We start from the raw sequence: 71,673 nt of genomic DNA, 5'->3' as shown, positions 1-71,673 counted from the left end.
ATCACCATGTTGCACACCTTAAACTAATATGATATTATAAATCAACTATACTTCAGTAAAAAAAAATTTTTTTAAAGAAATAGTATGTAAGTTCTTTGGATACTAGAGACTCATAGAAGTTTATCAGTGAAATAGGGTCCTCATCCTCCTTAGAATGGAATGATGAGTGGTGACTTTCATTGCCAGTATTTCTCGTTATTGGCAAATTGTATGTCTTTTTTGACTTGGAGATTTCCTTTAAAAAATTAAAACATAAAAATATTTTGAGGAGGGACTTCCCTGGTGGTGCAGTGGTTGAGAGTCTGCCTGCCGATGCAGGGGACGCGGGTTCGTGCCCCGGTCTGGGAGGATCCCACATGCCGCGGAGCGGCTGGGCCTGTGAGCCATGGCCGCTGAGCCTGTGCGTCTGGAGCCCGTGCTCCGCAACGGGAGAGGCCACAGCAGTGAGAGGCCCGCGTACCGCAAAAAAAAAAAAAAAAAAAAAAAAAATTTTGAGGGAAACTTGGTATGTATCCCGAGTAGCCAACTAAATCAAGTCTGAGCCCAGCTAACTTAAAGTTCTATCTTGTGAGTCTAAGTATCTCTGTAAATGATAATCTGTTAAAATAATCATCTACTTCGAAATCTATAAATTACAAGTCATAACGAAGGCAGTGATCCATGAGACTCTCCCCGGGATATTTTCGCACACAAGCCTCAGATTGATTCACGGCTCTGGATTTTAGGAAAGTAAGTCAGGCGATTCCAAAGAGACGTATCAACCCTCATCAGTTTTCAGTATCTTCTGAAAGATGCTTTGATCTAATTTATGAAAAGAAGTGCTGCCGGTTTGAGGAATGAAAACAGACAAACACCCAGGCAACAGAGTGCCAGTAAATTACCGGGAGATTCTGAGCATCTCCAGAAGCCTGCGTCAGACTCTGGATGAAGGCTGTTAATCCTGGCCACGCGGTCCCTCACGCTCGAGAACGCGCACACAAACCTGGCGGGTCCCGAAACCTATAGCCATGGCTGTTCTGTCAGAAACCTTCCTGAACTGATTTCTGTAGAAAGATTGGCATTGTAGTTTACAGATGAGCCAAGGAGTGTTGATTGCCCAAGAAGAACCTGCTACTTTTCTTATAAAAAGTATGACATCGGTATAAGAACGCAGCATTTGAGGTATATTGGAAGAGAATGCAACATGTAAATTTATTCGGAAATTGATGCAACGTGTAAAAGGATTTTTTAGATGTCTTTTTCAATGTAAATGTCAGAAATTGAGAATGTTATAAAATACAACTTAGTTTGTGTCAGAGAAAATTCTGAAACTGTTTCCTTGTCTGAGAATGAATCCAGGGCTTGCTAACATGTCTGATACATGGGCAGTGCTGCTTCAGGGCTTGCTAATACGTCTGATACATTGGCAATGCTGCTTTAAAGCTAGTTTTATGATTTCTGGATTGGAGTTGGGTAGCCGTCCTGCCGCCATGCTGTGCAAAGCCTGACCTTCCTGGCATCTGGCCATGCCCTGGAAGCCAGCCTGAGGTTAGAGCCTCCTTCTCTGACCTGGGGATTCCAGTCCTGGTTCTGTCACTTGAGACAAATCCCTATGTCATGCAGGGATGTCAGGAGTAGGGGTGGAGGCACAAAGTTTGGGTATGACAAAGGCTGGATGCCAGGTCCAACCTCTCCAGGGAGCATCTCCATGACGTGGGCTCCACAGACACTTAGGCCGCCTCTCGGGAGATGGAGAGAGAGGCATGGGAGGTGCCGAGCACGCGTCCCCACGTGGCGGGCACATCCTTGGGCTTGCTGCTGTCCGCTGAAGGGGCAGCCTCTCCAGCTGGCGTGAGAAACGGCGGCCCTGTGTCTTCTGCCCCTTCTCACGTCGGCTGTGGCCCGAGCCCTCACACTGTGACCATGCCCAAGGGCAGGCGGTGTGGACATTTACACATACACACTTGCTGAAGGCTTCCTCCCTCTGGAGCAGGTGTGCCCTGTTCACTGAGGCTTCTGTGGAGGATGAAGGGCAGGAGGGGGCCGGACCTCAGTTCAGACACCACGTGCAAAGTCTCCTCTTCCTACAGCTCAGTTTAACGTCATCTGGAAACCAACTCTGGACCTGATGGTGTCTCCGCTATAGAACTTCTACTGATCTACGTTAGAGGCAATTCAGTGAGGACCTGTATATTTCTCACCGCTCACTGGCGGGCAGCTGCAATTGTTCTACTTTATTTGCAAGGACAGGACTGAGAAATTAACACGTCCTGAGCTACAACTCTTACTAGAGAGCAAATGTTGCTCATTAAAGACAAGACATGAGGGACCAGACATAATCACCCAGCTGTGGAGAAGTTCCCAATGACACAACCAAGGAATTCCTTGCTGGCGTCTTGGAGACTCGGGGCCGCCAAGGACCAGCCGTCTCTCGGGAGCCTGAGGTCTCTCGGGAGGTTCATGTTGGCCACTGCGGTGATAACACTTCCTTCATGTTAAATTAAGTTGTCTTTATTGCCAGTAACTTCCAAACATTCCTGGATTACACAGGGTAAATGTACTCACTGATTCAGGGCAAGAGGGCCACCATCTAGAAGAAAATAGTTGTGTCTAAGAGTTCAAAGCATTTTTTAAAACTCCAGACTATGACAAAGCCCCGAAAACAAGCACTTTTGATTTTTTTCATTAATAAACGTTATATTTTTTAAAGCAGCTGTAGGTTCACAGCAAAGTTGAGTGGAAGGTGGAGAGTCCCCTGTCCCACACAAGCACAGACACCCCGGTGAGCATCACCCCCAATGTAACAGTATGTTCGTTTCAATCAAGAAACCTACACCAACAGACACGTCATCATCACCCAAGGTCTGTAGTTTACATCAGGGTTCCCTCTTGGGGTCGTGCATTCTATGGGTTTGGACAAATGAATGAAGGCATAGATCCACCATCACTTTTGGTTTTCAGAAGCCAAGCTTTTTTGGGAGAAAAAGTTTTCTAGGAATTCCTGGGGCTCAGTCACCCAGAACTAAGCTGGCCTGATACGTAAGGGATCAGGCATGAAAAAGTGCACCCTGGAGATTTTTACAGGGAATCCTGGAGTGGGAAGGACACCAGTATAAGGGGACCTCTCCTGGGGGCCAGGAACCTTCCTAGATCCGAGGGTCAGGGGAGGAAGACGGTGGTGCAGCAGGCAGAATAACGGCTCCCCCAAAATGTCTGTGTCCTAATCCCCTAACCTGCGACTGTTACCACATATGCCAACCAGGACTTGGCAAATGGGACTTAAGATTAAGAATCTTCAAAAGGGGAGATTATCCCGGATTATCCAGGTGAGCCCAGTAATCACAAGGGTCCTCACAATCAAAGAAGCTTCCCACCTTCCGCAAGTTAAGTGGTCGCCGCCTGACCACCAGGAGGCCTCCCCGCCCTCCTGACGAGCCAGGCTGGAGCTGCACCTACAGTCTGGTCTCACTCGGGGCCACCTTCTCTTTCTTACCCTATATCTAACCTGTTGGTGCTTCCTCAGAGACAGCGTTGTTGAAGAAATTAGAGCAAGACGCAGCCCAGGGGATTCTAAAGAAGAGGGCAGGTGCGGGGAGAAGGCAGCAAGCCCTGCAGTCCCAGGGAGGTGCGTGCAAAGGCCCTGGGGTAGGGACATCCGGGGAGTGTTCAAGAGTGGTCTTTGATACACAGTTACAACCCTGGAGCCTTGAACAGTGCCTGACACATCGCAGGTGATGATAAACACTTGTTGAAGGAATACACAAAGTCTTAGACACTCGGGAAAATCTGTTGAATGAAAGGGGTGTGCACTGCCTTCTAGACATGGGTATAGTTTAAGGAATGGCCAGTCCACACCAGTCATACTGGATTAGGGCCACCCTCATGACTTCATTTTACCTTAATCCCCTCAGGGAAGGGAAAAGGAAGGGAAGCATTTTATAAACTTATATTAAATTTAATCCCTTACTGGGCCTGTGACCCTGGACTTGATTTTCACAAGTGTTGGAGGGTTTGGGGGGTCATTTTTTGGTTTTTTATTTATTTATTTATCTATTTATTTTTGCTTCCCTCCGCCCAGGTGAGACAGGAAGGAAGATGGGGCTGAGACAGGCCAGTCACCCTCCCCCGACACGGAGTAAGACTTTGGTGAACTCGTTTCTCTTTTCTCAGGGACAGCACTCTGGGCCTATTTCTGAACGGTTACTTTCCCCTCTCCCCTGCCAGAGCCATGAGGGTTCTTTTTCCTTGGCCCTTCGCTGTGAGAACTTGGTAGGGGCCCTGGAGATGCCCCCCCTCCCAAAGCTCTAGCCCCAGGGGGTTCTCACTTTCACACTAAAGCACGCTCAGCCTCCAGAAATTCATCAAAATGACCATTAAATCCTCCTGCAGTCACGGCCCCGCGCTTTCTGCTCCAGCACGTTGAGCTTTCTGACTTTCCCCGACCCTCTGGATTCACCCCTCTCCCCAGTTTTGGGGGGTGGAAGTTTGCCTGCAGCCTCAGTTCTCCGGCAGGTCCAAGAACAGTCATCAGCGTTCCCTTTGCTCATTTTCGTCTTTAGGGCAGAACGAGGACTTCCACGGCTTAACGAGCCCAAGCTTAAACGGAAGTGCCGTCAGCTGCTTTGACTCACCCCCGTGGAACAGCCCCGTTGCTGGGCCCAGTGCGGGCCTCAGCTCCCTGCCGCCACCGGGCCAGGCTCCTGCCTGCTTGGAGTCGCTTTGAGACGTGTCCATCAGATCCAGCATTTGCACAGGAGTGACTAGGTTGGTGACTCATTTCTGCGGGGCGACAGCAGATCAGAATCAAGTGTTGACAGTACCTTCAGGAGGTACTTCAGAAAATTCTGTTTGATAAACTAAGTGTTCTTTAGCGCCTGGAAGGTAATTAGGAAGCAATTACTGAAACAGAAAGAAACCCTGAGTACAGAGTAACAATTAAAATGCAGTCCAAATTTATGGTCACACCCAAAGGCTCTGTTAATAACCTGTGCGGCGGGAGCATGTTTTAAACCCGAATTAATGCCTAAGTTGCACAACTGAACTACTTATCATAGCAATAGGACTGGATCTCTCATTGCCTTATGGAATCCAAGAAGGCTCAAGACCCCTTTGTCTTCAATGCACCAGGATGGTACAAAAGAAGTTTGTGTTTTCCCCAGAGCTGTGCCTCTTACGTAGGACTGGGTTGCTTTTCAGCAGATCTAGCTCATGCAAAAGTAGCGTTTGATCATCTGGGACCAGGTCTGAGAATTGAGGCCCATCGGGGCGTTTCCATCAGGGGAGCTGTACTGTACACCCTTTGGGAATTTTCTGATGCAGCCTTGGAGGGAGGGGGAGGCAGGAAGCAGGGTGAATAAATCAGGAAGTAGAGGGACTTCCCTGGCAGACCAGTGGTTAAGACTTCGCCTTCCAACACGGGGGCTGCAGGTTCGATCCCTGGTCGGAGAGATAAGATCCCACATGCTTCATGCAAGTGAGCAAGTGCAGGTGTGTGGGGAAGGAGTGAGAGTGTGCGTGCAGGGCTGTGGTTGTGTGTGCTTGTGCAAAGTGTGCCTGTGAGGGCAGGGAGGGGAAGAGCCAGGGAAGATGGACTCCCCTCTGGAAGTAACAGGAGCCTGTGGGCCCAAACGAACACGAGCAGCCCACTGAGAGGAGGTGGGTGACAGGCCAGGGTTTGTGGGGAAGAGGGTGGGGCTGGGAGGGCGGAGCGGGTGGAATGCCACCCACACGGGGGGTGGGGTGGGTCAGGGACGCAGCCTGGGCCCCAGGAAGTTCTTGAGCAGCAGTGACAGGGTCGTTGGGCTGTTCTAGAGGTCACTGTTGCTGCAGGCGGGGACTCGGGGCTGGGGGTGGAGGCCCCTGAGCAGTGGGCCCCATGTCACAAGGGCCCACGGGCCCACGCTATGGGCAGAGAAAGCAGACATCCCGCTGTGAACAGCACCCAGAGGGGTCACCACCGCCACCCCGGCTTCAGAATCCAGCTCTGCTCCCTCCAGCCACGCTGGGAGACCCTTCGCCTTTGGTGGGGCTGCATCTGTGGACCAGGGCGAATTCTCATTAAGGGAAATAGGCCACATCACCGAACTCCAGCTTTACACATATGGCTTAAGTTCCAAGTTAACAGGGGGTTTTAATTTTTTTTTTACTTTTACATTTCTGTATTCAAAAATCATGTGAAATTACAAAATATGAAAATAGGTTAAAAGGTTATCCTGTCATCTTGCTGCAGTCACTATCTCTTTTGTCTTTTTCCCTGGGTGAGCACCACACAGTTGCCATCATTCTGAACATGTCACCGTGAGCCCCACTCGTGCATTTGACATGATTTTGTATGCATTTTTCATATTGCTACTTCCTCACAAATTATGGCAAAGAGAATATACACATGTATAAACATGTGTTCACTATAAAAACATCGACAATACAAAAATGCATAACCCTCCCCAAGACTCTCGACTCACCTTCTGGAATAGGGCCGTTCACTGTTCTGCACATAAATTTTCACACATATTTACAAAGTGGATTATGTTGATTATGCTACTGTGAAGTCAGCTACGTGTATGTACACACACACACACACACACACACACACACGATTAATACTACACTCTAGGTATGTAATGAATGTTCCATAATGTATCTAATGAACCCATTCTTAGGGGCTTTTTAACCTTTTCGATTCCCTCTCTCCCCTCTCTCTCCTTCCTTCCTACTTTCTTTTTTTCTTGTATTTGTCTGCTGTAATGCATTATGATGAGTGATCTTGCAGCCTCGATTTCCTGCAATCACCCCATTATTCTTAGGAGAGATCAGCAGAGTTGGAATTTCTAGGTTAAAGGCTATGTACGTTTAAATATTCAATACCAATTTGTCAAATATTCACAAGACACTTGCAACAGTTTACATCCCAGCTAGCAAGGTGTAAGAATTTCCCCATAAACCTTCCAAATATAGACAACATCATGTTCACAATTATTGCCAATTCGATAAGAAAGAAAAATATGTCCTCTTCGTTTGAATTTAAATTTCTTTGATTTCTGGTGAGTTTGAGACTTGATGATGTGCATTTTCCATTTTATTAGATATTTTTTGATTGCTTATTTAATGGCTCAGAGCGCTCATTTTTAAAAACAATACAAGTCATGCTTAAGAGCCAGGGAATGGGATCAACGGCACTGGTCAGGATCCCAATGGCACTAAGAGCTGGGAAAGCTTGGGCAAGACACGTCTTCTGTCTGCAGTCAAGGTCTCTGACAGAATCACGGTAAGATTAAATGGGGTAACACAGAGTACCACCAGCACAGGGTCTAGTGCACACCAAACACTAAATAAATGGCATTGGTTATTGATGGGATATTTATGAAAGTATAACATGGATACAGAAGAATGCATAAAGCAAACAGCATGAAGACTTTTCAAAAGTAGGTTATACCTGTAGGATCCAGATCACAAAACCAAATATTGCCCATACCCAGAAGCCCCACCCATACCCATTCCCATCACTATAGCGCCCCCCCCCCAGGGTAACTACTGTCCAGGCCATCGTAATGAATTTTGCACGCTGTCAGGCTTTGTATAAATGGGATCACAGGTCATACCCAGTCTCTACTGCTGCCTGTAAGAAGGCTGACCACCTGAGGTAGCCATGCTGGCTGGTTGCACACAGGTACCCTGATGACGGCCCCCGCTGAGCCCAGCTCCCCGGCATCTCGGTCCAGGCACGTGGACAAAGAAGCTGTGTTGTAACTGGCTCCCCAGCCCCCGCTGCTCCGGCCTTGGCCATTTGACTCACAGCAGCCTTTGATACCTTCCCAGGGGAAGACAAGCCATCTTCACTCTGCTTGTCCCAAATCCTGACCCTCTGATCCGTGAGCACGTATGATGGCTGCTGTTTTCCCCACGAAGTTTGGCGGGTTTTGTTACTCGGCAGCAGGTAACTGAGTTGCAGGGCTCCTGTGAACAAGGCGGGAGCTGCATGTCCTCTTGTGGACTGGCCCCGGAAGTCACAGGTGTTGATCTTGCTGTGCAGTTTTGGTGAACGCAGTCAGTAGCCCGTGGAGACTCAAAGGGATGGGCGTCGACTCCCACCTACTGATGGACGAGTGTCAGGGAGCGTGTGGCCACCAAGCACAGTCTGTCCACTTTGCAGCTGGCTTCCTTCACTGGACGCTACGTGTGTGGGGTCCGTCCAAGTGGAGGTGGGCGGTTGTAACGTTCTTCCCTCGATGCCGGGTCTCCCGTTGCCTGTGTGTGGCACAGCTTACCCAGCCCTTCTGCTGCCAGTGGGCGTTCGGGCTGTTTCCAGTTTGGGGGTGTGCTGGAGAGAGCTGCTGTGACTGTGCATGTCTCCGGCAAACACGTGCACACATTTCTGTCCACTGAATAACTGAGAATCACAGGATGTCACTTCCATAGACAAACCAGACTCCTCTGCAAAGCCATGACACCAATTCACTCTCCATCCAGGATTGCCAAGACCCCAGAGCCTCAGATATTCCCTGACCTTTGCTATTTCTGACTTTACACAGCCTTCCTCGCGGGGGTGTTTGCTGTCCCACCGTGGTTCTAATTTGCATCTCCTGATGAGTATTAGCATTGAACACTTTTTCATGCTCAATGTCAATTTTTTTTAATATAATATTCTTTTTTTTCTTTAAACCCCACATTTGTGTATTTATTTATTTTTGGCTGTGTTGGGTCTTCGTTTCTGTGCGAGGGCTTTCTCTAGTTGTGGCAAGCAGGGGCCACTCTTCATCGCGATGCGCGGGCCTCTCACTATCGCGGCCTCTCTTGTTGCGGAGCACAGGCTCCAGACGCGCAGGCTCAGTAGTTGTGGCTCACGGGCCCAGTTGCTCCGCGGCACGTGGGATCTTCCCAGACCAGGGCTCGAACCTGTGTCCCCTGCACTAGCAGGCAGATTCTCAATCACTGCGCCACCAGGGAAGCCCTCAATTTTTTTTTAATTGAAATACATTCTTTTTTTTTTTTTGATGTGGACCATTTAAAAAATCTTTATTGAATTTGTTACAATATTGCTTCTGTTTTGTGTTTTGGTTTTTGGCCACAAGGCATGTGGGATCTTAGCTCCCCGACCAGGGATCAAACCTGCACCCCCTGCACAGGAAGGCGAAGTCCCAACCACTGGACCGCCAGGGAAGTCCCATCAATGTCAACTTGGATAATCATTTTTGTAAAGTACCTGGTCCATTTTTTAAATTGGTCTATCTATATTTTTCTTATTGACTTGTAGGAGTCGTCTAACCAGGAGACATTCTTCATATTATATGTGGTGTGAATCTCTTCCCTTACACTACAGCCTGACTCTCCACTTTCTTAGTGGAGTCTTTTGACAATGGAAAGTTTTTATTTCAATGTAGTCTAATTGATCAAGTTTCTCCTTTATGGGAAATGATTATTGTTTCATTTTAAGAAATCTTTGCCTACTCCATAGTCTTGAAGATTTTTCCAATGTTATCTTCTGAACGCTTTATTGTCTTATCTTTCACAGTTAAATTTCAGATCTATTCGGGGCTTATTATTGGTTTTTTGTGGATAGTATGACGTATAGATCAAGATTAATTTTTCCTCTTGGAGATATCAGTGGACCCATCGTTACTTTCGAAAATGACCAGCCTTTCTTTGGTCTTTGTTGCAATTTCATCTTTGTTATAAATTAGGTGACTAGGTAAGTTGAGGTCTGCGTCTGGGTTCTATCAGCATTTCTATCTCTGCGTCTACACTGCATTGTCTTCATAACTCTTGCTTGGTAATGTGTCTTAATATTCAGTAATGTAAATACCTCAGATTTAAAAAAATTCTTTATTTTCCTCATCGCCCATCCTTAACTCTCTGCACTTCCACGTCAACTTTAGAATCAAATAGTTAATTCACACAGAAAATCCCGATGGTGTTTCCAACGAGTTGCATTTTGTAGTTTTGATTTTGCCATATTTGTCCAGTTATGTGAAGTCTGGGGGCTGGGAATGGCAGACAGGCAACCTGCTGGGTTATTAGAGAGAGCGGCCACTCCTGTTGTGAGCCCTCTCCTTAAATCCGCTGCTAGCTTAGAGCATTTTTTAATATGGCTTTTTTAAAAAAGAGATCTCATTGGTACATTTGTACATGAATGCAACACCACGTCTGTGGTTTATGAGAGTGTGTGAGTGTGTGTGTGAGTGTGTGTGTGAGTGTGTGTGACTGTGTGTGTGTGAGTGAGTGTGTGTGTGACTGTGAGTGTGTGTGTGTATGTGAGTGTGTGTGTGAGTGTGAGTGTGTGTGAGTGTGTGTGTGACTGTGTGTGTGAGACTGTGTGTGTGACTGTGTGAGTGTGTGTGTGTGTGTGAGTGTGTGTGACTGTGTGTGTGAGTGTGTGTGTATGTGTGAGTGTGTGTGTATGTGAGTGTGTGTGTGTGTGAGTGTGTGTGACTGTGTGTGTGTGACTGTGTGTGACTGTGTGTGTGACTGTGAGTGTGTGTGTATGTGAGTGTGTGTGTGAGTGTGTGTGACTGTGAGTGTGTGTGACTGTGTGAGTGTGTGTGTGACTGTGTGAGTGTGTGTGTGTGTGTGTGTGTGTGTCTCCTCCTGTCTGGGGAAGTGGGTAATTTTCCATCCAAACAAAGAAGATTACGTTGCGCCATTAGCTGTTATTGATGATTTTCAAAAAGTAGTTTCCTTAGCAACCAACAATTTTCTTGTTTTCTAAACATAAATCTGGGCATTACGAAAGTAATGTAGACTCCTTCTGCAGAAGGCATTATATTTTAAATAATGAACGCCTACCGAACGCCTTCCATCCGCAGTCGTGCTGAGAGACACTGGCGACGTCCTATTGCCCTCGGCTCCTACAGTTTTGCTTCTGGTGGGGAGACACACACACACAACTCACATACAAATACACAGGCACACAGTGTGCTCTCGTGTTTACATACACATACGCTCAGGCACATAGAGCTCTAGTGTAAGAAGAGACTGCGGGGTGTGGGAGTGGCCGTGGAGCGCCTCCTGAGAGCGGCCGAACTGCAAGCTGGCCAGCCTCGGTGCCGGGAGCCTACTGGGGAGGACGTTTTGAGGTGTATTTGCCAAGAGAGGTGTCGATGCTTAGGGCCGGTCCCACCGCAGGATCTGAAGAGCCTCATCTTCCACCTGCTGTGGGCAGGAGGCCAGAGCTTGGGACCCCACGCCACAGGCACGAGCTCCCACCCTGCTGACTCCTCGGTGGCAGCCAGGAGTGTGCAGACCCCTCTGGCCCCAGCTTTCCCACCCGCGTGAGGGAGAATTCCCGGAGGCCACGTAGAGCCAAACTCTGCTCTCACCAGCACTTGCTCATCTGGGAAGCAGGCTGGGTGCCCATAAACAGCACCTGGATTATGAACATAATGGGGGTTTTAAACAAAACCATATAATTTCGCCACGAGGTGAAACTTCTGCAGCCCCGCTGGCCCCCAGGCATCCTCTGCCCCATCCCTCATCTCCTGCTCAGCCAGCGTGGGGCTCTGGCCCGCGTGGTCCTGCCAGCGAGGCCCCTGCGTGAACAGACGTGTGTTATCTTGGATGCAACCGACACAAAGGGAGTCTCTGCATTTTCTAGAGCAGTGCTGACACCCCCACCACGTTTGGCAGGAACACAACCCGGAATCCTGCTCTCTCCTTGGCGGTGGCTCTCAGGGCGGCCAGCTCTGTCCCAGAGCCCCCGTCGCACCCTCCCATCCCTGCTGCCGTGTGAGCAGCGCGTGTCTGATCTGTGGAGACGGGTTTCCGTGTTTGGGTGCTCGCTGCCAGCACACTCTAAATTAAGCCCATCTGTCTTTTCCACTCCCGTACGGGAACTCACATGTTCTTTGTTCTGAAATGTTGATGCCTGACTTGGTGCAGGCTAGTGGCAAAGTGAATGTTAGGTTCTACTGTCATCATGTCGCTTTTCATAAAAAAACAACTATCTCAATTAAGAAGGAGGCTCCTGTCACCAAGGTAACCTACAGGGAAACGATCAGTTCAGTGACACACCTTGTGAAAGATGCATTGTGTTTCGGGGGCTGTAGAGGTGCCCTGGGGGTGATCCAGGCTGGGCAGTGTGGCCAGTGAAGCCTTGTCAGGCCTGGCCTAGCAGGCGGAGGGCGCTGCTTCCCGCGCCTCCCGGGAGATCGCCCTACCGGCTCCCAGCACTGGGTCTCAGAGCGCGGCCGTGAGAAGTGCCCGGGGTGGGTGGTGTCTGGATCCGGTTGAGTATGATTCGAACACGAGGGTTGTTTCAGTAACCGGGTGTCCCCGTGCCTGGGTGGGGGCCTGGCTCACAGCGGTGACTCCATGTGGGCTCGGGACAGGGAGAGGCAGGGTCTTCAAAACAGGACAGTCAGGGGTCAGCCATGGGGGTTACAGGCTCTACGGTGGAAAGTCCCAACAACTGACGACAGCCGATTTCCATCCCGCTGCTTGTATGAGCCTCACCCACAAGAATGTAGGGCCACGCCCTCTCCCCACCTGAGCCTCAGAGCCCCTGGCGGTCCCCACCTCAGCATCTCACCTGCCAAGCAGACTTTGGTTTACGAGGCTGCTTCTGGAAATGGCAGGCTTGGGCCAAGGCTCGCTTCGAGGCATGTGGGCCCTGTGTTCTCACACCTCGCATCTTTCCCAGGAGGGGATCATATCCCCCTCCCCCAGCTACTCTGCGGGTACGGGATGATGGCTAGATGCTGAGCAATGAGGTGGAGTGCGCACTCAGTAAACCCAGCCATCGCTACCGGGACGGCGATGATGCTGTGACACGTGTGTGATCTCAGACCTGAGCATGTTTGAGCGGGGAGGGCAGACTTGGGCTGGGCTCCTGGGCCCTCCGTCCAGGGGCCGCCAGTTCCATGGGCTCCAACATGAACTTCCTGGGCTCCAGGATGGAGTTCGTGGGCCCAGAGGTCACACACAGCTACGATATTCCAACTGCCTCTGTGAGCACAAAACCCCGCAAGTGACCGAGGATCCATAGTCCCCAGAGCCGAGGACAAAGGTGGTCCAGGTGCAAGAAAAGGTCGGGCAGGACTGGCCACAGAAGGCAAACCCGCAAAGACTAGACGCGCCTATCAAGCTTCAGCGAGGAATAAACAGTATTTTTGAACATAAATGATAAAAGATTTTAGAGGAGTAGCTTAGCTGCAGCTGGCTTTGATTTAAATTTCCCTTGGCTTTTATAAGATTCCCTTTCCCTAAACAACAAGCAGTAAACTGACAGTATCATTTACTTGCAAATTAATATGAAAAACAATATCTATGACTTTTCATTTTTGCTCTCTAAAGTTTCTTAAAGTAAATTGACACTGATGACTCAGTTCATTTCATTTCTTGGAAAATAGAGGCTTAGAAAGAAAAATAAAGGGAAGTTATTTTCTACCTAGTAGCAATTTAGATGAGACATTTTAAATTTAAAGATAAATATTAAAATATAACTAATTACCCTTTATAAGAAGTAATTAAAACAAAAGGAGTTATGGAAGACTTAAACATTGAAACAGAGGTTATGCAAAAGTTGGGCAACATGGAATAATATTGCATATTTCATCAGAGCCCAGTTGAATGAAATTGATTAAATATGCCCTCGAAATTAACTATCGATCATCTTTAATGTGTTGCATGTAACCCAATTTATTTCCCTAAGGACTTGGACTAAATGTCATAACTTAAGCAATTTCTAAAAACCCCTTATTTATTTTTTTTACTGGTAATGCAGGGTACTGATGTCAGCATAAAACTATGTAGCATGGAAAACATTTACAGAAGCATGTAAGTGAAAGCTTACATGCATAGCTTTTATGCATCAGTCAGAGTATTTGTGGTCCAAGGAAGTGCTGAAGAAGGAAAGCATGATTCTATACTTTTACTTGATCTGTAGATCGGCTAAGTTACCGTGTAAGTGTTTCCCGTGTTTCAGTTTTGGAAGGGATCATGTATTACCATAATGTGGAACTCAATCTCTAGAAGTTGAATTATTGCGTATTCCCACCCATTTTCATTTAATGTGTAAGTTTCTCCGCACGTTCTAGTTTGTCTTCATGGTCAGCTTTTCTTTTCAGGAACCTACTTTCCTTTGACAAGTTGCACGTGAGTCCCAGGACCCTCCCTTTAGGCATCTAGCAGGCAGAACTCAGATACGGGCTCATCTTAGCTGCCAACACTGTGATGAGGGTCTGGGTCGTGGGGTCTGAAAGGGACCACACAGTGGCTTTTCCCTGGTCTCCAAAGAAAGAACGGCTGAGGGACTTTGGTTCGGGGACCATGGGAAGGCATCCGAGAATAAAGTTGCAGGTGTTGTCAGGTCCTGTCTCAGATGAAGGTTATTGCTCCATTTGGAGACCCCTTTCTCAGCATTCCTGAAGCACAGAGGGGATTCCTAAGGGCTCACCAATCAAAAGCTTATGTCCACACAGCGTTTTCCTACATACACAGTAGTGAACCTCCCCAGTTCCTGAAGGTACAGCCCTGCTGCTGGTCGGTGTCTCCTTTAAAGGAACATTGACACAGGTCAGTCTTAGCCAGGCGCTCTTAGAGTGAAGCACGTTAGTTCAAATTAGCTGAGCAAGGGCTGCTGTGGATACGCAGCCACGGCCACCTCTGAACACTGCTTTACCCTTGTGCTTGGACAGTTTCCACGAGGCAAGGTGAGGTGAGTCCCGTGATGCTGGACGGGAGCACCTGGCTATGTGAGAGCCTGGCCTCAGGTTCCCAGGGGTGTGCACACCTGTCAGTGGTCACAAGGAAGAGCCACGTGACATGGAGAAAGGGCGTGGGATTTTGGCCAGGACTCCACGCTCTGAATTATACTGTCCCGTTGAAGTTTTCACACTATGGTGAGTCTTTTTTCCCATTGGGAATACAAAGGGCTTAACCATGAAATGTGGGCAACGAGGTTAGTGGTTTTCAAAACTGGACATAGAAGAAACGCTTACACCTAAAACCTCTCAAGGACCCTAGCAGAAGAGAGGAGTGGAGGTGGGACACTGCCCCACGGCAGTCAGGGTCGGTGCCAGGGTTGGGGGAGAGGGTCGCTGATGCATCTCTGGTGGACTTGGGGGCCCACAAGACCCAACTGGACAACCTGGATGACCTCTGATGGTTTCTCAGCTCCAAGAGTGATGGTCCTGACAGGCAGCGTCTTGTATCCTTTATTATATCGTTATTTCCCTCTAAGGAACCAAACGTCTGTCTCTGCAGTGTTCCTTTCTGAAACAGTTATTACTGAGAATGTGAACAATATTGCCCCGGATAAACGGATAAGGCAGCGGAAATGCTAAGAATCATTTTCAAACTTCAAACATCTGTGGCTATCGTGAGTATATGTATTTTAATTATTTATGGTTGCATGAGAAGCCGTCTTAAAATAGGGATCTAAAACAACACTTGCATTTTTTTTTTTTTTTTTTTTTTTTTTTTCTTTACGCGGGCCTCTCACTGTTGTGGCCTCTCCCGTTGCAGAGCACAGGCTCTGGACGCGCAGGCTCAGCGGCCATGGCTCACGGGCCCAGCCGCTCCGCGGCATGTGGGATCTTCCCGGACCGGGGAACGAACCCGTGTCCCCTGCATCGGCAGGCGGACTCTCAACCACTGCGCCACCAGGGAAGCCCAACACTTGCATTTTTGAACAGTTTTGTGAGTCAAGAATACGGGGTGGGCTTGGCTGGGTGTGTTTTCTCTGCTTCAAGGGGTGTCAGCTGGGGCCTGAGTGGTGCCCCTTGATGTGTGTGTGCCTGTCTCTGTCCCTCTCTGTCTCTCTCTCTGGCTCTGTCTCTCTCCACGTGGAGTCTCATCGTTAGAGCAGAACCTCTCACGTGGCTTGCACTTTTCACAGCCTGGTTGCCTGAGATGCCGTATTTCTTACGTGGTAACCGATGCCCTGCTCTATTGGTGCAAAGCAAGTGGGTAAACCCACCCAGATTCCAGGGGAGACTCGGGGGCACCAGACGCCGCTCCTAGTCGGGGGCCTGGCAAAGCCACAGAACAGAAGAGCAAATGTGATGGGAGACATTGCTGCAACCAAATTTCAAAAATAAAATCTGACACATGAGGGATTCTACAAGCAAACCCTCCTGGGAGAGGCACAAACAGAACGCTCAGGTGACCCAAAGGCAGCGGCGGAGCCCACAGAGGAGCATCTGCTCGGGGTCCAGAGAGCCCTCCTCCCGGGAGGAGCCCAGCCTCCCGCCATGGGACCATCGCAGAGCGCGAGGGGCAACGGCACCTCCCGAACCAAACCCCACCTTGTAGAGAGGACGTCCCCCACGCCGAGGGAGACACCCTGAGGGCCACGGAGCCACACCTGCTCCTGAGCTGCAGGGACAGTGGGTCAGTGACTGGCGATGGGCGCCAAGGACCCGGTGGAGCGGTGAGGATGCTGGGAGCTCGTGCCAGAGCCGTGACCCCGCACGTGCAGGCTCTCGGTGCTTGCTCAGGTGGGAGCTTCTGCCTGCCATCCTCTGAGTCTGAAAGCAAGCCCCTGGTTAAGAGAAGGACCGAGAAGATGGGCAACAGGACGAGTTTAGGAGCAAAACATGGAAGGGAACGTAAAGGAATAATGCATAGGATTCACGCTAAGAGAGTCCGCTCTACGGACTGTGACGGGACGTGGCCAAGCAGGCAGACGAGCACAGTGCTCCCCCCTGAGATGCGTGCTCATCACAAAGGAGGAGGACACCAGAGGAACCGGGATCTTTTTCTCCAAGTGGAAACTCAAGGGGTTGTACTTAGTTTGGACAAGGACTGGGAAAGGATGTCACTCAGCTGACCTGCACTGGACAGGGCTGAAGGTCCCCTTCGAAGGGCATTTTCATCACGTGGGCCCTGAGCTTGGGGTCTGACTTCCCTCGGCCAGAAGCAGCCGGGGTTGTCTCTGATGGCTTCCTCTTCCCCTGCTGGCGAGGGAGGGAGGGATTGCTGGCCCGGGGTTATGGGGACAGCTGAAAGCGTGACACCTGAGGAGATGGACAGCCCTTAATTCATTTATTTGTCACGAGCCCAGGGAGGAGGAACCACCTGTCAGAGCAGGGATGCTTGGGGCTGCCTCTCACAGCCGGGGGCCTTGGAAGAGGCTCCATCCTAACAGGAGGGTGGGTGCCCCTCGGTCCCTGTGGAGCATGTGATGGGCTTGTTTGAATAATTCCACGGGTGAGCAGGGAAGCCCACGACTCTGGGATAAACATCAGGGCCGTGGCCAGAAAGGGGGTAACTTAGAAAAGGCTTCCGTGATTAGAGCGGGTGCCCCGACATTGCTCGGCAAGATGGGACACGCCTGTGGGCCCACAGGGCCCCAGCTTCTCTGCTGCTGGATCAGGACCTAGACTGTAAGCCGTGGGGCGTGAGAGGTGAGCTACCACCTGCAAAACCGATTTGCCGCTGCCTTCCGACCTCCACTTCCATGGGAGAAGCGTCTCCATCTATAAAGACACTCGTATCAGGTTCAGGAGAATCACGTAAGCACAGTTCTCGGTTTAAGGACCGAAGCGTAGTACATCAATTAGTCTAACTAGCAGCGAAACTGCAGCTACAGCACGAGGCAGAACCCTGTGAGGCTGTTATTAATATTTAACACAAACAGTTTCGAAAATATCCTAGACATCAAGATGGAGAAGAAGACCTCTGCACTTGTGATGGCCGTGGGAGCAGAAGCTCCCGGGTCAGGTACCACCCTGCCCGGTAGAAACAGGTTTGAGGGGATCCACTCTGCCCCCAAGTCGCAGGGCAGACAATCTAGTCGCGGATCGGGGCTCACCTCGTGGCAGGACCCCATCCTCCGGGCAGCCCAGGGTCCCCCATTCGCTGTGGGCAGGGTGCCCACCCTCCCTCAGCCCCCAGGGCGCCCAGCACAGACACCCGGCTGTCAGGTGCCGCTGCCTGGAATTACGGACCGTGCTGTGGGTCCAGCACAGTCCTGGGCTCAGCCCATGTTTGATTACTTATTACACTGGTTGTTTTGACGGTTAATTCTGGGAAATTCTGACGTGGAGGCAACCTAAATGTCCATCGACGGAACACTGGTTAAAGAAGATGTGGTACATGTATACAATGGACTATTAGCCATAAAAAAGAACAAAATAATGCCACTTGCAGCAACATGGATGGACCTAGAGATTGTCACATTGAGTGAAGTCAGTCAGACAGGGAAAGACAAATACCATATGATATCACTTATATGTGGACTCTAAAATATGGCACAAAGGAACTAATCTACGAAACAGAAACAGACTCACAGACATAGAGAACAGACTTGTGGTTGCCAAGGGGGAGGCGGGTGGGGGAGGGATGGACTGGGAGTTTGGGATTAGCAGGTGCAAACTATTATATGGAGACTGGATAAGCAACAAGGTCCTACTGTAGAGCACGGGGAACTATATTCAATATCCTGTGATCCCACGCCTGGAGGGATCCTTTCAAAGCCAGAGTCTCAGCTGTTTGCAAGGTGCCTGGTGATTCACCCTCTGTAGGAGGCTGCAGTCTCAAACCATCATGGAAAAGAATATGAAAGAGAAGATATATATGTATAACTGAGTCACTTTGCTGTACAGCAGAAATTAACACACTATTGTGAATCAACTATCAATATTCTTTTTTAATTCTGGGAAATTTTGTACTATTAACACCATCCTTTACAGAGGCCCTTAAGGTGCTGAGGAAAAGTGGCCACGAAAGTGTGTGTGTACAGGGAAGGGAGGGGTTCTTGAAGGTGGGGGCTTCCAAGCTCAGCCTTCAGGTCACCAACACCCTTATTTAGAGACAGGACTCTTGCTTGACCACATGTATGCATTTTGAATACTGGAACATTTCAACTACAAATACTTCAAAACATTTAAAAATGGAGACGGTTCTATAAACCAATTAAACAACTCTGTGTAGGGACAGAGTGATGTGAACATAGATTTACTGCATGTACAGCATTTTCACAAGGTTTGGGGGTGTACTGGCAAACATTAAGCTTTTAACCCTTATTTAAATATGAGGTAGGGGAAGGCTCACCTATTTGCAGGTCCCACACCTGAGAGCTGCTCTCAGCGGCCTTGGATACAATAGCCCCGAGTCCCCAGAATCGGCCCATCCCCCAGGCTGGCCCATCCACGCCTGGAGGGATCCTTTCAAAGCCAGAGTCTCAGCTGTTTGCAAGGTGCCTGGTGATTCACCCTCTGTAGGAGGCTGCAGTCTCAAGGCAAAATCATATGAAATCTTATTCAGGGTACAGCTATAGATTGCTTTTCCTTTTTTTTTCCTATTAATGATCAACTGAAAATTCAATTAACATGTGAAGAATGAAAGGAACCCGTTCTTAATGGTCTTTGCTGCCGTATCTAGGAAAACTGCCCATTTTCCATCACTGGGTAGTGGCCTTGTTTCACAGCCAGAGGTGGAGACCAGGTCACAGGGCTATTATTTCTAAAGAAGAGCAAAGCCCACCACCACCTGCCCACCCACCCAGAGCAGTTTGGTGAAGTCAGAGCCCATCGCCCTACTTCCCACCCGGCTGTGGAGGGTAAATGGGTCTGTTGGCAAACAGAGGGCAAAATGTCAAGACCCAGCAAATGTAACTGAAGGACAGTGAAGGCTGGACAGTGGAAGTTCTGCAGGTGTCTTGACAATCGTCTGACCTTTCCGAGGCCGCTCCATGTGCGCCTTCGGGGCTCCCCGGCTTCGCAGCACGGGTCTCAGCCCAAATCCTGTTTCCTACAAGAACTCGCCCTCATCGCCCCAGTTTCCTTGCCTCCAACTAGTGACGACTTCAGATCGCCTCTTTCTATCACGGTGAACGTGCCCACCTGTTTTTGGCACTCGGGGAGCGGGCTGGGGGGACGAGCAGGGCTTCCCAAGAATTCAAGGCGAAGTGAGGGGACCATAAAGGTGGTGCGACTTGACTGTCTCAAAACTTCAGTTTATCAAGAAAAAATGAGCACACACGCACCAGTGTTAACAGGCTCAGCCGTGCACAGCAGGCCCTGGGCCTTGTGCTTTGCACTGTCACCTCACGTGTCCTCACAACATTCTGTGAGGAAGTTTTTTTATGTCCATTTTTAAGGGAGAGAGAGATTTAACAGGTCCAAGAATCTGGTCGTTTCCCACAGTCGATGGTAAAATCTAAGTCCGAACTTGGGTCTGCCCAGCCCTGGATGCCGCTCCCACAGGCTTTCTCTGCTAAGGGCCTGGAGGGACCCCAGGCTCCCAGGACAGAGCGGCAGTACCTGGGGGTCGAAAGCTCGGAGGCTTGGCCTGAGCATGAAGTGTCTGCAGGCGGCACCTCTGAGGTCCAGTGGGTCCTCGCATCACGCAGGGGTGGCCGGGAGTGTGGAGCTGATCCAGAAAGAGACAAAGGTCTCAGAGTGGGAGGTCACAAGGCGGAGGACACCGGGGTGACCAGCCTTGTCGCGGAGGAGGTCCTGAACCCTGGGGCGGTCTTCCATGCCTGGCTGAGGACCAGACACTCCCAGGTGCCAGCAGAGGGGGGCGGCGGGCGTCGAGATGGTTGACCAGATGACCTGAGCTGGCCAAGCGCCGGCCTTTGCCAGGGGGTGTGGCAGTGGACACATGGAGGAGGGGCAGGTCCCAGCCCTCCCCAGAGCCCTCCACGCTTCCTCCAGAGTCTGAGAGCACAGGAAGAGGGGCTGAGGAACGGGGCCCAGTGAGGTTTGAGGGAGCACGAAATCCTGGCTCAGTTCAACCCGAGAAGGGCGAGCCCTGACCAGCAGGTGATGGGCCACCTCGACGGGGAGCACACAGGGCGTTCACACACCCCGGATAAACTGGCTGGGGAAATGAAGGGGGCTTGGGGCCTGAAGCTGAGACGTCTCTTTAAGAAATAAATACAAAACAGGGCAGTAGAGTAAATATGAAGAAAAAGAAATCACAACACGTTTTAAATTTCCACGTGCTGGGAAGGCCGCCAACATGACAAAATCCAGGAAAAAGCATAACTTTTTTTATTAATTAACAGCCCCCATAATCTGCTTTTTCTGGCGGTACGTTCTCTGATTTCTTCTTCAAATGGCAATTTTGTGGGATCGTTTTCTAGGGAGAAGATGGTCTTTATTCTAGCACAGCTCAGTGAAATGTTTACATTATTATTACTGATGTTTGGAAAGATTTCTTTCTTTGCATCTCAATGTCGGTAATGTCATGCCATTTTTTAAGATGGTGGTCAAACCTGGAAAAGTATCTATTGAGTTTCTTTCAGGTTGGAACTATACGGTTTCTGATTATGTTGAGTTCTCTAGGGTAGCAAGAGAAGACTCTAGCTGACGGCCCTTTAGCGTGTGGACGTGCAGTTGTCGCTGGGCACCAACATTTTAGGACAAGTCACCGGGAGGTGATGACACACCTCTGTAGATGGGCTGAAGTGACCTCAGGAGCAAACGCAGGCATCTGTCGGGAGCTAGAGCAGCAAACGGGGGGACAATGGGGGCAGGGAAGGCCATAAACTACTGGCCTCTTGGCTAAAATGTCTAAGGCCTGGTGAGGGCTGGCCGGGCAGAAGACAGGCCATCTAGGGCAGTGTGAAGACTCCGAGCATGACTGTCAGCCTTGCAGTGAATCAGGCTCTGCTCCTTACCAGCTCCTGGAAGCTTCCAGCAGGAACTGGATCCATCTGGAAGTGGCTCTGAACTCCACGAGTATAGGCCCGCTACACAGAAACTCAGGGCACCCCCAACGCACCCTCCACGAGCTACATCCCAGACATGCCTGTAGCCCTTGCACAGCCTTCCACCGGAGGGGCTTGCAGCACCCACGGGAGGTGCAAGTGGAAAGAAAGAGCGGAACCAAGAGACTGCAGCTTAAGTGTATTTGGCAACTTGTACCCAGTATATGACTGTAAACACACTGCCAGGCCCCCGCCCCCCGCAGGCTTTGGGTGGGTGTTGCCATGAGGAAGCTGGAAAACCCCGTGGCTCCGTGTTCATCCACTTTCCTGGGTGGGCTTTCTGAGGGCAGAGTGTGGACCAGTCCCACACTGGACCCCTGGTAGGAGGGAGGGGCTTCCTCCCGGTTCCTGCCCAAGGCCCTGATGTTGGAAGAGCATAGTGGCCGATCAGACGATTTAGGCTGTTCAGAATCCATCCCTGTCAGGTGGAAACAGAGCTGGACAGTCTCACCAGTGCCTCGGCACTGCTTTAACAAGCGCCGCAAGCTGGGCAGCGTAAAACCACAGAAACTCAGCCTCTCACAGCTCCGGAGGCTGGAAGTCTGAAATCCATGAGTCTGTACGTCCATTCTCTCTTTGCAGGTGCTGGAGGACGAGCCGTTCTCGATTCTTCCCACTCCTGGCAGCTCCTGGCATCCTTGGCTTGTGGCTGCATCACCCCAGCCTCCGCATCCGTCTTCACTTGGCCTTCTTGTCTGGGTGTCTGTTTTCTAATCTCTCTCCTTATAAGTTCACCAGCCACTGGATTAGAGCCCATCCTACTCCAGGGTGACCTCATTTTAACTTGATAACAACTCTGATCTGCAAAAAGCCTACTTTAAAACAAGGTCACGTTGACAGGTATCGGGGGTTAGGATGTGAACATGCCTTTCTGAGGAAACACAAAGTAACCCACACCAGCCATGAGCCCAGCATGGGAGAATTTGCAACTAAGTAAATATCCTGACAATCAGGCCTCCAGTGGTCAAATGAGGTGGCCTGAGGTAGCCTACTGTGACGCTCAGGACCCCCCAGATGGCCTGAAAATATAATCAAACTTCACCTTTCCCTTTCATCTCGAAACATAGCACAAATAAATGGAGTGGGTGACCCACTTTGGACTCCTATCGATGAAGCACGACCTGGGATTTCCTAAGGGAGGAAACAAAAATGTAGGCACAACCTGATGGACCCCAGACCTGAGAGTCACCGCGGGAGGGTGATGGCCCTGGCTGTCTCTGGAGGAGACATGGGTTCCTTGGACCTTGGGCCCAACGGTGAACCAATGCTCTTTGACCTCAGAGTGACACGGAGGGATTACATTTCCCGCAGAACTGCAGCTCCTGCCTTCCGCACTTGTACCTGTGAAATTAGCCCAACATCCTTTTCTGAATAGGCAGGGGCTTGTTTTTGCAAATCTCTCTTCCCTGCCAATGCCCCCCGGAGCCAGAGATATAAACAGGAGTCAAAGTCAGGATGAACAGAACTGCTGAGGCCGGCAGCTCAGCAAAACTCCATCCATCCACAGAATTAGAATAAAATTAGTTGGATGCTTGCGAACCAAAAGGTGAATTTAGAAACCAACTCTGGGACTGCATTTCTGTGTGTAATTGTCGCGTTCAGATCGTGGCACAGGAAACAGGACAAGACTTGTGCGTCGTGAGAGATTCAGTGGTTTGCTGGAATCTTAGGAAGATCACGGCATATTCTCACAGAGGAGAATCTGTACGCCAGAGAATAGGAACACAGCAAACCCCTGCTCTCTCTGAACCCGGAATGAATTGAGACACCGCCGAGCATGTGCCGCAGCTAATCTAGATGAAGCTGATTTCATTATTTCTCATCCTGCAAACTGAGACGAAGGCTGGGCAGAAAATACACAGCCTTTCGCTTTTCAGTTCAGCCTTTTCGCTCTTTAAAGAACTCCAGGCTCACCTGTCCTTTCCTCCTGTCCCCTGATAATTAATAAGAAATGATCCTTTCTTCGGAGGCTGACAGAGAAGGCTCTGAAATCTAATGGGAAAAGTCGGGGAACATTTGTAAACTGGTTTTTGGAGAATGAATGGCTTCTCGTGCATTTGTTAGGGGCGGAACGAGGCCCAGGAACCGAGAGCCTCTTGAGGGAGGGATGAGCACGGGTGAGCCACAGGTGGCTGCACGCCTCCTCCTGGCTCCAGCGGTGCAGTCGCTTTGACGGTGGCCCCGCCGGGATTGTCCAGGGAGACTTTGCTGCCTGACTGGCATCCCCTCCTGTACCCACATCCCTCCCGAAGGCAGGCTTCAGGCAGGGATCAAATCCCCAGGAAGAGAGGCATCTTCTTGGGCCAAGGAATGTCCTTTTTTTTTTTTTTTTTAACATCTTTATTGGAGTATTATTGCTTTACAATGGTGTGTTAGTTTCTGCTTTATAACAAAGTGAACCAGTTATACATATACATACGTCCCCATATCTCTTCCCTCTTGCGTCTCCCTCCCTCCCACCCTCCCTATCCCACCCCTCTAGGTGGTCACAAAGCACCGAGCTGATCTCCCTGTGCTATGCGGCTGCTTCCCACTAGCTATCTACCTTACGTTTGGTAGTGTATATATGTCAGTGCCACTCTCTCACGTCGTCCCAGCTTACCCTTCCCCCTCCCCGTGTCCTCAAGTCCATTCTCTAGTAGGGCTGCATCTTTATTCCCGTCTTGCCCCTAGGTTCTTCTGACCACTTCTTTTTCTTTCTTTCTTTCTTTTTTTTGATTCCATATGTATGTGTTAGCATACGGTATTCGTTTTTCTCTTTCTGACTTACTTCACTCTGTATGACAGTCTCTAGGTCCATCCACCTCACTACAAATAACTCAGTTTCGTTCCTTTTTGTGGCTGAGTAATATTCCATTGTATATATGTGCCACGTCTTCTTTATCCATTCATCTGTCGATGGACGCTTAGGTTGCTCCCATGTCCTGGCTATTGTAATTAGTGCTGCGATGAACACTGTGGTACATGACTCTTTTTGAATTATGGTTTTCTCAGGGTATATGTTCCAAAACATACAAGCAGCTCATGCAGCTCAATATCAAAAAAACAAACAACCCAATCCAAGATTGCACAGAAGACCTAAATAGACATTTCTCCAAAGAAGAGATACAGACGGCCAACAAACACATGAAAGGATGCTCAACATCATTAATCATTAGAGAAATGCAAATCAAAACCACAGTGAGGTATCACCTCACACCGGTCAGAATGGTCATCATCAAAAAGTCTACAAACCATAAATGCTGGAGAGGGTGTGGAGAAAAGGGAACCCTCTTGCACTGTTGGTGGGAATGTAAATTGATACAGCCACTATGGAGAACAATATGGAGGGTCCTTAAAAAACTACAAATAGAACTACCATACGACCCAGCAATCCCACTAAAGGAATGTCCTTTTATCCCCGCTCAGACCTGCAAACATTTGAAGGCAGGGGAGCGAGATCAAGACGGCCAAGGAGGGAGCAGTTAGCAGAAACTAGGTGAGCTGCGGCTGCAGGAGGGGCTGGTGGAGGATGGAGCCTGGGCGGGGGGTGGCGGCCAGGCTCCTGGGGAGGGAGGCGAGGGGGAGGGAAGCTGCCGGCTGCGGAAGGCTCCCCAGCTGGACGGCAGAGCCCTGTGTTAGCTCCCAGAGCACAGGGCAGGGCGGAAGAAGTGGTGTGGGAGCAGTCGGGCTGTCTCCGCAGCGAGGGCGTCCAGACAAGCCCCGAGTGTGGAGCTGGGGGAGGGACATGCCAGGTCACAGCGTGTCAGCAGCTGCCCCTTCCTCCTGCCGTCCTCTCGGCCTCACAGACAGACCCCCGACATTGGACGTTTTGACACGCTTGTGTCCAAACGCCCAGATAGGAACAGAATCTAGATTTTCTGTGTGCTCACCAGCGCGTGCTGGACATTTGCCAACAACCCACTTATTCAGAAACATCAATAAATGAATTCATAATTCGAACCGATTCTGCCGGGCCTCCTGCTTCTGCCATGACCAGTGATCTTTCATCGTGAGTCACTGCTCTGCTTGGATCAAAGCTCTCCAGCAGACGTGTCTGTCCCCACTCTCTCCTCCCCGGCTTCAGTGCCGAGGCCCCTGCTGCCCTGGGCACCGGGGATCGGGGATACGTGCCCCTGCCCGCAGGGGGCCACGGGGAGGAGGGGATGGTGTCCATGCCAGCCCACGACAGGAGAGGTCCTCTAACTGCAGGGAAGGGCTGAGCGGGAAGGGAGTGGGCACACTGGACAGGAAGTGACCACCCCATGTCAGAGGGGCTGTCCCGTGGTGAGCGAGGTGGGCAGGGGGGCGCAGGGGTTGGGGGGCTTCCCTCCACCTCCAGGGCAGCGGAAGCCACTGCAGGACTCCAAGCTGGTGGCAGGTGGTCCAACGAGCGAGTCCACGGGAGTCCCGGGGCAGCGTGGAGGATGGGCGGCGGGGGGGCCAGGTAGGAGGAGGCAGCAGGTGTTCAGACCACAGAGGATGGCTGGGTCTGGGGCTGGGTGTGAAGACCAGGTGGCAAGTGGGCGGGGCTCGGGAGGAACTAGGGGTCTCTGGGGAAGGCGTCTCACGCGGGCAGGACCCACCCAGAGTGCCCTGCCCCACCTTTCTGCTCACCTGGTCACTGATCAGGTTCTTGGGCCATCGTGGTCTTTTTTCTCTGCCTCACCCCACCCCACGTCAAAAGTAGCACAGAATGCACCCTCATCTCCAGTCACCCCACCACCATGCATTGGTTCAGGTCCACGTGGGCCCAGGGCCCCTGGTCTTTTCCTTACGGGCAGACACAGGCCGCCGAGAGCCCCCTCCCCCGGGAGCCTCGTGCAGGCGGGCAGTGGGCAGTCTCCGTCCTTGCTGCCCTGAGGACACGTCGGGCTGGACCGCAGTGTCAGTTAACCCCTGTCTCCTTTGCAACGTTCCTTAGGGTGAATGTTGCACACCCTGTGGTACTCATCTTTATACACAAGAGCCTATTTAGGGATTGCTGTGATACTCCCATTCTACTGATGAGAAAAGCCTTTTTGGAAAGAGTGGCCCAGGCCAGGTCACCAGGCCTGGCAAACAAAGAAGCAAGGACTCGGCATAGTTAGCACCAGGCCAGCCTTGCGATGATCAGCTTTACATGTCTAACTATGGTGCCCGATTATGTCTCCAAACACGAATCTAAGGGCTTCTGTGCAGGGATCTTGTAGGCGGTTAACACTGATATTCATTCGACTTTAAGGAAAGGTGATGACCCTTGAGAACGTAGGTGGGCTTCACCGCATCCATGGAGCCTTAACAACAAAAACTGAGGTTTCCTGAAGAAGAAAAAATCTGCCTCAAAAGCGCAGCATCACATCTTGCCTGAGTTTCCAGCCTGCCCTGCAGGTTTCAGACGTGCCTACCCCCAACATCACACGAGCCCTTCCTTTAAAAAACCTCCTACTCTGTATATGCCACTGGTTCTGTTTCTCTGGAGAGCGCTGACAAATCCAGCCTTCTCTGACAAATACACATTCTTCCTGTGCTCTATACTCAAGGGGGAAACAGAACTAAAGGAAATGTGGGTGGGTGCTTGCAAAAAGGGTCCCATCAATTTTAAATCTCCCACGACGGTGACCTTTGCCTGTGCATATTTCTAGGATGGACGGTGCCCAGGGCGATGGCATCTCATAACAACTGTATCCCTGGATTCGACAACAGATGCTCACACCCTCTTCCCAGGCATTCTGAGGCCCACCTGAGGCCAAAAAGGAACCATTCCTGGCCTGGTGTTCTCACACCCAAGGCCAGAATCACAGTTAATAACCAGACGTTTAACAGTTCACTAGCTTGATCCATATCTCAGGGTCCAGGTTCTGAGCCCAAACCATTGCACTGGGTTGAATTATGTCCCCCCAAAAGATGTGTTTGAGTCCTAATCTTCTGTGCCTGTGAATGTGCCCTTATTTGGAAACAGGGTCTCTACAGATGTGTTAAGTTAGGTCCCAAGGTGCGGTCACGTGGGCTTTGGGCGGTCCCAGTAGAATGATTGGCCTCCCGTACGAAGAGGAGAGTCTGGACACAGACAGAGGCCATGTGATGATGGAGGTGGCGACTGGAGGGCTGTATCTACAGGCCAGTGGTCATCAAGGATTACTGGAAGCCACCAGAAGCTGGGAGAGAAGCCTGGAACAGAGTCTCCCTCTGAGCCCCAGGAGGAACTAGCCTGCCGACACCTTGATTTTTGAACTTCTGGCCTCCAGAGCTGTGAAAGAACTAATCCAGGTTGTGGTACTTTGTCATGGTGGCCTGAGAAAACTGGTACACCATCCTTGATACACTGTCCTTGACTGCAGACTTGGGGGAAAGAGCTATCTAGATACCTCCACCAAAGATAACATCTTACAGATACCCACCATCCTTCTGTTGGACACTGAAAAGATGCAAGACTTGGTTCGGGGTTGGAAATATCAATACCTTCTTTCTACGAAGAAAATCACAGCTGTGCAGAGACTCTGATTACAAGCGACACCCACCTCCGTAGGTGCTGGGATTCCCAAGGACCTCAGAAGTCCTCAGTCTGGTCTGCATCTCTAATGTGAAGTTCGGGATACTGACAGTGAATACGAAAAGATCCATCACCCCCTCGCCAGGGTGCTCACTCACGGACGTCCCCACACCCGGTCCAGCTGCCCACCCGTCACCAGATCGGTGTAGGACGTTCCAGGCTAAAGAAGGTGGGTTCCTTGAACGTCCCAATTCCTAAGTGAGCTCAGCTCGAGCCCCCCGTGGAGTATAAACACATCAGGCTGCTGCGTCTTACATTCCTGCTGGGAAAATCCACTTTGAATGCTTGAAACCTAGAGTCACTGGGCACAGAGATTTTCAATTTGTAAGAGGACCTGGAACTGCATTCGGCAGCACCTGGGGACAGAGGTTGGTGGCCCTCACCCCCTCACTCTCTTGTTGTCTCTCTGCCTCCAGGCAAGAGAAAGCTGACAGCTGAGTCTTTTTTCTACTGATGGCTGGAATCTGGCATTAACGGTACCAGCGATCTGCAATCAGCCTACAATTGTGTAGCGATATGAAATGGGATGACGCCGAGGCCAGATCCCTGCTGTGTCCAAAGTGAGCAGGGTTGCACTTGACGATATCTCATCATAGAAGTTTAACGTGCAACTTATTGTCTGGAAAAAAAAAAAACCCTCTGTAGGCCACTAATGGATGGCCCGAGGTCCCCGAGCCCTGCTTCCGTGGCTTTGAAAGGAATCGACGCCCCCTGGGATGGAGATACTGAATCTCAAAAAGAACAGGTTTGAGCAGGAGAAATAGACATTGCTGAGTCTATTCTAGAAAGATCACCTGGACGGGTTTTTACACACTCAGAGAATGACAGGAAAGACTGGGTCTTCTAAAAGAGTGGCACAAACAAGATGGTGAAACTAAATACTCGTGAGGTTTGCTTTCCTTTACCCACTCAATCCACCCTGCCCTGTGCCCCGCAGATGCCCTCTGACCCCCAGCTGGATTCCGCCAAAGGGGTGAGGGCAGCGGGGGGTGTGAGAAGGGGACGGGAGGGGTTCAGGGTGCTGCTACCCCGCTTCCTCCTCCAGCTGGCCGCATCCCCCGCCCCCCGCACATCTCACGCTCCCCTCCAGCTCCCGGCCCAGCTCGGGCGGTGCAGCCACGCTGTCCAAGCGCCAGAATCCCACCCTTTGTCTGAGCCTCCCTTTTCACAGTATCTCTTCGCTACCCTTCCTCGAGTCCCCTCAGCTAATCGGGGGACCCTCTGCTTCCCGCACACCTGGCCCCAGTGCCTCTCAGGCATCCCTGGTGGCCTTGCTTTTAATGTCGGTGATGTCATGACCTTGTAGATCCTTGAAGAAATCTAATTGCTGGGAAAGCACCTGCCAGCCGCTACGGTACGTGACACGCTGGTCTTCGTGTCCGCCCTCTGGGGGACTGGGTTTCTGTTTCTGCTCTAGAATCCACACACCCCGCCAACAAGCACTGCTGTGCTGGCACGGGGCCATGTCTGACATTGTCAAGTTATGGAGACTTCGGAGAAGGAGTGAGGGTCCAAGTCCCCAGCGATGGCCAGAGCCTGGGGCGGGGGGGACTAACGACACCACGTGGAACACGCAGTCGGGGAAGGGCTGCCTTGGGAGGGAGTTATGCGGGACTAATGGTTTATCTGTCAAAGATTTCAAAGCAGAATCAATCCTCCTCCCCAAATTAAAAGTATAAATGTGGCGCATTCCTAAAGACTCGCTCACACCTTCAGCAAATATTCGCTGAATCCTACTCCCATGACTGGCGCGGCTCCGGGCGCTGGATCACGGTGGGCCAAACCACCTCAGCCCACGGGAAGCCCACCATCCACCACAGCATCGGTGTAGCAGCCGTGCCCCAGAGAGGCGCTCTGCAGCAGGACCCACCAGAGATGTGCCCTGAGCGCAAAAGCAGGCATGACTACCAGCCCAGCCCTGCGCCCGTCTCCAGGGGCTGCTCACAAATACAGGCTGAGACGTTTGGGGCCGGGCAGGCCTGGGGATCTGCATTGCACTCTCCGGTGAGTCTACGGCCGTTGTCTGTGAAGTTCGCTTAGAGAGAAGCTGCGTTTCTGTGTCTGGCTGTGCACCAGCCCCAGGAATGGAGGCCCCAGGACGAGGCTGGCCTGTCCTCACGCTTGCCCACTTCCCTGCGAAGCTTGGTCCAGCGGCCCGGGATGCAGGGGCCTCCTGGATGGTCGCACTGAGGGCCTGCTCCAGGCAAAGACCCTGCATGCAGATCCTGCCACCCTGGGGGTGACGCCAGTCTCACCCTGGCTGCTGGGCCTCCCTCTGAGGATCCGCTGTCGCTCTCAGAGTTCCCCTTCCTCCGGCTGGTCTGATGGCTTAGCAAGGCCAACTGCCTCCCTTACGGCTCCATCGTGGCAGGTTCTGTGGCCGGGATACTGTCCAGAAGGGAGACACCCCGATGTGTTCCTCTCATCCCCACTCTGGAGTGATTTCTCCCGAGAAGGAACCAAGTCCCCGCCCGGTGCTGGCTCTGAGCCCCAGGGCGCGTCTGTTTCCTGCTCACATATGTTGTGTCCGGGACGCGCCCCACAGAGGCAGCACAGGGAGACCTGCTGGCCGTCGGGACCGCTCACGGCCCATCCCTGTCCTTCTCCCCATGCCCACCGGGCCCCTCCTTCCTCCCCCGATGGACCCTTCACTAGCCCTGGGCATCACCCCACATTCCACTGGGGCTCTGACCTGACATTTCCAGGGCTGACCCCGAGTCTGGGTCCAGCTTTGCTTCTGCTCTGTCCAGACAGCGAGCGTGGGGTGGTACCTGGGAAAACACAGCCCTGAGCCCCACGGGCCTGGCCCCAAGTCAGCTGGCACAGAGCCGCCCTTACCGCCCTTTCCAGTGTCATGTAGGCTGGGGACACCTGTCGCCCTCAAGGCTGATGTCTTAGAGAGACCCCCCCACCAACTGCATGGCAAGAGCGACCTCACAGAACATGATTTAGGGTCAACCATTTCTGCGGGTAACCAGTTTCCACAGCTCCTGACTCAAGATCAATTTGCTCTGAGTTCACTGAGCCGAGCATGAGATGTTACCACTTAGGGAAAATGTTTAGAAAAAGAAGATGCAAGTCAGTGCAAAATCAGTCCTGCCAAAGCTGCCGCATTCCTGGTTCCTTCCCTGAATTCTGGGTACAGATTCTGCTCCCTGACCATGGCCAGCTGACGCTGAGACACAGCCCTGATGTGACAGGCAAGCAGAACAATTGTCCAGCAGACACACACTGGAGGGAGCCCTCAGGGCCCCCGTAAAAGAGGGGCTGCGACTTTTGAGTTGGATGGAAAAGTACCAGAGTCCCCCATTCCTACAGTGAGCCGTGTGGCAGGACAGGTCGTGCTCGGACGTGGCTCACACCGAGTTAGAAATCCTGTGACAGCTGCTTTACTGTTGGAGCAGAATGTCCCCTACCTGCTTCCAGCCGTGCACGCCATTAATCCAGAGGCTGATGAGAACTTGGGAGACGGCCACCAGTGTGGGAACATCAGCACAAAGCCATGTATGTAGCCTCTTGTAGGCGAGTGGAGGTCAAAGCCAGTTACAGGTAAACCCTCTGGCCTTGCTCTTGTCACTGTCGACTTAAAAAAAAAATGCACAACGTGAGAGTTGCGAGTAACTTTTATCTGGGGCAAAATGAGGACTCTAGCCCTGCAGACAGCATCTCAGAGAGCTCTGAGGAACTGCTCCCAAGAGGTGGGGGGGAGGTCAGCACAGATGTGATTTTGCTGAAGGGGGAGTACGCGTAATCAAGCACGTATTTTTTGCAGAGGTTTCCGCTAGTCCCGAGGAGCGGACGTCACCATGAAGGATTTTAGTGCTTCTCTAGATACAGGAATTGGGCTCATAAAATCTGCTCCTGAAAATATCTGAACCATCTGATGGCCTGTGCTGCCAGTTTCTCCAGAGCACAGAGGCCTCATTCCTGCTCTCCGCCCTGAGCTCCTTTCAGGGGGTGCTGAAGGTCTGCAGCTGCAGCGGCTCAGGATTTGATCCTTGTAGAGGCAGATGGCAAGTGCCAATTTGTAGGTGACATCACCCAGTGTACTGAGATGACTAGTGTCCCCCGTTTCACGTCCACCGAACCCCCAGATGGTGACATTTGGAAATATAGAGCCTTTGCAGATGTAATCAGTTAAGATGAGGTCGTACTGGATTAGCCTGGCCCCTTAAGCCAATGGCTGGTGTGCTTGTAAGAAGAGAAGAGACGCACATACAGGGAGAGGCCACGGCACGGACGCAGGAATAGGAGGGGTGCAGCTGCGAGATAAGGAGTGTCCAGGATTCTGGCCATCACAGGAGCTGGAAGAGGCAGGAGGACCCTCCCCTAGAGCCTCAGAGGGAGAACAGCCCTGCAGACATTGATTTAGGACTCCTGGCCTCCGAAACTATGAGACAGTAACCTTCTGCTGCTTTCAGCCCCTCAGTTTGTGACGCTCTGTCACAGCAGCCATGGGAAGCTAGGGCATCCAGACGCTGCCCACGCGGTGGGGTGCAATCACTTTAATTACAGGGACATCTGGGGAGGGGGGAGCCGCCCAGGTCACAGCCAGGAAGGAAAATCCCACGATGAGCAGGTGCTTCTGGGCAGAGCCTGGGTGTCCACTCATGCCCTTGGGATGGTAGCTACTGGGGCATCCAGGGGCCAGGGGCCAGATCCCGCCCTGGCTCTGGGCTCTCTCACCAGAGCCACTCATCTCCTGCCCTGGAGACCTGGGCGGGCTTTGACGTTCCAAGGCACATGTCAAGAGCAGATGCCTTGTGTCCGGGCACCCACTGATAAACTTGCTCTCCGAGTGGTGGCCAGATGGCCTTAGGTGGCCACGATGTCAGGGGTTTCCCTTAGGAAGTGCAGAGAACTGCAGATGTGCAAATCCACACTAGCGGTGAGTTTAGGGCCAGATGATTACTTTGCGAAGCCCTCAGCTCTGGGAGTGTTCACAGTACTCGGCCCCTGCCCCAGATGCAATTTAAAGATGCACTAAACTCTAAGATGGGGCTTCGGATCTTGCCCCCAGCGAAGGTTTGGATACATTTTTTCCCAAAAAGCAAACAGCCAATTATTCCACAGTGTTTTCCCAGTCTTTCTGGAGTCCCTGCTTTGAGCATCCCCCAGCCACCGTGAGTCTGCCCTTTGAGAGACCAGGCACTGGACACGGGAAGAGGAGGCCCGAGACCGACAGAAAGGACTGTGCAGGTGCCGCTGCCCAGGGCAGGGACTGTTCCGGAAGGCCTGGAGGCTGGTGGCACGCCTGGAAGAGCCCTAAGTTCTCAGTGGGTCCCAGGTAGAAGCAGGCCTCGCCTCCGTCTGCAGTGCCAGGGGCCAGCAGGCTGGGGAACACAAGGGGCGTCACAGAGAGCTCTGGAGAGTGGAGGCTGGCAGTGCCCCACGGCCCCTCTGTGGCAAGCCTACCAGGCAGTCCTCAGCCAGAGCGGCTGGGTTTGGCCTGTTGGTGGTGGCCCCAGGATGGAGGGGTCATCAGCGAGAGTTTGTGCAGGGCTGACGGGGCTGGGGCCGCGAGGGTGTCAGACTGAGTCCTGCGCAGGGGTCTGACCGGCACAGACGTGTCCATACTGAGCACAGAGCAGCCCAGGCCCAACCCCTCCTGGTGGGGGAGGGGTGTCAGGCCACCAGGCGAGCTGTTGGAGGGCTGTGCCCCTAACTTAGGGAGGTTTTGCCCTTGAATAAGGCTTATTTTCATTCACACCAACTCACGCTGAGCCTTGAGCAGAAAACAAGCTGCCAAGAGGCTCCAGTTAGGGGATGTAGGGCCCTCGTCCATCCCCAGCTTCCCTTCCTCCCCCCAACGTGGGCTCCCAAAGCCTCAATGAGCCAGCTCCCCACTGAGGTTTACAATCGCTTTGATGGATCCCAAGCTGGAAAGCGTTTGCTCTCCTCCTTTCAGGATTGTGGACGCTGTAATATCAGCCAAAATAGAAAAAAAGAAGGACGGCGTTGCCCGTGTTCCCTCTGCCGCAGCTTCTACTATCACCAAGGAAGGAGCTAGCGCCATTGCAAGAATTATTAAGATGCTAAGGAAATAAGCTGCTAAGAAAATGCATTGAGGTGTAAGAAAATGAAAGGGCCTTGGTTTTCTTTGCCAAAGCAATTATGCAGAGGGAATAAAACGTGATGTCATGACTATAACCTTCCCGCTAAATATTTCTTGTCCAGCCACGGCATAAGGATGGTTTGAATGGAGCAGGAAAGCAAGCCGAGTACAGAGACCAGACGGCAGCCTGGAATATTTTAAAGGACCACGGGTGTGTGCTTGTCCGTTCCTGTATCTTTTCAGAGCGTGCTCGATATCACCAGGGAAGAGCTGACGGTCACGACAAAGCCACTGCTGCAAGGGCAGAATTGCTAGAAAACATGGTTCCACGAAGGCCGAATTGCTAAGCTCTGTGGGACCTTATGTCTATTGGCTTCTGGGGAAACGGGTAAAAGCCACGAGCTCACTTGGAGTGCGCTACTTTTTCATTACCCTCTGGAAGCAACACGTGCCCTGCGTGTGGCAGTGGAAGGGCCTCATGTCACAGGAGGTGACTGAATAAGGGAGCAGGCCGCCAGGCAGGAGCCTCGGTCACGGCCGCCTCTGCCTCCTCTCTTCTCAGCACTTGCTCATTTTGGCAGGAGTCCCTGTTTCTACGATAGGCCTGGGCCAGCGGCCGTGGCTGAATGGGGCCAGGTCTGCGTGGAGCGCACGGGCCAGGCCTCCAGCTCCGGCGCGGAGCCCTCAGAGGTCAGAGTGCCGACCCGCGCGTAAAGCAGTTTCCATCCTACACACTTTATCAATCAGCGTCACAAAACCCATGAGAACAGTTTTTAAATGTAAGACTTGACCGCTTGAGCTGTAAATAAACATGAAAACATTCCGCTCCTTACCTACTTACTTAGCACCGGCTCAAGTGATGCTGTGATTTTTCAGAGATGTCTTCCCACAATTCACCAGCTTTGCTTTTCTTGTTGTCCACGATAACGTCTCGAGAGGTAAACGGATCTGAATTCATTCTGCATTTTCAGCGTGGACTCTTTTTATTTCTCCCTTTAAAAAAAAAAAACAAAAACCAATGAACTGTGCACTAAAAATAAGGAGAAATGAAGTACTTTCTTCATGATGACAACGCTTAAACCTATCTCCCCCGATGAAACTCACGGTAATACACGAGCTCCGCTAGAAATACACTCCTCATACTTTATGCAACTGGTTCTAAAGTCACAATATTTACAATGCACAAGTACAAATTCCATCCTTAATTCACGGGTTAGCTCAGTTACCCAAGAAATGGCGCAAACACAAACAGAAGTAACGGGAAGGCGGAGCCAGATGCCGGCCCCCCGGGGCCCACTGGCGAAGGGAGCGGAGGCCGGGGTGCCGAATGGTGCCTCCATGTAGGTGTGGAGGGGCTGCGCCTCTCGGCCCGGCCTGCCTTCCCCCACACTGGGACTCTGCAGTCAGCACAGATGGCACCCACCTCCTCGTGCTGCCGCTGTCCCGCTGGGAGAAGGGCAGTGAGGTCCCAGCAGCCAGGCCCCTGGGCACACAGAGGTGGGGAGAAGGAGGGGGACCGAAAGGGCAAAGGAAGGCGCCGTTAAGGCCCCTGCAAGCCCCTAGGTTCTCAGCCCCAGCCATCCTTCTGTAACTGGCAGAGGCTTCCTTATCAGGCTCGTGTGGTCCAGCAGCACCCAGCACATCACTGGCCTGCCTGTCCACATCCACTCCCGGGGCTGAACGTGGAGGCCACGGCCAGACTCTCTGCCAGGCCCAGGAGGTGCCCACAGGGCCGCTCCGAGCATTCCTTCTACTCAGAGACCCTCCAACCAGGATAGACCCTGGCCCCCAGCCCCGGAGACTGCAGACGCATCCAGGGGACCAGGGTCCGCAGAACCTCCCACAGACCCGTGGGCTTCGGTGCCAGTGCTTTGCTGAGTGCACTCCTGCCCCCTCTGTGCCGTGGTTCCCTGTGGAAGGCTCCAGGCCTCCACTAGCCACGTGTGGAAAGGAGGGGGGAGTGAGGCAGGAGGGAAGACCGGGGAGGCAGGAGTGACGATAAAGTGCTTCTAACCGTGCCTGTTACCCAGTCAACAAGGTCGCTGCCGCCCCTCTTGGCAGTCTGGCCCCGCTCCTCTGCTGGGGGCTGGGATAATGTCAGATGGCTTTTCTATTTTTGACCAATGACAATGACCCTCTGAAGGCCGGCTTGCCGTTCTGAGGTCCTGTGCTGAAGCCCGGGAACCCCCTTTTCTCTGTCTCAGCTTCTCCTCCCGGCGGCCGGGCGTCTGTCACTACCCAGCCCGGCTTCGTGATGCAAACGTGGCAGTTTCCGTGCTGCGTCCCCAGAGTCAGTCACCTGGGGAGGAGAATACCTGCCTGGTGCTCAGGGTGCAGGCCCTTAGTTAGACTTAACACTGTCAGCTCCGAAGCCGGGCGAACTCCTGGGACGCGTGGGACCATCTACACACACACAGGGCACACGCTGGCATGTCTGCCTGCTGTAACTGTGGCCAGTGCTTCTTGGGGAGGAGTGAGTAAATTAGAGGAGGATCCCAAAGGCCACTGCCTAGTCCCACACGTGTATGAGGGCCTTGCTCTGTGCCGGCCGCTCTGACAGACCCCGTGTGGTGAGGACCCAAGTTCACGGTCACCAGCCTGCAGGCCTCCCTGATTTTGGGGGGAGGTAAAGGGTCAGGACAATAATTAGCCCAAGGACGGCCACGGAGCAGTTCTGCCAGGACAGATAGAGGCCACAAAGCATATTCTAAGTATTTATTTGCAAGTTAAAAATCAACCTATCAAATTATACTGTAATATATCCATCTTCCTACCTTGACAAGTGTACCTCATATGACAGCACTGAAAAATACGTGTAAATCTGTGGTTTGTATATTACCGAAAGGTGGCGAAATAGCAAAGGTGACTGAACTGGTTCCCGTTACGTGTGGCTGACAGCTCTGTTGGTTGCCTGGTGAGGTCAAGTGAATAATAAAACAGGGACATACGAATCCCATCAACAATATCCACAAAACAGTGTTGCTTGCTTTCATTCCTGCAAACTTTCTAATTATTACGTTACTTCAAGAGTTTTTAGAACTGTGTACTTTTGACAGGAATATTATAGAACTAGAAATAAAATTCGATGACATTCAGAATGTAAGAAAATGAATTTTATCAAAAATTAAATATTAATTTTCAAAAGAGTAAAACGATTGTACATATTTTAACAATTTTCTCAAAACAGTAAGATATCCAAAATACAAGTTGTGATTTGTATTACTGAACAGCAACTATTAAGAAAAAAGTTATTCAAAACATCTGGACTTTTAAACTTTTCACTTTGACATTTTAGGTCAATCTTGTCAAACGACCTTTATAAACAATAAACTCACCACAAGCCTGGCATTCAGCCTCCAGAGCAGCGTGCCTCAGTTTCCAGGAAGAAGCCTAGGTTCTCACGCCCACAGGCCCCTCCCCACTCTGACAGCCCCCTCGGTTGCCAGCCCACCTCAGAGCAGGGGACAGACACCCAGATGTCCTTCCCACGGGCTCCCGGGGTCCATCCCTCTTACAGGTGGGAGCATCCCTGTAGAGAGTGGATGAACTGGGATGATGCTGGGACAGCTCAAAGGGGACATGTCACCCCCCGTGCACGCAGCACACCTGCCGAGGACGAACTGAGGGGGGCGGGTTGCCAACAGCTGGAGAGTCACGACCTGGGAACAAAGGGAATCAGTGCCCCACGTGCTTCCTCCCTGACCCAACCCTGTGACCTCCAACCCCACCCTGAGATGGGAAGCTTCTGCTTAGGGGGAGGATGGCATGGCAGGTGTTCCACTCTTCCGGGGGAGTTTCCACAGGCAGCAAGTGGTGTGCTTAAGCTTTAAGCCATTCCATTTCATTTTCCTTTTGGCTAAGTTCCCATTTTCAAAAGCAGCAGAAAGCCTTTCCAAGGGTTTACCAGAAATGGCTGGGTTTCCCTCCAGGGGCTGTGCAGGCAGCTTCCCACCCGGGGGTGAGCGGGGAGCAGAGGGCCCTCCAGCCAGGGCAGCTCCACAGGCCTGGTCCCCCCTCCAGTGACCAGGGGCAGGGGGCTCACACGCCCATTCCCCAGGTTGTCCTGCCAAGGGGGCGCCCTGGGGACCAGTGGGAGGGAAGGAAGGTCCCCAGCAGTCCCCCAGGTTTGGGGTCCGAGCCTCTTCCCTCAAACTGGCCTGCAGCTGCTCACGCAGCCCTCTGGGCGCCCCCTCTGAGCTCCCGGCTCATTTCAGGCTGTCCCATGCCCCTGCCTGTCTCCAGCCTGGAAGGCCACGGCAGCCCCGAGTTCTCTGCCCCAGCGCCGATCCCACCTCAGTCCTGAACATGTAAACAGACCCCCCTACGGCTGGGCTGGTATCCCCCGACCAGCGCCCCTGGCACTGACACCCCAGCTCCTCCCTATGGCCTGCAAACTCCCACAGGCTGTGCCCCAACACCCGGGGCCCCTGCAGCTCAGCCGGGCCCCCCTCCCAGCCCGTTGGGGACTGGCCTGCGTCCAAGCTTCCTGGGAACACGCACAGATGGCCGAATGGCTCCGCGGTGTCCGGGGTCCCCCCGCCGGCTCCCGGCAGAGCTGTCCCAGCTCCCTTCTCGGGGAGACTCCCACACACATTTTGAACCAGATCTCCAGGGAGGCCGGAGCCCAGACCCAGCACGCACGTGACCTTGAACAAGGGCTACCCAGTTCTGGGTTCCTGAGCCCTGTGGGGCAAGTGTAGAGGCAGGGTGGGGTGCCGGGGGACCCCCTCAGGGGTGACGCTCTGGGACCACACGCCCATTGGTCCCCGTGCCCCACAGACTGGACCGGTCATGTGTGTTCGCAGCCCCAGGAGTGCGTGTGTCGGGTGCAGTCCACAGCCTGAACCACTTTGGAGGGCGAATCCTACGAGGACGCCCATAAGGCAGTGCCCGTGACCCCACGCAGGCTGGACGGGAGCTCCAGAGCGAAGGAGGCTGGAGCCAGGCTCAGCCCTGAGTCCTCATCTGTCTGTGCAGTTGTCACGAGCAGAGGGAAGAAGCTTCCAGACCCTGACAGATGAGGCCGAGGTCAGGGCTGAGTCCCCGCAAAGAGGGTGTTCATGGCACAGGAGACAGCGCGGGCCCCACATCAGCGGCGATGCGGCTGTGAATCGCCCGCTGGGTCTCGGCGTCGTCCGTGAGGATGCGGCACTTCTCTCCCCGTGAGTCCTCCCGAGGCCGACTGCCCGCCTCGGTCAGAGTCCTCACTGTGGGGTGCTGTGAGCTTCTCTGGCAGCATCTCCAGAATCAGTGAGAAGGTCCTTCCCCACGGGCATCAAGGAGACGATGTGGGCTCCTGCCGCCCTGGCTGGGACGATTCCTCCGCCAGACGTGAGCGCATCCAGCTGCACTCAGCAGGACCCAGCGGCCTCGAAAGCCCCCCTCGCCTGCAGGAATGGAGTGACTTCTCCTTCCAGCCCCAGGTCCTTCCGGGAAGCTGCACGTTCTCAGCTGTTGACCTGGGTGGATCCCGCGGGGCAGCCCTGCAGCATTTATGTGGCTACTGTTTCTCCGGAGCATCCTGCACGGGCAGCCCTGCAGCCTTGGCGGGAACCAGCTCCACGAGGGCGGGGCCAGAGCAGACCCAGCTGGTGGGAGAGTAGGAAAGACCCCTGCTTCTGCCTGGGGACCCTGTGCTCTCACCCACCCAGGGGCCCCTCAGCATGAAACCCGCTGAACTTGGCTAGAGCACCGCCCCTTCCACACCCGCCCACGCACGTGGAAGACCCACCCAACACAGCGGCGGGCACTGGTGCATCTGAGAGAGCAGAGACCACTCCCCGGGGGACAGCCCCGGGGAGCAGAGGCTCAACAGTGGGGGCCCCTCGCTCACCACCCAGAGCAGGGCCTTTCCCCTCCCAGCCCAGGGCCCGGCCCCTTTCTCCTGCAGGACCCCACCTGCCCCTTGGGCCCCCATCTCAACTCTGTCCCCAGGCCCCCGAACACCCTTCCTAGGCGCCCTTTCCGGCCCCTCCAGGCATGTCCCCACCACGCCATGCCTTATCCTCAGCCCAGCAAAGCAGCCCCTCCATTTACACCCCTTGCAAACCCAGATGAAGACACCAGATGTTCTTTGTTCTCCGCACCCAGAGCCAGGATTTCCACCGCTGTGTCTATGGAATCCCAGCCCCTAAGCAATGCCCTGGATGAGCTGCAGGGACGACAAAGGGAAAAGTCATCTGAAACCACCTCCAGGTCCTGGAACGCCTGTCTCGGGGCTGCACGCACCCCGAGGTGGACGTCAGCTCCATATCCCTCCGTCACCACATCTCAGAGTCCAGCCCCTGTTCCCCCCGAATCCAATACACCTCGTTCTCCCAGCCCCAGTGCTGCCTCGGACTACAGGCCTCTCCAGGTGGGCAGGAGGGACCAGAGGGGCCTGCAGAGAGCTAAGCCGTGCAGCCACGGGCAGACCCCCTATGCATGGCTTTCTGCAGAAGGGATGGGGAAGGCAGGCGGTGACACACTTCCCCATCCCCACGCCCCGGGACACGGAACGGGGGCCCGGGTCTCGGCGATGGGCAGCGAGGCAAGCGAGCTGCCCTTCCCGGCTCGGCCCGCCCACCCAGCCCCACAGGCTCCTCTTGGCCGGGCCAGGCCGGGCCGACTCTTCCATCAGCTTTCTGCTGTTGAAAGGGATCTGACACACCATCAAGGCCTACTCATCACAGCGTAGACACACACTTCACGTCTCCCCCCGCCGCATTTCCAGTGAGTTCACAGGCGAGGAGCAGAAGCCGCGGGCGTGGGCCCAGACCACCTGGTATGAGTCCCAGCGCAGCCACGTGAACAAGCCAGGTACCCTCTCTGAGCCTCACCGTCCTCATCTGTAAAACGGGGATGATGCTTTCACCTTTCCAGGGCTGTGAAGATGCAGGCACGTGAGGCCATGCCGGGCATACGGTGAGAACTCTGTGCGCTTTCGAGAAATAAAAAGAAACCCAAACCCACCCACCCACAGCGGCCACGCCCTGAGGGAGCAGATACTTCGGGTGGCAGGCCCTGAGCCAGTGGCACCAGAGGTCCAGGGCAGCCTTAACTGGCAAGGCCAGCATGGTCAGCAGAACGACACCCCCAAAGCTTCCCAGAACCTGTGAACATATTGCCTTTACCTGGCAAAGGGAAAGGAAGGAGGCGCTGGAGACAGGTTGCGAATCAGCTGGCCTCAAGATGGGAAGATTGTCCGGGACTATCTGGCTGGGGCCAGCATAATCACATGGGTCCTTACGGCGACGAGGAGGCAGAAGAGGGAGAACCAGAGACGTGGCAGCACGAGAGGACTCGACCCACCGCTGCCGGCTCTGAAGAGGAAGGGAGCGGCCTCGAGCGCGGGCTGCAGGCAGCTTCTCCGAGCTGAAACAGCAAGGAGCTGGGTTCCCTTCTGGAGCCTCCAGAAGAAGGCTGCTGATGCTGATATCAGCCCAGGGCGTCCACTGTGGACTCCTGACCCCGGAACAGTACGGTGACGCGTGTGTGTGCTTGGAGGCCACAAGCCTGTGGGCTGGTGCTTAAGCCGCCCCAGGGAACTCACACAGCAAGAGCCAGTCCAGCTTCTGCTCACCTCATCCTTGCCATCCCTGCTAAGGAGCCCGCACTCAGCGTCCAGGGCTCGTTTTCTGAATCCCAAATACACAAGTGCCGGTGAGTGGTCTCAGCCCAGATGTTAATTACGAATTTTCCAAGCTTGAAAGAACGCGCAGGTCTGCTAAGATTGCTAGCTTCTTTCTAAATGACAGCTGTTTTATATAGACATAACTTTTATGCCTATAGATCTTTCCAAGAGGCTGCATTTCTAGGCGGAGTAATATCTGTTTGTCGAGAATTTAAGACAACTAAGGGGTTACCTTAGTTGTAATCTAAGGGCTGCCTTTTTTCCTTGCCCGATGGTTTTTCTGTAGAAAGTCAAGGCCACAGTCTCCCTGGTCACTGCCTCTATGCAGCACAGATGTCAGCTCTTCCCACGTGCTAAGTAACACTTACCTGCACGACAGTTGCATGCACGGTGACCGGCCTCAGGAGCTGTGGCTGAGACCTGAACTGAGGGTGGACTTCGAATGACCTTGAAAGGCAGCAAGGGTGTACAACCCAAGAATCCGGGTGCACATGCTTCCCGTGTTTGAGGTGAATGTGGTTCGATACTAACATGTAATCTTGGGACTTCCCTGGTGGCGCAATGGTCAAGAATCCACCTGCCAATGCAGGTGACACGGGTTCGAGCCCTGGTCCGGGAAGATCCTACATGCCGCGGAGCAGCTAAGCCCGTGCGCCACAACTACTGAGCCTGTGCTCTAGAGTCCACGAGCCACAACTACTGAGCCCACGCAACACAACAACTGAAGTCCGCGCACCTAGAGCCCGTGCTCCACAACAAGAGAAGCCACTGCAGTGAGAAGCCTGCACACTGCAACGAAGAGTAGCCCCCGCTCGCTGCAAATAGAGAAAGCCCGCGTGTAGCAACGAAGACCCAACGCGACCAAAAATAAATAAATAAAATAACTATCAAAAAATTTAAAAAGATGTAATCTCTCCCCATTTTCTTTAACAAATCTTTTATATTTTGAAGCAGGAAGTTGCAGAGGTAGTATCAAGAGGTCCCATGAACCGTTCACCCAGTTTCCCCAGTGGTTCCATATTCCGTAATTGCAGCACAGTATGACCCAGGAATTGGGCGTGGGCACCAAGGGTGAGGTTCTAAGTCATCACATCACGTGTGGACTCACGTAACCTCCACCACCATCAAGGTCATAAAGGTCCCACCAACACACGGATCCCCTCACGCCCCCCGCCTATCGTGCCCACATCCCTCCGCACCACCAATCCTTTCTCCTCCTCGTACTTTTGTCACTTGGAGAATGTAACATACGTGGAATCACACAGCATGTGACCTTTTGGGGTCGCCTACTTGGGATGTGCCCTTGAGATCCACCAAGTCGATGTGTCCACCCGTACGTAGTTCATTCATGTTTATGGTCAAGCGGTATATGGTTTAATCATTTTCCTATTGAGGGGCATTCGACTGTCCCCAGTTTTCTGCTTATCGCAAATCAAACTGCTACGAACTGTTGATCACAGGATTTTGTGTGGCCATGTTTCTTTATTTTCCTGAGAGAAATGTTTAAGAGTGTGGCTGGGTCGCATGTAAGCATGTGTTTAGCTTTTCAAGACGGTGCCAAAGTAATTGCCAGGACATGAGAGGCCCAGTGTCTCCACGACCTCACCAGCACTTGGCCTCGTAGCTTTGTCTTAGAAGGCCACCCCTTCCCTGGTCTCAAAAGCAAGCTCTGGTTGGGTCTTCTTTTGGTCTGTACTTATTGGCATTTGGGGGTTTCCGGTTTCTCCCACGTCCAGCCTGGGGTACCTGAGGCCAAAAGAAAACCCAGGGCACTCATCTTCATGTCATTCCTTGGGTCTTGAGGGTCTCTAACTGGTCTGTCTTCTTCTCCCCCTCTTCAGTGTCTTCTGTGTGTTCTGTATGTGATGGCCAAGCATTTCTGCCGCACTTGGTGAGCAGAACCGTAGACACTCAGTCTGTCCAGAAACATGAGTCCCCGTATCCACTCAGAACAGAGAAAACGGCTTCCTAGACAAGCTATGCATGCAGCGGGCAGCCTGTTGTCATTGATGACCAGGTTAGAAGAAACCCTTTAAGGTCAGTCTGTGTGTCCCTGTCAAGCTGAACACTAGTTAATGATGCAGCCTGATCTGTCATTGTGTCAACCAGCACGTAGATGTTTCTCTAAGTTCAATCAGCAAGGTTATGATTGCTATTGTACTCAGAGAAAGAACTTCTTGAAAATCAACAGATATTGGAAATGGTGACTGTAGGTATTGATTAGCGAGTATCAACATGTTACACTTAGCAAACTGTACACTTCTGCAAGAACTCTGGACTATCTACCTCCTTTCCTTTGGTCGGGCCTTTTAAAAAAATTTTTTTTTAATTGAAGTGTAGTTGATTTATAATGTTTTGTTCATTTCAGGTGTACAGCAAAGCAGTTCAGTTTTACATATGTATATATTCTTTTTCTTATTCTTTTCCATCATAGGTAATTACAAGATATTGAATATAGTTCCCTGTGCTACAAAATAGGTCTTTGTTGTTTATTTTATATACAGTATGTGTATCTGCTAATCCCAAACTCCTAATTTATCCCTCCCCAACTTCCCCTCTGGTAACCATGTTTGTTTTCTATGTCCGTGAGTCCATTTCTGTTCTGCAAATAAGTTCATTTATACCATTTCCTTAGATTCCAGGGCCTCTTAACGTACACACTCTCATCAAAGTCATCGGCGGATCCATTCACTCATTTAATCACATTTTGTAAAATAAGCTTTTCTCATGGAATAATTTTTGATTTTCCACGATAGTTCAGAGAGCTCCTGTTTACTCCGCACTCAGTTTTCCTTTATGTTAACGTCTCACGTTTAGAGGTTCACTTTTTAACTAAGAAATTCACGTGGGTACAGCACAGGTAACAGAACTAAAGGCTCTGTTTGGACTCACCAGTTGCCCTTTTCCTGTCCCAGGACCCCACCCAGGACCCTCACTGTGCTCAGTCGTCACGTGACCTCAGCCTCCTCCAATCTGGGACCAGCTCTCAGTCATTCCCTGTCTTTTAGCTCCAACAGTTTTGCAGAGACTCTCCTGACGTCTGCCCCTCACCTCGGGTTTGTCCGATGTTCTACCTGATGACGACGCTGAGGTCGCTGGTTTGGGGGGAGGGTCCTGGAGGTGAGGAGACCTCTGGGCACAGTATAGCAGGGGGTGTGTGACTCACACACCTAGCTTATCCAGGTGACATGAGCCCCGATCTCGAGGGTAAGCTGGGGTCTGAGGGGGTCTCCCCCAGGAAGGTGCCATTTTCCCTGTTTACTTTCTGTTCTTTGGGAACTAAGTCACTAAGTGCAGCCGATGCTCCAGGGGCACAGAATTCACCCCCCCCCTCCTGGGGGAAGAGGGAGCATGTCCATACATTATCTGAAATTCTTCTGTACGGCAAGTTCGTCCCCTGCATTTATTTACTCATTTATCTCTGTCAGTAGGATGTAAATGAGCATAGGCTCGTGTGTATCCATTTTACTCTGTGCGTCATCATCCAACAGCCCGCTTCCCCACGTCCCACGGGGTCTCCACGGACGCTGCCTGGGGACGGGTCCTGTTAGCGCTTGGCCGGGTAAAAGCCCAGCTCCCTGTCTGGCCTCCTCTGACACTGACCTTCTCCTCCTTGATTTACTGTCGGCACAACAGCTGGCTCTCCTTCGGGGGGGCTTCTCGAAGTTTCTGCTGCTGAGACACGGGCCTGAGCAGTGGCGAGTCCCTCCGTGGGTCTGAGACTGACTCAGAACTGCTTCTGGCCAGCCCTGTCCCCCGGCCTGGCCCTTCCTCCCTCCCGGCCCGCAGTGCAGCCGCAGGAGCTGCCGCCAGAGGAGAAGGGGGGCCGGGCTGCGTAGGATGGGGGTCGCCCCGGCTTCCTCGTCTCTGACGTCTGGAATCGGGGGGAGGGCTTCCCCGACATCGTCCTGGAGATAGGACAGTGTGTTTTATAAACAATTAAAACCCTGCACCCTGCGGGCAGAACGCAGCCTTTACATAGTCAAACTGGACGGATGTTAAGATTTCCTCTAACTGTAGATCGAGGGCCTACGTGGGGCTGTTCGGAGAACGCTTGGCTGGAAGGGACTTGACCTGGAGCCGCCAGTGAGGACGCCCCCTCAGCCCCTGGGTAATGGCTTCCTCAGCAAATAGTTAGAACGGCTGCAGAGACTCACAGTCTAGGATCAGAGCAGGTGAACGAAGACCTGAATGTCTCTTAGGTTGAAGCATTTTGTGTTGGTGTGTGTGTAACATGTATACAAAGGCTGCTTTTCAAATATGAAGGTGACAAGTCCCAACTGTTAAAACTTCAAATACATCAGACGTTGTTTATCTGCTACTTAATGTTTCACTGAGGAGGAAATCTTTCTACCACAAGCAAATCAAGGCCACAAGAACAATCTTGCACGGGTCAGATTATATCACGTGGGTTGACGGGCTCTTTCTTCAAAGTCGCATTGTCAAAGTGACACTTCAAGGTCAGCAGAGAGCACAGGAGGCAGCTGAGAACCGGTGGGGCTGAGGCTGACTCATGGAGCCACGGCTGCAGACCCTGCTGGGGACCCAGGCAACACCTCCACCATCTTGCTCTAGGCAGGTGATGGGGCCGGCAGTGCCCTCAGGGTGTCCGGATGAGGAAATGACTGCCTCTGAGGTCTACAGCCTGCCGGCTTGGCCTGCTCGTGGTTCCTGTTTCCAGCAACCCTACGGAAAATGCAAAAGGTCCCCGCAGAGCCCTGTGGCGTGTGGGAAGGTGGGTAGGCCTGAGGGGCGGGTGTGGTCCAGGCTCCACTGGGGAGGTTGCCAGGGCTCGGGCTGCAGCCCAGAGGCTGGAAAAGGGGGTCACTCTCTATGGCCACTGACTTCCGGCTCTAATTCCATGGGAGGCTGAGATCTCAAGGCCTCTTCAACTTGAAAATGTAAATTGGGAAAACGTGTTCACAAAACCCTGCTCTTTTCCTGTTCAAATAGTCTTCTGTTCATACCCTAAGAGAGTTTTCTAATATAAAGTAAGAAGTACAAGAGAATGAGAAGAAACAGAAATCAAAGCTGCTCTTCCCCGGAGAAAGCGAAGACAAGATGACAGGGCGTGTATATTAGTGGAAATTAAAGTGGTTCAGAGTGGCCCTTCCCACTCGCCAAGTGCGTGAAGTTCAGGGACGCCACGTTTGTCTAGACGCTCGATGGGCCTCCCTGAGCCTTCCTGCCTCCCTGGGCTGCGGTGATTGAGGCTGTGACGGTAATGAAGCATTACTGTGGAAGTTTTGTAGATTTGAGTCAAAACGGGCCTGACTTCTGCAAGATGATATGACAGGACGCAACCGACCATTACGCTCACCTTGTTTTACGAGATTCAGGCTTTGCCTGTTTCAAGGCTTCCCCGTTCTTTGAGCACAATTCAATTAAGCTACTGCCGTTGAGTTGCTTTCAGAGAGCACAGTACCACCTAAGCAATCTTGAATACATGAGATAGCCACCCAGCCAGCTCCACGGGGGTCACTGGTGTGGCTGCCAGGCCAGGCTGTGGCATCACTGTGCCTCTAATCACTGGCAATGAGAAATAAACCCGAGAGAGGGAGAGGCTTCCTTCAAGGGGATTATTACAATGGGTTGGGGTGGGCTACTGCCGTAGGGAGAATCTCAGACCTTGAGACCTGCAGGAGTCTCCGAGGTCAGAAGGAAAGAGATTTTCTTCTATAGGGAGGCGTAATCAAGGCTAGAAAGAACTGGGTGTAAGGGGGTGGTGTGATGGAACATTTAATCGGGGAATGTTCCGGGGAGCAAGCATTCCGTGTTCCCATATCCAAGTGCTGGTCAAAGTTCAGGGCCTCAAGGAAAGAGAGAAGCCTGTGCTGGGGAGAAAAAAAGTTTTCCTCCTCTACCTTCTTAGGTTCTGTACCTGAGGCATGCGAATTAAACCAACAAAAGATAGATTAACAGGAGAAAAAATTACATATGCAACGTGGGAATACTCAGTGGTGAGTAATCCAATAGGCTGGGTAGAACTTGGGGCTCATATACCTAAGTTAGTAGGTTAAAGGGATGGGAGAGAAAAAGCTTTGGGGGGAAGAATAAAAAGATTTCTTTAGGAAAGACAAACGGGTTTTTAGGAGAATAAATGAGAAATAAGAAAGTTTGTGATAATGTTTGTTTATGCAGGTTCAAGTGGTCCTTCTTCAAGGCCACGACTCTCCCCAGAGAGGGGAACTGTGGTAGGTCTACTCTCGATCTCTCCCCTGGAAGCAGACCCACCCTAAAGAGGGAACTGATGGCAGCCTCTTTTGCCGGAAGTCACTGTCTTTAAGCAAAATAGGGAAGCTCCGAGGAGGCTTCTTTCTACATCTATTATTCTCAAATGTTTCCAGCTTAAAATAATTTTCTTATCATTTCTGGGGTTCCAAGTGGGTTCCCACAGCTGATTAACATTTGGTCAAGTAGGCATTTCATCCAGATCTGTCAGCGGGGACAAACAGTTCAGCTAATCATCAGTGAGGTAAAGAATGGGAATTTCAGGTCGGGGGCTGGGCTTGTAACCAGAGGGCATCTGAGTCTCATCCAAGTCATATGGGGAGGGTGGATCTTGGCAGTTCTGCCTGGAACCCAAAAGGGCAGGGGGATTTGATCATTCAACATGGTCATCATCTTGGCCATCTTAGCAATCATGTCTGGTCCACTACAGTCCCCTGATCCGACAGACACCCCGTGGGTTCCAAGATGGGGCCAAGGTCTGGGAGTATTTTATCACTGGCTTTGCTTTTAAATCCTCTACGGGCGATGCCCCCTCTACTGCCTGTGCCTGGGGAGGTCACACCCACTCCACTCCGGGGAGCCAGGCCCAAGGCCCTGCGTTACAGTGATGGGGAGAAACCCCACGCAGAAATTGTCCTCAAACCTACATCGCCAGTGTGGCTGATGAGAATTAGTTTTAAGAAAATGGGAAAAAACAAGGCAAGACTTCTCCCTCCTGAGTGTATTTATAACCGACTTCAAGCCGCCTGCAGCCAGGACAACGCATGCGGCTTCCCTGGTTAGCTGATGCTGGCACTTCTCCAGCTGCGCGATCCCATCTGGACCACATCTGGAATAACATTACTCACCCACACTTGCCCGTGTTCAGGGCGGCAGGGTCCACTTTCCGAGCTGCCCCGCGAGATGTGGACATTGCAGCAGTGGACCCGGGGGCCGGGGGGGAGCGAATCACAGGGAGCTGCTGCCTGCGGCCCCCCGGCCCCTCCCAGAGCTGTGTTCACACACACACCGCGAGCGACGTGGCCAGGTGACGTCAGACATGTGCCCTCGTTCGTCAGGAAGCCTCCCAATGCGCTCCCTGGAATGTCCAGGCACTGTCCTCCACAGAGAGGGCAACACTGTGACAAGGGGGAGCACAGATCCTAGAAATCCTAGAAACTCTCGGGCAGCGACAAGAGGGGCTGGCCGAGGCCCCTCCCTCTCCTGCTGCGGCCCTGGAGCCAACAGGTACCCATGCTCGTGTGTCACCCCATCCCTTCCCACCTCGCTGGTTTGAGCTGCATCTGGACATGGGGTTTGTTGAAGCTTGACCAAGTGATTCAGACAGGAAGCTGGGACCTAGAACCACTGCTTTAGGGACTTATTACTAACAAGCATGGCCTGTTACAATGCAGAATCCCAGGCCCCACTCCAGACCTAAAATGTGAAGGAGATTCACCGGTGCTTCACGAGAAAATTTGAGACGCGTTGCCCAGGTGTCAGCAGAATTGTTCTATAAAGCGTCCGGGCAATGATTTTAGGCTCTGAGGGCCGTGCGGCTGGCATTGCAACCTCCCAACTCTGCCCTTGCCGTGTGCAAGCCGACACAGGCTGTGTGTGAGTGTAAATGGTGAGTGCTCTGTGACCCTAAAAATCTTTGTTTACAAACACAGGCATGAGTTTGGCCCACGGGCTGTAGTTTGTTGGCCCTGACGTGGAGGCACCCCAGGAGCGATCACCCAGCTTCCGCAGGCAGCGATGATGTAATGAAATGATTAACCATCGTTTCATATGACAAGCTGTCTTTGATGTGTACACGTGGGTGGACCTCATGGCCATCTTCCAGGAGGGCCCCGAAGGAGGCTGGCCACGGGGCCAGGCACAGGGGACAGGAAAACTCATGACAGCTTTCACGTCCTACCCCGACCAGGCACCACAAACTGCCGCGGGGTGCGCTCACCTGCTTCTCTCTCACAGGTAAGTACCTCTCCAGCTGGTTCCCCAGGTTATCCCAGGTGCCGCGGGCGGCTGTGAAGTCCTGGGATGGACTCTAACAGGAAGGACGGGGGCGTTTGGACAATCTTGGGTGTGATAAGGTTTTAGGGGAGCAGTGCTCGGAGCCTTGCGCGGCTAGTGACTGGGGGTCGGGACGGCTAACATGGAGGCTCAGAAAGATAAGAGGGCATCGGCAGAAGCAGACTTTGCCCAGGAACTTGGTGGCACCTCATCTACAATGAAATCGGACGTACCTCAGAGCTGGCGTGGAGGCTGCCAGCCCGGTCTCCCAACAGATAGGCACCCAGCCCGGCTCCGTCTGGGCGGAGGGTGGGAGAGAGGATGCAGAAGGGTGCAGACCCTCGCCACCTTTGTTGGACGTGTTTACAGTGGGATTTGCGGGGTGAGCCTGTTCTCTGGACGGTTCCAGCATATTCCCCACAAATGCCAGACGTCTGCAGTGCGACCTCGTGCAGTGGCTGGCTCCTCCGATGGGCACCTTTTAAGCATATGGGTGACTGTTGGTTTAAGTTCCCAAATATTTGCTGACAAGTTCTTAAGGAAAAATAATGAAGGCATCGAGTTGGAGCCCATCACCCTGGGATCTGGGCACAGTGACTGCGACTTCATCTTTAACCGAGCCGCGTTCCATCATTCCAGAGGGTCGTCACGGCAACAGTAAACCCGGTTTATTATTCTGTCAAGTCGCATATGGATCTGGGATTATGGGTCCCCAGCAGCCCTCCTTCACCTGGCCCAGCAAGGGGCTTCATCTCTTTATGATTTGCCAATGTTTGGCCTTTGATTGTACTTTTTAGACTAGATATCAGGAGGGAAAAAACATAGCAAAAGATTGGATCATGGGAAAGAATGCAAACAACTTTGTATCCCCACTGAGCACTAAAAAGTTGATCTGGGGAGGTTTCATGGTGGGTCTCAGGAGGGATGACGGCTGCCGTGAGGGATTCTCATTTTCTCGCCCCAAACTTCAGGAGGCGGGAGGTGGGGCAGCCGAGCCAGGTGGTTCACGGACCCACGAAGTTCTGGATTTTTCACCTCCTGGTCGGTCTCAGTCCCCCTCGTGAGGGGCCCTGGCTTTGGGGACCTTCCTACAGGAAGAGTGAGGAAAGGATGAGTGGCCACGAGGTATCAGGAAGAGAGCAGTGGATGGAAGCCAGGAAGATAGAGGAAGTAAAGCCTCCATCTGGGGTGGGGGACAGAGAGGTGAGGCTGGAACCGGTGCCGAGGGCCCCAGCGCCGGCAGCCCCCCTGGACCCCGGGACGGGAGGAGCGCAGCCGTCTTCACATCAAGACACGGGCTCGGCTCAGAAAGGCGATGTGGCCCAGAGTCACGCTGCACTGGGCCTCCGTGCTGGCCCTCGTCACAGGTTAACAGCGTGGGGCAGCAGGAGATTCTGTCCCCGACTCTGCCAAGGGGACAGATAGAACCAAAGAGAAAGTGGAGACGGAGGGTGGAGTCCAATCCTGCCGGGGCCCAGCTTGGGGCAGGCAGTGCAGGGGGCGGCAGGGAGGTCCCCTAAAGCCCAAAGACGCCAGCCATTCTGCCCAGGGTCAGGAAAACACAGCCTCCAAGGACAGCTTTTCGATTAGGGGAGTGCCGGGAAGGCTGGGGAGGCTAGAGGTGACCGCTGCCCATGAGGGCTTCCCCGAGACCCTGGGCTAAGTCCTCCTGGGCTCCCTCTCGGCCTTTCAGAGCCCTCCGTTTTCCAGGTCTGAATCTCTACAGCATCAGGTGCCTCCTAGGTCCCCTATTAGTGACGGGAGGGTCTGTTATTCCCAAAAGGCATCACAGTTGAAAAGACATAGTTATATATTTCTCCTTCGTACTCTGAGAGTTCTCTGGCAGTGTTCTGCCATGTTGGCACCTGTCTTTCTTGTCTGTTTGCCTGTCCACTGCGGCACTCCCCACTGACCTGGCCATCTAGCGGAAGGTGGAGAGGACCTGGCCACACTCAGGTGCAGAATATGGCCACAGTTTCCGCAAGCCTCTTTCTAAAGTCTCCCAAATCCTACTTGTTTTGATGTATTTTTGGATTCATGTCCAATCCCTTTGACCGTTTGGTCAAGAAATTTTAGGACACATTTATGCCTAAATGTAACTATGTGTGGTGACTTAGAAAAGTTTTCCAGAAATTATTAGAGAAACTACCTTTCTTCGATAATTAATTAATAATTTGTGTTCTTCTAGAATTTGTGTTCTTCCATAATTCTGTGCAGACGAGAATACCCAATCAGGCCCCATTTCTCTCTCAGTTCCAGAGCAAGAGATACCAGGCTGCATCTTCACTCCCGATGGCCAGTTCTGAGGGTCTTAGAAAGAGCATCACAGGGAGCTTTCCTGTGCTTGGCCGATGACCCCCCTGCCACTGTGTTCAGGACACAGCATCAGGCTGCCGCCGGGGAGGCTGGGCTTCCGGCGTCTGAGGAGCCCAGCCCCAAGCTCCCATCCAGTCCCCTTTCCAGGTGGCCATGGCTCGGCCACCTCCCTACATCCTGGAGGTGACACTGTTCTGGGGAAGGAGCTGTCCCAGGGACCAGTCTGGATCCCTGGCTCTCCTCTCCCCCTCTCTCTGACCCCTGCCCACCCCTGCCCCTCCCAAATGCTGACACGCACCCCAGTGGCTCCAGTTTGCCATCGACCACTAGATGGCTGGTGGTAAAACATTCGCTGTCTTGCTTTCACCCAGGCAATTTTATGACTTCAAATTTATTAGGAAGAAGAGAAAAGCTGTCATATGTTTTAGCACCAGAATTTAAGACCGTGGCGAGATCGCACTGGAAGAAGGAGAAGGCCTGTCCCATCACCTGCCAGATGTGGGAGAAGTCTCTGAGGAGGGTGACCTGGGCCTCACAGCTGGCCTGGGCTCCCACGCAGCATCTCTCTCACCTGTCCGCCTGGTGGCACCCAGGTGAGGATCGGAAGGCAGGTGTTGGCAGATTAACTAGTAAAATGAGATAATGTGATTTAGACAGGGGTGCTTGGCCCACTGAGCACCCTGTGGCTTCTGGTCTGTCTGCGGGTTTTCAAAACTTCCACGAGGAGCAACTGGGCACTCATAAGTTATCTGCCGTCAGAGCTACAAATTGCTACGGCGTCAAATGTGATTCGGTGCTTCCCCTCTTTCGGACGGCAGCAAGTGGTCCTGCGGTCCTCGGTGGGCTGACACTGCACGGCGGCCTCTCTGAACGGCTCCAGAAGGTGCGGCTCGGGGAAGCAGAGGTGGGCAGAGCTTTGCTGGGGGCCAGGAGAGCTGGCGGGCCCCAGCACAACGAGAGCTCTGGGGTCCCGGCTGCAGCTCACCCTCCTCGGTAAGTGCACTAGGGCAGGGATCCCATCCACAGACAGGGTGCTCGGGGACCCCGCCCGAAAGACCCTGGACTCAGGATTATTTTCTTAAGGGTGGGATTCCTTCATGCGGACGTTTTAGAGGTTAATGAAATGCCATCCCAAGTGCTCGCCAAGGTCCCGAGTGACTTTCCACACTGCCAAACTCATGGCCACCGGTCAGCCCTCCCGTGACTCATCGGCCTGCCGCCCTCACATCCAGCCTTTGGTCCCTTGCCCCTCCCTTCTCCCTTCTGCTCTCGGCTCCCAGGTCCTGATCTCTCTTGGACCGTCTCCTACATTGCAGCCCCTCATTCCTGTGCCCCGGACCCTCTCCATCCGGCTGGCACTTGGGCTCCACCCTGGAGCCTCTTGCCTTCTCTTCCCACGTGCATGCACCAGGTGGTCCCACATGTAAGGCGCCACGGCTCTGCAGACCATCTCTGTACTAAGGGCTCGTGTGTGTGGAACAACAGCTCTGTCCTCTCTCACCCCACACCCATGAACCCAGGGCCCCTCAACCTTTCCACCTGTGTGTCCAACAGACAACTTGAAGTAAACATGCCCAAACAAATATTTAACTTGTCCTCATAGCTCTCCTGCAAAATCCCCATCTCCGGAAACAGGAGCTCCGTTCTCCCGTTCACTCAGGTCAAAAGGCTCCGAGGCCCGCTCGGCCCCTCTCTTCTCCTTATGTCAATCATGCCATCCAATCTACTAGCACGTTGTAATGGCTCTGCTTTCAAAATGTATCAAGGATCCAACCACTTCATACTGTCTTATGATGACCTAGCTGAAACCACTTTGATTTCTTGCCTGGACTACGGCACAAACCTTCACAAAGTAAGTGGTATTGTATGCTTTTATGTTGGTGTTTTGTTCGCTGCTATGCCACCAGGTACTAGAACGATGTCTGCCAATTAGTAGGTACTCAATAAGTACCTTTGTAAAGGTTTCAAATGTTTTACTGAATATCCTTTTTTATATATATTTATTTTTTATCGGGGTTCAGTTGCTTTACAGTGTTGCGCTAGGGCCTGCTACAGAGCGAAGTGAACCAGCCACGTGTATACACATATCCCCTCCCTTTTGGATTTCCCTACCATCCAGCTCACATAGATGTAGAGAACAAACGTGTGGACACCAGGGGGGGAAAGCGGGGGTGGGATGAATTGGGAGATTGGGATTGACACATAGACGGCGCTGGGTATGAAACAGATAACTAGTGAGGACCTGCTGTAGAGCACGGGGAACTCTACTCAATAAATGTTCATCAAATAAATGTATAGATTTCTAGCTGGGTCTTGCTTCTCTCCAAACCGCTCTTCCCAAAACTGTCAAAATGATCATTTTTAAAGCCATATTATGTCCCTCTCCCAGCGCTTCCCCATCTCACTCAGGCTAAAGTGGATGCCCGAGCACAGCCATGCGCCTTGCGTGACCAGGTCCCGTTGGCCCCGTCTTCATCTCTCCTGTTCTCCTTGTGCACACTGCCTCAGCCCCTCTGACCTCCTGGCTCTTCCGGTGCACGCCAAGCATGCTCCTGCCTCGGGGCCTTGGCACGATGCTTCCCCATGCCCAGGTGCTTCTTCACAAGACATCCACGTGGCTCAGCCTCTGTATCACTCAGCTGCTGCCCAAGTGTGACCTCATCAGAATAGCCTTCTTGACCACCTGTGCTGGTCGCCCTGAATCTGCCCCTCTGTATCCCCTTCTCCACCCTTCTCAACCCAGGAGGCACCGACTCCGTCCCCCAGGCCCCCCTGCCTTCCAGCTTCTGGTGGGTTCAGCAACGGGAGGCACCCACGTGAGTGGGGGAGGAGGGAGGAGAGCGAATACCAGACTCTGTAACCCTGGCCTGTTACCTCTCTCTGGCTCTGGCAGTGAGCGTGTAGCCGCAGCTCCCATTACTCAGACCGTCTTCCGTGGCTACAGCCCTTGGCAGGCTCTGGAAACACAGCTCTCTCCTCTCGCCCACCTCAGGCTTAAAGATGTAAATGGCTTGATGCTGTTCCCACGCCTGGGCCCTCCACCGTTGCTTCTGGCTTTCCTTAATGCTTCACATAGCTCTGTAAGTAATTCCTTCACTAGGTCTCTTGACTTTAAACCCTCCGAGGCTGCCCTCCCTCTCTGACCTGCTGGGGCCCTGACTGTTACAGCATCCTACCTGAAATAGCACTTCATCTATATCTGCCTGTTCCTGCTTTATCTTCCCTTTAAACGGTTTGCAGTGCCTATCGTGTTTTTATTACTTTACCCGTTTATGTCTGTCTCCACTGAAACTGTGAGCCACACGGGAGCAGAGGCTTGGTCTCTTATTTTCGTCCATGTTTTTAGCACACAGAATGGAGATTTAAAATAATTAACATTCAGTACATATTTCTTGGGATAGTGAGTGTACGAGCGAACAAAGAAACCCAGCTCCTGTGGGTTCCTGTAATCATAAAAGTCAGATTTTAGGTACTGCTATAGTTCTCAGGTCACGATTTGCTGGACGTGAATGTGCTACAGTGTATCTAACCCATTCACTCGTTCATTCGTCCATCCTACAAGGGTTATTAATATTGAGTTCCCAGATCCCTTAGAGAAGCATGGAATGGGGCCGGGAGAAGACTGAAAGCGTGTGGTTACTGAAGCACCTTTCCCCGTTAGATCAGGGACGTGTCTTCTAGAAGCTGATTCCTGTGCTTCCTGATGCTGTGCTTACACGAAGTATTACGAATCTGCTTCCACTTCCTATCTGCTAGGTTTTGAACTTAAGTTTATCCAACTCAAAAACTGGGGCCTTTCCCATAAGGCACTGCTGCCTCCTTAGGGAAAATCAGGCTCTCAGCTCCTCGAGACCATAATCCTGGGTATTGAAGGGGGTGCCCATCCACAGCCCTCACCTCTCGTGTTCTCCTGTCGTGACTGCTCAGTGCACCCAAGTACAGTCACTGAACGGCCATCTTGCTTCACTGTTACACCAGCCTCCAAAGAGTCTCTCCCTCTCCTTCTAGAAACCCTCATTCTGCAAACCTCGCTGGAACTCGGAGGTAACTTGATGAGTGCTTGCTTTTCCAGCTCCCATCCACGTTAGAACTGTAGTGCTAATTAAGTCAACTGCCCAGATGGGTCTGCAAACTGCCCAAGCCTCCACAGGAAGGAATCGCGTGTCATTTAGCTGGAGCAATGACTTTTTATGAATAAAATAATTAGCAAAAGATATGTAAGGGGAGTATAATAATCCATTAGCAAAAATTATATCCTTGTATTTTTTTCACTCTAAGCGGGAAATACTGAACGTCACGACACTGCCCACAGAAATCCCGAATCATTGTGGAAAAGTCGTAGAAAAATGCCGCTGCGGCATCACGATTCCTTCTTATCATCAGTTAAGTAACTGGATGCTCAATTTCCCACCTGTCAAGGAGCGGGGAGGAGGGAGGGTCAAGGTTTAGGGTGCAAACTTGGGAGAGTAAAGTTTTAGTCTAAAGTCAGACACTAAATGGCCACGTGGTCCAAGTTAAGCCACCAGAGACCTCTCTGAGCTTCAGCGACCTCAACGCTGAAATGGGGTGTTAAGGAGAGAAAGGGCCGTGGACCATGGACAGTGGTATGCATCCCAGGGATAATGTGCTCAGTGCTGTTTGAGAGTGCACCGCGGTGCGCTGATTAGGAGACAAGTGAGCTCTGATGTGCGGCTTTGTGTCCCGGGAGATAAAAGGCCATCGGAGGGCTGGTGGTGGCAAGCAGCAGGGAGCATTAGCTACAGATGGGCAGGAGCTGATACCAAGGCAAGGACCAGAGGGCATGTCCTCAGACAACCCTAGGATCTGATGCCCTAAACTCCCTGGGGCCTCTTGGCATGGCAGTAACTTCATTCAAAGGAAGAGAACTGCACTGGGCTGGCTGTGCTCACGGAGGGATGGGCAGGCACGTGTTAAGACCAGGGGAAATTATGCAGGACTGCTGGATGTAAAGAGCGGGGATCCGTGGGGGAAGAATGCGTCATTTAAACAGCAACCCCAGGGCCACGCTGGTTTTCCTTTATCCGTGCGCATGCACCCGGTTCCGCACTGCAAGGGGCCCTGGGCTCTGTGATGATCCCACCGGTGTGGACCGAAGTCATATCTTTTTCAGTATTCCCATCTGGATCCCGAACTTCCCGTGTCTGCATGGATCTCTTCTCCAGTCTTGTCCTCCGCGCTGTCTGACTTCACCCTCGCTCTTAGGGTCCCCTCCTGGAGCTCGGCATTACGGATCATTACAATCCCTCCTAACTTCTAGTTCAAGCATATCTGGCTAGTGTCTTCAGCCCACTGTCGGCGTTACCCGGGTTCCAAGGATGCCACATGCCACAGCTTCATCATCTGTCACCCTCACGGCCACTCTCTCCCCCTTACTGGGACTAGACTCCCTGGTTATTTTACTGTTCCTCCATGCATATTCCCAGCTCTCTCCCGTCTCTCCCTGTCTCTGCGGCACTATTTGGCTGAATTATAACCCAGGTTAAGTTCAGTTCTCTGCCTTCTTCATGACGACTGCCGGTGTGACTGGAGAAAACACACGTCTGCGCTAACTGGATCTGCAAACTCAAGCTGGCTGGCATCGGGGCACCCTGACGCTGCCCAGAGAGCCTCAGTATCCATTCGTGGTGCATTATCCTTCTCCCCTCCTGTATGCCGCCTTCAAAACCCCTCCTGCCTCTTAAAATAACCAACACCTCCTTTGTCACGTGCACCCCCAGCTAACCCTGCTTCCTATTTCACCAAGAAAGTAGAAACAATCAGAACAGAATTTCACCATCTCCCATCACAACCACCCATCCACCTGAGCTTGTGACCCTGGACTTTACCTTCCCTCCAGGTACAAAGCTCAACCCCTTCTCTCTTGCGTGAGGCCCTGCCCCTCTCTCCCCCTCGAGGACCTTGCTAAAGCAATTCTCCCTGCTGCCTCCAGCCCCATCAAATTTCTCCTCTTCACTGGACCTTCCCAATCAGCACATCAACCTGCCATGACTCCTCCGGTTGTAGGCAAAGAGCAAAACACCTGCTCTCCGTCCCTGTTTCTCCTGCAGCTCCCATTCCAAATCCCTCCTCCCCTTCACAGCACAGCTCCAGAAATGCTTTTTTTTTTCCCCAGGGAGTTTAGGGTATCAGATCCTAGGGGTGTCTGAGGACATGCCCTCTGGTCCTTGCCTTGGTATCAGCTCCTGTTCTCAATGCCTCTACTTTCTTTTGAACTCAATCCAAGGTTTGGCCGTCATCTCTCTGCTGAAGCTACGTACATCCTGATGACGAGGAAAGAAACGACAAGTACCAACAGCAGCAGATGCTCCCCAATCTCAGAAAGTTCTTTGACCCCAAACAAGGGGTCACGTCGGATTCCCTCCTCACCACCAGCTCCGCATCCAAGCCATCGGCAGCTCACGTGGGTTCTACCTCCCCTGCGATAAACCCCGAATCTCTCTCCTCGCCCCCACCACCGGACCTACCCCCCACACCAAACCACCCTCCTCTCCGCTAACTCAGCTGGTCCCCTCACGTCCCCTCTTTCCACACGACCCCAACAGTGACAGTGAAATGGCCGTAATAAAGTGAGCACGAGTCATGTGCTGGAGCCTCACCCTGCCCTTCCGTCCTACTCGGAATGAACTCCACACCCCAGCACGCCCGTGGGGTCTGTCACGTGACCTGCGCCTGCTTCTGCAGCCACACCCCGATCCTGCGCACCCCCAGACCTGACGTCCCTGCCACCACCGGCCTTCTCTCCTTTCCTAAAACGAGTCAGGGCTGTCCACAGCGCTGATCCTTTGGCTCTGCGCCTTCCTCTGTTTGGAATACTCTTCGCTCACATGCCCCCTGCATCCTCCCTTCTCATCACTCAGGGCTCGGCTCAAACGCCCCCTCTTCGTGAGGTTTCCTTGACAACCACCCATCGGTACCCACTGCCCATCGCTAGCCATCACATCCATCTCTTGCCTTTTCCTGAGAGCTCTAGTTACCAACAGAAATATCTTATTTTCCCGAATTTGTTTTGTTTGTTCTTTTTTTTTATCCTTATAGGAATGTATGGCCCACAAGGGCAGCTACCGTGCTCTCTGCTTGGATACGACATCCCTCGAACCTAGATCAATACCCAACACGGGGGTCCTCGATGAGGACTTGCTGCCAGAGTGGATAATGATGGGTATTATTTCTTGCCCTTCTTTGAAGTATCGTTTTCCGTGTGTGTCTCACGTATTAACTCTTAATTCTCAAGACCATTCTGCAAAGCGACACCTATTATGCCAATGTGATAAGTGAGAAAAGTGAACTGTGGGCAGGTATGTGATATGTCCACAGGACCAGGCAGTGCTAAAAGCCGAGCAGGAGCCCGGATCTTGCTGCCACCGGGACCCAGGCTGTTTCAATAAACATCACTTGAGAATAAGAAAGGGTAGCATCACACATCTGGGCATACTTTCATTTTCTTTTTCTTCCTGAAGCATGGAAAACAGAGGATGGTGAAATCGTCCGAGCACCAAAGATGTAATGGAACAAAATATGCCACGGGAAAATAATTTCAGCTTTTCTCCAAATAGTTCTAAGCATAGTTACTAGGTCTCCCACTGTACTGATCAAACAGAAGCAAATATATTTTAATATAAAAAGTGGTATTTTCTCTGTAAAAATTCATGTTTAAACATGCCTTTTAAGCTCCTTTTTAATGCTGTCTGGCATCACGAAGGGGGAGGGCAGTAAATCGATGTCACTCTCTTCCTCGTGACCAAGAACAACAGTCGTGTAGAGCACAAGCCACATCCTCAGGTACCGCGCAATTATCTCCCCAGGAATATTCATGTCGACAGCTGTAAAGTTGTCCTGTGTTCTATCAGCTAATCAAATAACGCCTTGCAGATACCAACGATGGCTCAGTGTTTTCATCCAACTTGCAAAGCACTGTATACTTTATTTCATTAAAAACCCACCGTCAAAAAGCACATGAATATCCAAGGAACTCAACACGCACACAAAAGATCAGTGCAGCCCCGTCTTCCTTTGCAGTATTTCGCAGACGTTGCTACATCTTTGATGTGGAAGCAAATGTGTCTATCACCCACGTGAACAGAACAGGTTAAGGCTGATGGAAGCTTCCTCATTTTTCTCCGTGTCTCTAGGGCATGTTCAGGGCTGCTTTATGTATGTTGACTGTGCAAGGCTTACCATCAGCTGAAAACAAGGACCCACCTGGTAATGACCCCCGATTTGAGGCAGTAAGGCAAGGATTCGATGAAGCCCCAAAATGGTTTACTCAACGATTTCACCAGGAACCAGCAGACACGTGAGATTGGCCCCAGGCCCTGAGAAATCACCTGCAAGGCCTCTCCAGACAAATGTTTCTTCCCAGGTACTAAGTGCAGTGAAACAGGGAGGCTGATGGGAGGACCGACAGGCTGTCCATCCCAAACGGATGGTGCTCTCTTTTCGGTCACCGCCCTCACCATCCTTTTCCTGATGAGTTTCTTCCTTCCCCACAGGGACACATTAGGTTCAGTGCAGTAACGATGACAGTCAGTAGTTTCAAAAAGACAAATCAACACAAACTCCCTTGTAACCAATTTTTCTTCTCCCTATCAGAGGAAATCAAGAAAAACCAGTCATGTGGAAAGAGCGTTACGCTCAGGGTGTTATGACTGCAAGAGTTTAAGGCTATTTTCTCGTTATAACTATAAAGGAAATTGGCCTCATGTCTTTCCACTTTTTTGGACACATTTCTATAAGAACGCAAAATTTGCTCTGAAGGCACAGGCATCCTTGATTGCTAGGAGCTGGTGATTTCTGTTCCTAATCACTAAATTAATTACCTCTGCATAGAGTGGGTTGTTTCCTCGACAGACAAACGCTGCTGTTTCAAACAAGGCTGAGGGCTGAGTGCTCTCTGGCACGGGCCATCCTTGCCCTTCCTTCACTCTTTCAGAAGCAACTGGGTTTTGGGAATTCCCTGGTGGTCCAGTGGCTAGGACTTCGCACTTTCACTGCCAAGGGTCCGGGTTCAATCCCTGGTCGGGGAACTAAGATCCTACAAGCTGTTCGGCGTGGCCAAAAAAAAAAAAAAAAAGAGAAATAACTGGGTTGTGAACCAGGCATATTATTTATTAAGAGTAGGACTTTATTTCACTTATTCAACAGTGGCTTTTTTTCCCTTTCCTAGTCAGAATTTGATATTCTTTTCGTTCAATTTTCTTGACATGAGGCGAGTCTTCCCCATCTCACTGAAATATTTAAAGAGTGGAGTAACTTATTACTCTTTTTCCTCAGCTCCAGTCATGTGCTGTGGGAAAGCTTCCAACGTCCTTAGTGCGGTTTCTTCTAGCACGTGGAGCCCCAGCAGTGGGCTTCCCACTGGGGCGCCGTCTCCAGGGGCTGTGTCGACAGATGGGGCTCCATCCTGGAAAGTCTGGACCCAGGCTGCGTTTCTGGGGCATGGAACTGGGGGAGGGCTTGGGTGACCTACTTCTCCTGAATCCACGTGGAAAGTCGGAGCTGCCCAAGGCAGGAACGCGGCTCCCAGGAGAAGTTGGGACGCAGGTGGTGAGCAGACCACAGAGCCGCGTTTCCACCCCGTGTCCAGCCCCTGTGCAAGGACACCTAGGCAGCAAACGTCCTCCAGAGAAACATCGTGTGAACTGGGCCAGGTTGTAGGATTAAGAGGCGAGTACGCTCTCCTTCTGGCCCCAAGATAAAGCTGGGCCGGTCCCCTGCTCTCCCTGGAATGACCCGGAAGCGGCTGTTATGCCTGGCTCTGCGTTTCCATCCATCCACACATACGGGTCGAGAACAGGGGAACCCAAAGTTGGAAGTCCGGGGCCCCAGGGCCCCAGGACGATCTCTGGGGGAAGCAGCGGGCAGCAGACTCTCCCGCTCACCATTCCCCAGGATGGATGGCCCAGGAGGACTTTCTTGGCAAGAGGAGCTCACGCCCCCAGCTGCTTCCATAGGAGCTGAGAGGTCTCGTTCCCTGCAGCCCAGATAGGCCAGCGGTCCCAGGGGCAGCCCCCCACCACCACCACCACCGAGGCCTCCAACACCTGTGCTTCCTGGAAAGCATCAGCTCCTGGCCGCCTTCCCCACCTGCCCGGGTCTGTGTGACAAGGCTCCAGGGACCTCTCCATATGCTGGGGACCAGCTCCAGCCTCGCAGAAGCATCTTGGTGGCCGACAGCCTGGCGGGACGTGGTGACGAGAGGTGATCCTGGCCCCCACTGCGCCGCTTGCATCAATTACCCTGAATCCAGGAAGGATTTGGGGCAGCATCCTTAGCCTCTTTTATAATTTCTTAAGCTTCCCCAGTGGCGCTGTGGTGGGAACAGTTCACAGGTCGCTCTGTCTGCCTCTGTCTTTGAAAAGCACTCAAGAGAGTAAAAGGGAAGAAGCCCAAATGACACATGAGACAGGCAGCCCGCTCTGCTGTCCACTGAGTCACTTATGGCCACGTGAACCTGCCTTTGCCGATGGAATGGGCCCTGCCGTCCACCCATCTTCCTGGATCTGCGAACGGCTCGGGGACCACAGTTAGCACAGACGCCCCCTCTGCCTCTTTTCCTCTGGACTGTGACCCCGGATTACCTTCAGGATCCAAAGAATGACCCCATAGCCCTCAGCACGGGTGCATAGGTAAACGTCAGCACGGCAGAATGGGAGTCACAGGCCCCAGTAAGGCTGGCTCCTGGGAAGAGCCGGGCACAGACGCTTAGACACCCGGGGAGCCCTCTCCTGCCTCCGTGAAATCCCTGGGCAGGAACTCTTCCGGTGTTTACAGCCCCCCAGCGTTTACGATGCGCCGGCAGGTGCTTGGTCACTGAGAGCCGAACAAGCCAAGGCGGAGGGCACTGCTCCTTCCCCGGGATAAGCTCCGCACCAGGCCCCTCGGACTGAGATGCTACGTCACCTTCAAAGAGGCCAACCCCGGGGCCCTTCCGACCCCTCATCTGCTGTGGTTCCTCACAGGGCTCTGCCTGTTCCCTGCAGCCTCTTCTCTACACCTCGGCTTGGTCCTGGTCACCGGGCTGAAGGCTCACGCCCAGGGGGACAGCCCTGCATTGGGGGGCACCTTAGGGCCTTGCCACCAACAGCACTTAGAGACCCATGTGGGACTTTTATCAAGTGCCCACTGTGTTCCCCATCTGAGCTACTGTTAGGACGTGGACCCTCCGAAGTCACTTGGATCTCTCCAAGACACGCACAGCCTCCTAACTGTTGAAGTTCAGGGGCAGAGGGACACTGGAGGGAGAGGACAGAAAAATGGCATTGCCAGGTGCTGGCTCGAGGCCAGCAGAGCTCACGTGCTAACTTACGAGCTCCAGGAGGCTCAGGGTGGTTACGGAAATTACAGGTATCTGAGTCCACTCAGGTTGCTGTGGCAAAATACCACAGACTGGGTGACGTACAAACAACAGAAGTTTACTTCTCATGGTTCTGGAGGCTGGAAGCGCAAGATCAAGGCATCGGGTGATCAAGGTTCGGTGTCTGATAAGAACCCCTCCCTGGTCGGTAGATGACCAACTTCTCCCTGTGTCCTCACAGGGCAGGAGGGGTGAGATTGCCCTCTGGGTCTCTGTGGTAAGAGCACCGATCCCCTTCATGAGGGCTCTACCCAATGACTTAATCGCCTCCCAAAGCCCTCGTCTCCTCACAGCATCACACGGGGGTTAGGTCTCAACCGATGAGCTTGGGGGCCACACACCTTCAGACCACACGCCGGGGCAGGGGCCGGACCTAGGTGTGCCACCATGCACACGTCCCCGGCCCTCCCTGACGCAGACCTGACCCCACACACGCCCTTGCACACGGGGACCCCAGAGCCCTCGGCGATCACTGTGATTGCACCCGCTTTGGCCCACACTGCTGACCCCGGCCACTCTGCCTGCACCGGGAACAAAGTGGGCATCTCCTGTCCTCCTGAAGCTCAGACACAGGCAGGGAGGTCACAGGAGGTAGAATCGGCCACTGACACAATTAACGAGCGACTTTGCTGATTTACCTCCACTTCATGACAGAGGCCCTTGGGTTTCAGATGGTAAACTTCCTCTTCCACAGTCTCACTGTCACTGAGAGCCGAGACCCTAACCACCTGGCCTCCCCACCTCCCCACCGAGACCACGAGTGTATTCACAGCACCTGCTCAGAGCGCGCCCTCGGCTTCACAAGGCCGCACCTCCTCGTGTTCGTACCTGGGCAGCGCTGCAGGTGAAAACTTTCGGAAAGGTAAAATCATCTCGACTAGAATGTTCTCTTGTCCTCAGGGAGGGCAATGAATCCCTCACCCAATCGGAGTTGCAAGGCATCCTCATTTCCTGCATTATTTCTGAGGGAAATGTTTGCTCGGGCACCATCCGTGGTTTCTCATCTGCTCTCTGAGAAGAGCGTCCTCACCGCTGTGCATCATCTCCGTAAGAAACCGTCACTGGAACGTGATGGCACCTTCCCTGTTAAAGAGTCACTGGAAACAATGGGATCTGGAAAGACACACTTCTGTTAAATTCCCCAGATGTACGTGCCTGCGAGCCCTTTAGAGAACAGCCTCGTGAGACAGTGAATCGGAGCTGAACTCCCCTACCTGCCTGGGAGCTGGTATAAAACTGAGGCATGACTGTCATCCTGTTCCACTCAACTCCATTTTAATTGAAAGTTATTTCTAAAGTCTCTGCCTAACTGGACTTTGTCACCATCCTTTCGGAGTGCATGGATTTATGCCTCTGCTCTTATGAACAGCTCTACTATTTCCCATAAATACGCACAGGTTTCTGTTTGTACAATAAATATTACGAAGATCTTAAGGAAATTAAAGTGGAGCTTGAAGACGGCTGTCGTCTGATGACATACCACACATGAATCACGTCCTCAGGAACTTCCATCCCCTATCATCACACTTCCTATATAAATATTTTTGCTCCTTGGTTCTAAATGGCAGAGGAGAGACTCGCCTAATGGATTTATGGTTTATCAGCGAGTTTCAGGGAAGGTGGAGGTGGATGGCTTCTCCCCAGTCTGGCTTTATTTAGAAACAATCGACCACGTTCAACTTCGCAGTCTGTTTTGGTGAAGTGGTGCCCTAGCTACAATTCGCTTCATGTTTGAAGAGGAGCGTATTACCTACACAAGCTGAGGACCTACATTCCTGTGGATTAAGTCATCAGAAAGTATTTGTAGAGGCGTTTTTAAGGTAAAAATGTTGACCTTATTTCTTAAGCATTCACTTTCTCCCTTGGGCATCGGGACATGGTTCTAAAGGTAGAGGTTTGAATAAGATCGGGTTTAGAGCATAAATTAAATGGCTTTAACACAGAAGCATAACTAGAGGATTACTTTCAAATTAGGTGATAAAATGCCCAGTGCCCTGGGCACGCTGCTCCCCTGGCCTGAGCGGCTCTGACACTGACCCTGCAGCCAGCGTCAAGGCGCTGGGAGCAGGTGCCCCCGGGCTGAGCGCTGCGTCTCACAGGCGGAGTGTCTGGACCGTCAGCCCCACGAGCAGAGCTGCTGCCCCGTCCCAGCGTCTGAAAGCATCCTGGTCCCCAGCAGATGCTCAGTAAACATGAGTCAAATCGTGAAAGACAACTAACACTCCTGTGAGGGGCAATATTTGTTCAATCTGACAGGATCACACGCGAGAGGCACCACGTGGCACTCCAAGGCTCCCGGGGTCAGCGTCCGGCTCAGCCTCCAAACCGCATCCTTGGAGTCGTTTGTCAACAGACCCAAGACAGCCCAGGGGCCCATCTCCGTGTCTCCGGGGTCACTCCAAACTCAGGCGTTCAGCCCCAAGGAGACCCCCTCCAGGGCAGAGCGCTCAGAAAGTGCAGGGTGAGCGCGGGGTCACATACTCTGCACCCGCCGGGGCCTGAATCCCCCCAGAGAGTTACCCCAAGACCCCGCTCACGCAGGAGCATCTGCTCTCCCTGCCTCTGTCTACATGTCCTGTCCACTGGGCTGCGGTGGCTGTGACCCCCGAAACCTGGAGGTGCCCACCTGGGGCGCCTCAGGCCAAAGCCCTGGATGGGCTCCCACACACTGAAGTCCCGGCTGACCAATGCGAGTGAGGAGAGCCAGTGCCCAGGATGAGGCTCCAGCCGCCCTGCGAGTGGCCACGCAGAGGGAAAGGCCGCCAGACTGCCATTCCGGTGAGAGAGGAGGGAGTACAGCGGGGGAGAATGCTGCAGGCGATGGGACGGGCTGACCAGGGGAGCCCGCTGACCTACACTGGGCTTCTTCTGGGCCAACCCTGCTCTCCAGAGGGCTTGCTGGGCTCAGGAGAAACCCCTCAGATGAGCGCACGGTGACCACCCGCTGCACGTTTTCCCACCAGGGGACACGAATCCTTAGCTGCTTGAAAACCATCCATGAAGGATGAGCAGTTCTCTTCCCCCCATACACCTCCTCCACCCGCCTGACCCTGGGACCGGGTAACCTCCGCTATTTTCAACAGCCAGGAGCACAACGGCTGTACCGCGCGAGAGACTTCGTTTCAGACATTTTCATTACTTTGAAAGAAGAACTGGTCAGGAAGCAGAGGACCCTTGGCGGATCAACATAAAAATGATGTACGACAGTCACCTGGGCGCCAGCCAGCAGCCCCGGTCAACACCGGTGGCCCTTCTCATGGCCCAGCCCACGCCCAGCTCAGCGGCGCCTGGAGAGAAGAACGTCCTGTCACTTTCCACCAGGCCACACCCCCTAGGTTTTGCATGAAGACGTCCTCGGCAGAGGGCCGGCAGAGGAGCTGAGAGCTGGCAGCCTGAGGCTGCTGCCGCTGAGACACCAGGCACAGCCCACCCGGTCCTGCCCCTTGCACCTTCCCCCAACAGAGAGCAGGGCGCCCTCAGCCCCCCTGGGGGCAGCGGCTCTGGAACCCTTGGGCTCTGGCTCCTGGTGGGAGAGCAGGGAAGGCCGAGACCAGGTCCACTCCTCTCTGGAGAAGGCTCCCTGGATGGCCCTTCCACAGGGACGGCCAGAGCGCAAGGATGGGTCGAGCCCCCAGGGAGCCTCCTGGACCTGCTCGGACTCCCAGGGCTGCCTGTGGCTGGGAGAGGCCCTCCGCGCTGTCCCCCCAAAAGGTGGCCTGCTGCTGGCACTGTGGGCGGCCACCCCGAGCCTGTGGGTCCTGCAGAGTTGCTGTGGGATCGATTCCTTCCACGTGCCCTGGGGGCAACGCAGGTCCTCACTCCCAGAGGACGTTACTTGTCTTCTCATCCAGGTCTTTCCCAGATCCCGGCAACAGGGGCCTACTAGTTTCATCGCTTTTATATAACAAGAATCTGAAGTTCACAGGGGTTAGACAGCTCTGCAGTCACAGTTGCTAATCAACAGAGCCAGGCTTCGAGCTCTTTACTCCAGAGCCCACCCCTCTGATGAGAAGGGGGCATGAACGACATATAACATGGCGTCAGTTTAAGGTGTACAGGTGTTGATCTGATACATTTATTTATTGCAAAAGGGTTACCTCCACGGCCTTAGCTAACACCAGCGTCACATCACATAACTACCATTTCTTTCTGTGGTGAGAACATTTAAGATCTACCTTTTAGCAGCTTTCAAGTACGGAATATGGTGTTGACCTCTGCGGCCTCAGCCTGCAGCGGCTTGAAGCAAGGTTTCGGTTCCCGGCCAGAGACTGAGGTCAGGTCGTAGCAGTGAGAGCACCAAATCCTAGCGACTAGACCAGTGGTCCGTGATAAGGCCCTGGCCCTTCAGCTTTGCAGAAAAGAGTTCCCACAAAGATGGACAGTAGTGAAACAAGTGAAGTGTTTATTAGGAGAAAAAAAGAGTACATGTGGATAGACACACGGGCGGGCTCAGAGAGAGTCGTGCCCTCGTGGTAGTTTGAATCACTCTTATGGGGCATTTCTTCTGGGTTTCCTTTGGCCAATTTAAAATTCTAAAAAACGTCTTGCTTTGCCTGGTTCGGAGTCCCCATCTGGTGTATCTCAGGGTTCTCCCGTGTGTGTGTGCGCATCTCTGAGCCAAGATGGGTTCCAGGGCAGAGGCCCACGGGTAGTTAGCGTCATTTACTATGGGGCGGTGCCCCCTCCCTCTTTGACCTCCAAGGAGCCCTCCGACCCCGGAAGGTCTCCTTGACTTCAAGCATGAGAAATACGTGGTCTCTTATCTTCCATCTGGGCAGGGCCCAGCCTCCTCTCTCGACTGTCCTGCTGTTCTCATCTCGGAGTATTGGCCCACAGGGAACGAATCTTCAATTGCTTTACCCTGGAGGGGGGCCCATCTACCTCCTGCCTCAGTATTATTACCTAGAGTCACCAGGCTGTAGGTGAGACCCCCCAGAACTTGTGAATCTTATAAATGGACGTTTGTACCCTTTGACCGACAGACAGCTCCCCATTTCCCCCGCCCCTAGCCCCTGTTATAACCACCATTCTGCTCTCTGCTTTTATGAGTCTGGCTCTGTCTTTCTCGTCTGATTTATTTCTAGAAGTGATTCTTGATATAAGCTTGTTCCTAACCCGTAGTTCAAGTTAGCCAGCGAGCCCTTTTTGGGGAGGAGAAAATCTTTTTCCTTCTACCCTCCAAGCTTCTCTGGTCGAGGCCCCGCAAACTAGACTGACAAAAGGCAGGTCAACCAGGGAAAACAAACAGAAGTCTGTTAACACGGGCATCACAAATACGCAGGCCAGCACTCAGGGGAGAGTAACTTAAAGGGTGGTGGGAACTCAGGCTTATACAGCATCTAACAGAGAAGGATACATCGCAGAGAAGGAGCAGGACAAAGGGGAAGGCTTGAAGCTTCTGGAAGCAGGCAGCAAACCCCAGGAAGGCAGACGTGTGGGGAAACTGAGGGCACAGAGGGCTGGGCGGTGGCGTGTGTTTGTGTGGAGGCTGTCGGCACTGCGGTGACAAGTTTGGTCTCCCCTCCCTCCTCAAGGGCGTCTACATTCCGCCTTTGGGGCAGTGGGATGGGGCGGGGTGGGGGGGAGCAGGGCAGAGAGCACATTCGGGGTGGCGTGTTCTGAAGCCCTTTACCCTCTAGAAAGAAGGGATTCGGGTCCCTGGAACACAGGTCTGGAGCAGCCCAGGTGCTCACTCTTTATCTCTCTTAAGTGAGAAGCCAGTACAGGCTAAGAAGGACCTGTGATGGGCATTATAATTCTAAATAAAAATACGGTTGCCTTCCAAAAACTCCCTCGGTCACACCTTGCTACCCAGAGGTGGAATCTCGGTTGTGGGAGTGTCTTTGTGGGGTGTTTGGCTTTTCCTAGCAGCTATGATACCAATGTAGCTCGATTCTGTGTTTCAAGAGAAAATCATTTAAAAGTAAAAGTCTCACTAAAAAAAAAAAAAAAAAAAAGGGAATATGATCAATAGGGGAAAAAAGAAGAAACAACCATATTGTGAAATTAGTTACCCTGAGAACAAAGTTTTCAAGTGTCTATTTAAAGCCTCACATGTAGTTTCAACGGTTATTTAATTGGAAAAAAAAATTCCAAGGCCTTTCCGGTGATGGTTACCGCTGCAGCTGCTGTGGGTGGTCCCTCTTTGGAGCTGGCTCAGCAGGGGAAGATAGCAGCTGGCGATCGACGCATCGATGCTCCAAAGCAGCTGGCAGTAACACCCCTCCAATTGCGCCTCCTGCTTAAAGAACAGTTTGCACCTTAAAGAAGGATTTTCTTTCCACACGTTAGGAAGATGCCAACAGCCCGCGCGGCTCCCTGCCCGAGGTTCCGTTCCACACCGAGCTTCCTGCGAAGTCGCTGCAAACACTTTCAGCTCCAGAGCAAAGCAACAGCCATGCGGGCAGAACTTACTACACCAGCGGAGGATAAAGCAACCAAGGAAAGTGGGATTTGTTAAGATATAAAACAAGAAGTCTCTACTGGGTTGTAGTTAACGTCCGTTTCTAGTCTATGTTTATTCGAATTCCTAATGTCAACAGATAGACAAAAACGAAGCACACATTTATGATCATCTTCAAAAGGAAAAACAAAACACCTTCATTTGCACTAATGGTCAGGATGGGGTGTCGTTGCCCTGAGCAAAGCTCCCAGGTTTCAGAACCAGAGAAGGAGGGGTAGCACGAGTACCCTGTGGGCTCCCGGTCCTGCCAACACTAAGGGCTTTCACCTCGACAGCTGAGGTTGAACACGCTGTGTGCCAGGGACTCTGCCCCATCCACTCCCTAAGCCTCACAAGAACTCCAGGTGGCACTTACAAGAATCGTCCCCTTTTAGGAAGGAAAGACAGAGTCAGAGAGAGTGTCCGTAACTGACCTGAGCGCCGCCATTGCCACTGGAATTTCAATCCACACGGATCGGACTGGGAGGTCCTCCTCAGTCTCTGTGTCCTGTGTCTGTCCCAGCACATGGATACGGACTGAGCTTTTATATGTACCTACGTGGGGTTATTTTAATTCAGTTGGAAATGCCTGCTTTCACAGGTTAAAATACATGTATGTGTTACTGGAGCCGAACTTGCATTTTAAAGGAAGAGAGCTAGGAATGCCTCTCCCAGCACACCCTTTGGCCTTAAATTCAAGTTGGTCTACCGCTTAGCGCCGCCCTCTGGAAGTTTCCTCCTTGGGAAGCCTCCCAAGGAGCGATGCCTGCCGTTTGCATGGCCCTTGACGCCGCCCACAGAGACACGTCCTGAAGACAGGGTGCAGAGGGGGGAAGGAGGGGCCGATCCCCAGCCATACATCAGATTTGAATCTGGGCACCGAGAGGCACCGCACTAATGCACCTTGCTTCCTCTTGGGTGACAGGTGCCTGGGCTCCTCTAAGAGGCTTGGTCGGCATGGACTCGCACAGCCGACCCCTCACCATGTGCCCAGCTCTCAAAAAGTGCCGTTGAGATGGGATTTTTAGGGCAGCTGTACTATTCTGTATCACACTGAATGGTGGGTATGTGCATTTGTCAAAACCCGCAGATCTGCACAGCACCAGGAGGGAACCCCGATGTGAACTATGGACTTTAGTGAATCATAGGCTGTCAATCTCAGTTATCAATGTAACGAACATGCCATATACTAATGCGAGATGTTAATAACAGGTGAGAGTGCGGGGGGCGGGGGTGGACGTGGAACTCTACGTACTGTCTGCTCGTTTATTCTGTAATTCTAAAACTGTGCTAAAAATAAAGTCTTACTTATAAAAACATAAATTAAAGCAAATAAGTTTTCAGGCGCTGCTCCTGTCACCAGCCTGGACCCGGGGTTGGGGACAGAGCAGCACGCGGAGGGAGCCGCCCGCATTTCCCGGTACCCCTTGTGGACTTGCAGGCACTTTGGAATTATTGTCCCTTTCAGTTTCCCTGGGGCCCTGGGTGGATGGATCAGCTGGAAAG

This window comes from Phocoena sinus, chromosome 16 (assembly GCF_008692025.1).
Source record: "Phocoena sinus isolate mPhoSin1 chromosome 16, mPhoSin1.pri, whole genome shotgun sequence".
NCBI lineage: Eukaryota > Metazoa > Chordata > Mammalia > Artiodactyla > Phocoenidae > Phocoena > Phocoena sinus.
Note: the sequence above shows the minus strand (reverse complement) of the source record.